This window comes from Mangifera indica, chromosome 8 (genome assembly GCF_011075055.1).
Source record: "Mangifera indica cultivar Alphonso chromosome 8, CATAS_Mindica_2.1, whole genome shotgun sequence".
Lineage (NCBI taxonomy): Eukaryota > Viridiplantae > Streptophyta > Magnoliopsida > Sapindales > Anacardiaceae > Mangifera > Mangifera indica.
This window is the reverse complement of record NC_058144.1, coordinates 16428538-16500626: the sequence shown is the minus strand read 5'-3', so window position 1 is coordinate 16500626 and position 72089 is coordinate 16428538. Positions and strand designations below refer to the sequence as shown.

At 39.6% G+C, this 72089-nt stretch overlaps 1 protein-coding gene and 2 pseudogenes across 1 annotated transcript; 2 read left to right on the top strand and 1 right to left on the bottom strand.

Annotated features, from left to right (window-relative positions):
• The first annotated feature begins 37625 nt into the window (after positions 1-37625).
• On the top strand, positions 37626-45893 carry LOC123224019 (annotated as a pseudogene).
• A 5812-nt stretch (positions 45894-51705) lies between these two features.
• Positions 51706-54432, top strand: LOC123224018. Its single transcript, XM_044647499.1, has 2 exons — positions 51706-52846; positions 52994-54432. Exons 1-2 carry the CDS (start codon positions 51706-51708, stop codon positions 54430-54432), a joined length of 2580 nt encoding a protein of 859 aa, XP_044503434.1.
• Positions 54433-57893: 3461 nt separating this feature from the next.
• Positions 57894-61746, bottom strand: LOC123224017 (annotated as a pseudogene).
• Between the last annotated feature and the right edge of the window lie 10343 nt (positions 61747-72089).

The window sequence follows — 72089 nt, the reverse complement described above, 5'->3', positions numbered from 1 at the left end:
ACCTTCTTTTCCCCTTCTCTAGTAGAATCTGAAGATACAACTACAGGCGGAACAGCTTCAAAAGTCTTTCCATGCCAGCAGAAGACATACTAAATCGGTGCAAGGATGTTTTAGGTATGAGAGAGGAAAGAAGTAAAAAGGTTTAAGAAAGACTTTCTTAAACAATGCTAGCAGCCTGCAAAAACAGTGCACACCAAGGCACAGCAGCCAATGAATCACCAAAAAGGAAAGGATTTACTACCACGGAAAGGAAATAAGCAGCATGCACCAAAATAACCACAGAGAACACAACACCAAAATTTGAATTTCAAGGGCAGGAGAAAGAAGCAACAACAACACAACAAAGAAAACACCACAGAGATGAGTTTGAAAACATAATAAGAGGACTGAAGAATAGATTATCGGAAACTAAAGGAGTTTGAAACGGAAATAAAAACTTGAATGATCAACAAAAGGAAACAGAAACTTGAAACACTAACACAAATGCCATAGAATGAAGAAACATGAGTTTAAAGAAACAATCGGACAATGGTGGAGGAGCCGGTTACCAGGGGGTCACCGGACCGAAGGTTAGTACCTGAAGGGACACCAACCCAACCGAGAATAATGGGGTGGAAGAACTACAAAGAAAAGGATGAGGAGTATGAGGTTTTAGAAAGAAGGGAGAGCATTATTTTTTTAGAGAGAGAAAAGACGATCAACTTCCTTCAGCCGATTGACGAAAGATTCAATTGCATGTAACTGTGATATTATAAAAACTAGAGAAATGTTTACTAACACTCAATCGTCTAGGTGGCCATGATGCTTTACTAAAGGCCAATTTTGGTTTGAATTTGAATTTTATTAAGCCAACTAAATACACAAGTTTGAGTTAAAATGGGTTTCAAAAGAGTCTTAGGTAGATTTGGCTTGGAAAGGCACCATGTGAAGCTTATTTTAGGCCAAAAGAGCAAACTACTGAAGGGGTTCTTGAGCCCAACTAATGAGGCTATGCTTAAAAGTTAAGTTGGGCCAAAATTGAAGGTGCAATGCTTCCTTTAACTTGGGAATTGCTAGAACTTCATTCTTCTCGGCTTCAAAGGCTACATGGAGACTGAATGATGGCTTGAAACCCAAAAATGATGATAGAGCTATGTATTCATCACTTAAGTAGTTTGGATGCCACCCTTGAAACTTCTTTAGGCCCAAATTACAAGAAATCTTGGACTTGGGCTTGAATTAGATTAACCTCTATTTTAGATCCTTCAAATATCCAATCACTTTTAAGCAAACTTGCCTTGGCCTCCAAGTCTTTGATAAGCCCAATTAAGGCCTACTGCATTTCCTTAGCTCTTGACCTTGTGATTGGTCTAATCAGAATGTACAAAGGATCCTTATTGGACATATTTGACTCCTTGGGTCTATTCTAAGCTCCTAAATGTGGTAATTGCTCCTCATTGTCACTATCATCCCTTTTCTCTTAAAAAGGATTTACCCTAAAATCTACATCATCAAAAAAGATAGGTTAGAAACAATAAATGTAGAGCTAACGTTATACTCACATGGATTTGGAAAAGACCATTGCCCCTTGGGTGTAACTTAGATTTCCATTGGGATCCTTTCCTTCCACATGTGAACCCAAACCCAATCACCTGGTTGGAACACCACATTTTGTCATCCTTTGTTAGCTTGTTTGGCGTACTACTCAATTCCCTTTTCAATATTCTATCTAACTTTCTCATGGATCTTTTGGAACAACTCCACCTTCCTTTTGTCGTCTAAACTAGCACGTTCCTCAACAGGTGTTAATGGATTAAAACCATAAACAACTTCAAAGGGTGAATAACTAGTAGATGAATGCACAACCCTATTATATGCAAATTCTATATGCGGTAAACTATCCTCCTAAGTTGTCAAGTTCTTTTCTAATATAGCATGTAATATTCGAGAGAGAGTTCTTTTCCAACTTACCTCATAATACCTTTCAAAAGTAGCTCAAAAACTTCACATCTTGATTAAAAACCATGCTCCTCAGCACCCCATGTTGGTGTACTATTTCCCTAAAAAACAAATTTGCTATGTTAATTGTATCATCAGTTTTACTACATGGAATGAAATATGCCATCTTTGAAAACCTATCTACAACAACAAAGACTAAATCTTTACCCTTCGTTAAGCTAGGTAACCCTAAAATAAAGTCGATAAAGACATCTTGGTACACTAGGTACTGGTAGGATTGTACAAACCATAGGGTAGGACTTTAGATTTGGTCTATTTACACTTAATACAATGATTATATAATCTTTCAACATCCTGTATCATATGTGGCCAAAAGAAATGTTCTTTTACTATGTCTAAAGTCTTAGCTATGCCAAAATTACCCATAAGACCACCCCCATGTGCCACACATATTTAGCATGCCTACGGTTTAACTTACCTTATCCCTTAAAGTGTTTCAAGGACTCGTGGTCAATATGAATGACAAACTCCTTGGGCCATAAGTAATGTTGTCATGTCTCTAACACCTTGACTAAAGAGTACAATTCTTTATCATACATAGGGTAATTCAAGGTTGCCTTATTTAATTTCTCACTGAAATATGCTATGGGTTTCCTCTCCTGCATTAAAACAGTTCCAATGCAACATACTCAATTTCAAATGAATTAGTAAAATTAGGCAAAGCAAGTAAAGGTGTAAAAATTAACTTATCCTTAATAAATGTAAATGCACGCTTTTGTTCCTCACCCCACTTAAACCCTACAGTTTTCTTTATTACCTTAGTCAATGGTGTAGCTAATGTTCTAAAGTCTTTTACAAAACACTTATAGAAACTAGCTAGTCCATGAAAACTCCTAACTTGAGAAATGGATGTGAGTGTCGACCACTCCCTAATAGTTTTAACCTTTTCCTCATCCACTTCAATACCTCTAGATGATACTAAGAAAAAACCTAGTTTGTGCAAAAGGAACGTTTCTTCATGTTTGCATACAATTTTTCCTTTCTCAAAACACTTATCACATGATGCAAGTGTCCCACATGCTCATTTGGACTCTTATTGTAGACCAAGATAACATCAAAATAAGCACCGACAAACCTACATATGAATGCACACAAGACATGGTTCATTAATTTCATAAAGGTGCTAAGTGCATTAGTCAACCCAAATGACATAACTAACCACTCATATAACCCATGCATAGTTTTAAAAGCGGTTTTTCAGTCCTCTCCCTCTTTTATCCTAATCTGATGATACCCACTCTTAAGGTTTATTTTTGAGAACACACATGATCCATGTAGTTTAACGAACATACAATCTAACCTAGGAATGGGATAGTGATATTTTACAGTGATTTTGTTGACGGCTCGATAGTCAACACACATCCTCCAAGGCAAAAGTATGATTGAAACTACGCACGAACTCATGCTCTCCCTCACGAATCCCTTCCTCATCAACTCTTGGACTTGCCTTTCAAGCTTCTTTGTCTCCTCGAGATTACTTGTATAAGCTAATCAACTAGGTATGGATGTTTCAGGTGCGAAGTCAATCTAATGCTCAATCCCTCGTATCAGTGGTAACCTATCTAGTACCTCATCTGGGAATACATCCTCAAAATCCACCAAGAGAGACATAACAACACTAGAAAGAGAAATGTCAATGTTAGATAAAGATAAAAGTTTTCCTTGTAAACTAACAATAGTAACTGTTGTTTAGTCACAAGTGTAGCTCTAACCTCATTTTCTTTTGCATAAAAGCTCACTTTCTTTTTCTCTTTTTTTATTCTCGCTTTTTTTTTTTAAGCTCTCGGTCTCACCTTTTTTATCACTCAATCTCTCATTGCCTTTTCCACTCACTCCATCTCTCCTTTGATCATTCTCACTCTCCTTTTGTTTTTGCTTTGAAGTCTCTCTCCTCAACTGATCCTCATACACTTTTTTAGGGGTTAATGGTGCAAGTGTGATGGTTTTATTGTTCATCACGAAGGAATATCGGTTTTTAAACCCATCATGCATCACTCACTTATCAAATTGCCACGATTTCCCTAATAAGATATGCCCAACATGCATTGGCACTACATCACATAGGATCTCATTACTTGTTTGTTAACTTTGATCTCCATACAATCATTTAACCATTGAAGCTTGTAAGTCCTCAGATGTTTGAGTTTAGGTAGATCAAGTTTTCAACTAATTTAGTAGTAACAACATTAGCATAATTCCCCCCATCTATGATTAAGGTACACACCTTATATTGAACATGGTAGCAAGTATGGAAAATATTTTCTCTTTGTACTTCATTCTCAACCCTATATTGCATGTTTAAGGCTCTCTTCGACACTAAAACTTCACCCCCCCCCCCCCCCCCACTGGATACTCTGCGTCAATGTCACTGGCATCCTTTAATGATGGCATATATTCATTACTAGACTTTTCTTCAGTCTCATACTCATTATCCCCCCTCAACAACATGGTTCTTTTATTAGGACACTGAGAGACTATGTAACCCCTACCTAAACACTTAAAGCACTAGATCTCACTATTTCTTTTGGGTGGTTTAGGTTTACTACTAGGTTTTTCACAGTTGGACTTATCTCCCCTAGGTGTAAAGTTTTCGACTTTAGGCTTATAAGGTGGTTTCTCATTTCCTTTAGACACACTTTAGTTCCAAGGTCTAGAATAGGATCCTACATCCCTTTTACCCTTCCTCTATAATTGTCTCTCTATCTTAATCTCTATAAGAATGAAATCCTCTAACTTAACATAATGTTACAGCTTCACCATATTTTTTTTTTGGTAAGTAATGATTTTATATCAAAGATAAAAAATGATGTACAAATGGTTTATCTAGGACAAAACCCCTAGATTAAACCTAACACAAGCATACCTAGGACAAGCCCCTAGATTATGCCAAAACTCAAAATGGTACATAGAGCACCAAAGCTAAAACACAAAACAAAAATCACTAGAAGGAAAACAATCACAAAAGGACCAATGGAAAGCAAAACAAACTGAAATAAGACTCCATACAAAGGAATCTCACAAGTAAAGCTAGATACAAGCATCACAAAAGACACAATACATACAATATTCGACACTCAAATGAAAAGCTAACGGAATATTGATCTTGGCAAATCCCATATCAATGCGATGGAGTCATTTATGAATGAGCTTGGTATGTTTGATAAGGATGACGTTCTAGCCCTCACACAATCCTTGATGGCGGCAATGATCCTATCTTCCAGAGATTTGCTCCTACCAAAGAGAACATGGTTTCGTTCACACCAAATGTGGTATATAGTGGCTCCAAAACATAGCTTGCAAATGATGTGGAGAAGAGTATCACCCTTCCATTTATTTGCATAAAAAGGAGCAAGAGTGCCCCATTGTTGGGGGGGATTATCCAAACGACAAAGATTAGCAATATAATTCCAAATGGAGGCAGAATAGGAGCTTCACCATATTTGTTATATCCCTATTCAACCTATTCAAGAATCTATTCATAGTTGTCTCCCATCTTCCTCTATATTAGCCCTAATCATGGCTATTGAGGCTGCTATCACACTATCTAGTTCTCTTGTACAAACTATTCCTATGCTATCTTGGTCCTCCCTTACTCCCTAAAGTAATTTGCCTATCACTTTCTTCATCATCCTCACTATCAAAGACTATCCTATCTTCATCTTTTCTTGCCCTATTGGTGAATATCCATCAAGGCAATGCAACAATTCACAAACTCAAATCTGGAAATTAATGTTCATATGGCACAACAGCACTTTGTCTTCCAATTTAGCCAATCAAATGACCTCCAAAACATACAAAGGATAGATCATTGGAAAGGGTATTCAAAGAGCTTTCTAATGGTATATTATAGCAATCACAACTCAATCAACAAGACATTCAAAACTTGTTTCAAAGTTTAATGGCAAAATCTGAAAATGGCAAAATTACACACTGTGAACAATATCCGGGCATACAACACACATTCACACTTTGGATTTCAAGGGTAACAAGAAAGTTAACCAAGGCATAAAGAAAATTTTCACCAACCTTGGGGTCTTCCACCACCAATTCTTCCTCCAAGATGAATTGGATAAAGGAAAAAGCAACTAAAGAAAAGCTACAAAGCTTTACTTGAATATTTCATTATCAAAGAAGTCTAACTTTTTACAAGTGAAAATCTACTTCATATACAAGAGCAAGTGGTGGCAAAAATTGGGCATTAATTTGACATGGAAGCTTTGCCCTTCATTTAAGCTCAACCATTCATTTAAACTAAGGTCATACCACATTAATGAAGAAACTAACAAAAGGAAATAACTTTTCCTTAAAAGGTGGAACTATGTCCACCAACTAAAGTTACTTGCTTCCTTTTAGTTACAATTCAACTAAATGGGCTTCATGGCATCTTGGGCTCCAATTTAAGTGATGGATGGCTGCCTCATCTACTTGGGCTTCAAAGTGGGCTTGTAGTTGGCTTCTTGGACTCATTTAAGCTTCCATCTCATTAAGGCCTTGGATGCAAGTAATGAGAGTGCACCCAAAAGTAAAGTTGGGCTAAATTGGAGAGTCCAAAGGTTCTTTGGACTTGCATGGAGCTTTTCCCTCGTTCTCAATGGTGGCTGGAGCCAAATGAAGATTTGATAGAGACTTGGAAGCTAAAGTTGGAGAAGTGGCCGAGAATACATCATCCCCCTCGGGTTGGGAAGGACTTGCCCTCAAGTCCTTAAGGTGACCATCCTCCATGTATGATGAAAGATCTCCAACGTTGAAGGTGGCCGAGACTCCTCCCATTTCATCCGAAAGATTCACCTTGTATGCATTGTCATTCACCCTCTCAAGCACTTCAAATGGTCCATCAGCCCTTGGAGCTAGCTTACTCCTCCTTTTGCTTGGAAATCTCTCTTTTCTCAAATGCACCCAAACCAAGTCACTCGGTTGGAAAATGGATGGCTTCCTATGCTTGTTGATCTTCCTCTTGTGAGCTTCATTAGCCTTCATGATTTGAGATATGATGGTTTCATGGAGCTTCTTCATGGCAACAGCTTTCTCCTTGGCATCTTTGTGAACTTGCACATCAAGAGGTAAGGAAGTTAGATCCAAAGGAGTTAAGGGATTAAGGCCATAGACTACCTCAAACGGAGAGTGATCGGTTGTTGCACTTGGACTCCTATTGTAGGAAAATTCAGCTTGAGCAATCTTCAAGTCCCAATCCCTTAAGTGCTTGTTAACCAAAGTCCTCAAGATTGTTCCCAAAGTCCTATTAGTTACTTTGGTTTGACCATCAGTTTGAGGGTGGTGAGAGGTGCTAAACATGAGCTTGGTTCCCATTTTGCTCCATAATGTCCTCCAAAAGTGGCTCAAGAACTTGGTGTCTCGATCCAAAACTATGGTTCTTGGAATTCCATGTAGCCTCACCACTTCCTTGAAGAACAATTCAGCCACCTTGCTAGCATCTTCAATCTTGGAACAAAGGATGAAGTGGGCCATTTTAGAGAATCTATCTACTATCACCATTATAGCATCCTTTCCCCTTTGAGTTCTTAGAAGAGCCACAATAAAATCCATGCTAAGATCCTCCCATGGCTGCTTTGAAATAGGTAAAGGCATGTAAGGACCAGGTTTGAAATGAGACTTGGACCTTTGAAATGGACCTTTGATAACAAGTAATGCCTTCTTGAAAGAGCATCGGCAACTACATTGGAAGAACCTTGTTTATATGCTGAAACAAAGGAGAAAGACTGGAGGAATTCCACCCATTTAGCATGCCTTGAACTTATCTTGTGTTGGCTACTAAGAAACTTCAAGGCTTGGTGATCGGAATGAAGCACAAATTGTTTAGGCCTTAGGTAATGACTCCAATGATCAAGGGCTCTAACAATTGCATAGAATTCTTTGTCATAAGTGGAGTATCTTCTCTTGGACTCATTGAGCTTCTCACTAAAGTAAGCAATGGGCCTTTTGGCTTGAGTTAGGACTACCCTAATGCCAACTCCACTTGCATCACATTCCACTTCAAATACCTTATCAAAATTAGGTAGAGCAGGTATGGGGTGGTGCATATCCATCAAGGCAATGCAACAATTCACAAACTCAAATCTGGAAATTAATGTTCATATGGCACAGCAGCACTTTATCTTCCAATTTAACCAATCAAATGACCTCCAAAACATACAAAGGATAGATCATTGGAAAGGGTATTCAAAGAGCTTTCTAATGGTATATTATAGCAATCACAACTCAATCAACAAGGCATTCAAAACTTGTTTCAAAGTTTGGTGGCAAAATCTGAAAATGGCAAAATTACATACTGTGAACAGTATCCGGGCATACAACACACATTCACACTTTGGATTTCAAGGGTAACAAGAAAGTTAACCAAGGCATAAAGGAAATTTCCACCAACCTTGGGGTCTTCCACCACCAATTCTTCCTCCAAGATGAATTGGATAAAGGAAAAAGCAACTAAAGAAAAGCTACAAAGCTTTACTTGAATATTTCATTATCAAAGAAGTCTAACCTTTACAAGTGAAAATCCACTTTCATATACAAGAGCAAGTGGTGGCAAAAATTGGGCATTAATTTGACATGGAAGCTTTTCCCTTCATTTAAGCTTAACCATTCATTCAATACTAAGCCCATACCGTATTAATTAAAGAAAACAACAAAAGGGAACAACTTTTCCCCAAAAGGTGGAACTATGTCCACCAACTAAAGTTATTTGCTTCCCATTTAGTTGCAATCAAACTAAATGGGCTTCATGGCATCTTGGGCTCCATTTAAGTGGTGGAGGGCTGCCTCATCTACTTGGGCTTCAAGTGGGCTTGTAGTGGGCTTCTTGGACTCATTTAAGTTTCCATTTCATTAAGGCCTTGGATGCAAGTAATGAGATTACACCCAAAAGTAAAGTTGGTCCAATGTGGAAAAAGCAATGAATATTTGGGCTTGCATGGAGCTAATTCTTCATTCTCAATGGTGGCTTGAGCCAAATGGAGATTTGATAGAGACTTGGAAGCTAGGGTTGGAGAGGTAGCCGAAAATACATCATCCCCCCCGGGTTGGGAAGGACTTGCCCTCAAGTCCTCAAGGTGGCTATCCTCCATGTATGGTGAAAGATCTCCAATGTTGAAAGTGGCCGAGACTCCTCCCATTTCATCCGGAAGATTCACCTTGTATGCATTGTCATTCACCCTCTCAAGCACTTCAAATGGTCCATCAGCCCTTGGAGCTAGCTTACTCCTCCTTTTGCTTGGAAATCTCTCTTTTCTCAAATGCACCCAAACCAAGTCACCCGGATTGAAAATGGATGGCTTCCTATGCTTGTTGATCTTCCTCTTGTGAGCTTCATTGGCCTTCATGATTTGAAATTTGATGGTTTCATAGAGCTTCATCATGGCAGCAGCTTTCTCCTTGGCATCCTTGTGAACTTGCACATCAAGAGGTAAGGAAGTTAGATCCAAAGGAGTTAAGGGATTAAGGCCATAGACTACCTCAAACGGAGAGTGATCGGTTGTTGCACTTGGACTCCTATTGTAGGAAAATTCAGCTTGAGCAATCTTCAAGTCCCAATCCCTTAAGTGCTTGTTAACCAAAGTCCTCAAGATTGTTCCCAAAGTCCTATTAGTTACTTCGGTTTGACCATCAGTTTGAGGGTGATGAGAGGTGCTAAACATGAGCTTGGTTCCCATTTTGCTCCATAATGTCCTCCAAAAGTGGCTCAAGAACTTGGTGTCTCGATCTGAAACTATGGTTCTTGGAATTCCATGTAGCTTCACCACTTCCTTGAAGAACAATTCAGCCACCGTGCTAGCATCTTCAGTCTTGGAACAAGGGATGAAGTGGGCCATTTTAGAGAATCTATCTACTACCACCATTATAGCATCCTTTCCCCTTTGAGTTCTTGGAAGAGCCACAATAAAATCCATGCTAAGATCCTCCCATGGACGCTCCGGAATAGGTAAAGGCATGTAAAGACCAGGTTTGAAATGAGACTTGGACCTTTGACATGTGCCACACCTTGCAATAATGTCTTGGACGTCACTCACCATCTTAGGCCAATAGAAATGCTCTTTAAGCATGTCTAAGGTCTTATTTATGCCAAAATGACCTGCTAATCCACCACCATGTGTCTCCCTAATGAGAAGTTCCCTAAAAGAGCTCTTAGGGATGCATAATTTAGCTCCTTTGAAAAGAAAACCATCATGGACAGAATAGTCTTCATATGCCCCTCTAGAACACTTCTTCATGATCTCCCAAAGCTTATCATCTTCATTGTAATATTGTCTCATAAGCTGGAAACTTAGAACTCTTGCATCAAGAATGGATAACAAGTAATGCCTTCTTGAAAGAGCATCGGCAACTACATTGGAAGAACCTTATTTATATGCTGAAACAAAGGAGAAAGACTGGAGGAATTCCACCCATTTAGCATGCCTTGGACTTATCTTATGTTGGCTACTAAGAAACTTCAAGGCTTGGTGATCGGAATGATGCACAAATTGTTTTGGCCTTAGGTAATGACTCCAATGAAGGGCTCTAACAATTGCATAGAATTCTTTGTCATAGGTGGAGTATCTTCTCTTGGACTCATTGAGCTTCTCACTAAAGTAAGCAATGGGCCTTTTGGCTTGAGTTAGGACTGCCCCAATGCCAACTCCACTTGCATCACATTCCACTTCAAATACCTTATCAAAATCAGGTAGAGCAAGTATGGGGGCTTCACATAACTTCTTTTTAACCTCTTCAAATGCTTTGGAGGCTGTCGTGGACCATTCAAACCCATTTTTCTTCATACATTCAGTGATGGGAGCCATGAGAGTGCTAAAATTAGGCACAAAACGCCTATAAAAAGAAGCAAGGCCGTGGAAACTCCTAACTTCAGTGAGAGTCTTTGGTTGGGCCAAGTTTTAATGGCATCTACCTTGGATTGATCTACTTGAATGCCATCTTTAGAAACTACATATCCAAGGAACACAACTTGGTCTACAAAGAATTCACACTTCTCTTATTTTGCATATAACTTATTTTTCCTCAACACATCAAAAGCACTTCTCAAATGCAAGACATGATCATCAAGAGTTTTGCTATATACTAATATGTCATCAAAATAAACAACAACAAATGCACCAATGTAAGGTTTGAGTATCTCATTCATAAGCCTCATGAAAGTGCTTGGAGCATTTGAAAGGCCAAAGGGCATAACCAACCATTCATATAATCCTCCCTTAGTCTTGAAGGTTGTCTTCCATTCATCTCCTTTTTTCATCCTTATTTGATGGTAGCCACTCCTTAGATCAATTTTGGAGAAGACACAAGCACCATGTAACTCATCAAGCATGTCATCAAGTCTAGGGATGGGATACCTATACTTGATGGTTATATTGTTAATGGCTCTACTATCCACACACATCCTATATGAGCCATCTTTCTTAGGAACAAGTAGGGCTGGAACGGAACATGGACTCATGCTAGGCTTCACAAAGCCTTTTTCAATCAATTCTTCCACTTGCCTTTGCAACTCTTTAGTCTCTATGGGATTGCATCTATAGGCTACCTTATTAGGCAATGGTGCACCCAGAACCAAGTCAATTTGATGCTCAATGCCTCTTATAGGAGGGAGGCCGGATGGAAGCTCTAGTGGGAACACATATTCAAATTCAGCCAAGAGAGATTGAACTAAGGGATGGGCTTCTTTCTTCTCATGTTTGAGCTCTCCTTCAAGTATAAGTAATGCAAAGATAGGTTGCAAACTCAAAAGAGCCCTTTCTACTTGCTGCCCATTCATATACATACTCTCCTTTTTAGCTTCTTTCCCTTTGATAGCCTTGTTAGCTTCTTGGGGACTAAGAGATAGCAAAGTAATGGTCTTCCCCTTGAATTTGAAGGAATAAGTGTTCTTTTTACCATTATGAGTTACTTCTCTATCAAATTGCCAAGGTCTCCCTAGCAACAAATGGCATGCATCCATGGGAACTACATCACACACAATCTCATCTTGGTAATGCTTGCCAATGGAGAAGGAAACAAGTACTTGTTTGGCTACTTGGAGGCTAGTCCCATTACTCAACCATTGGAGCTTATATGGTTGAGGATGAGGTATGGTAGACAATCCAAGTTTCTCCACTAATGTAGATGAAGCCACATTTGCACAACTTCCACTATCTATAATCAAATAACACACCTTGCCTCCAATGGTGCATCTTGATTGGAAAATTTGAAGCCTTTGTTCCTCATGTGGAAAGGACTTGGAATGCAATGCTCTTCTAATCACTAACATCTCTCCTTCATCAGCCTTTTGCATGACCTCCTCTTCTTCTTCTTCGACAGCTCCATCTTCATGGCCATAATCTACATTTTCTTCATCTTCTTGAAGAGATTCTTCAATAGCTTGAATCTCCATCAATGACAAAGTTCTTCTATTTGGGCATTCGGCTTGGAAGTGTCCATAGCCTTGGCATTTGAAGCATTTTTTATTGGAGAGATCAAGTCTTCCCATAATTGGTTTGTTCTTGCTAGGTTCTACCACCTTTTCTTTCCTTTTCTCCTTGGAAGTGATTTCGACAGCCTTATAGTTGGATGGGGAACCCTTTTGAAAGGTGGTTCCCTTGTTGAAAGGAGGACTTTTGTAGAATGAAGTCCCCTTGGTAAATGGCTTGACAACCGTAGACTTCATGGCCTTCTTTTGCTTCTCCACCTTAATAGCCAACTTACAAACATCTTCAAAGGTGCAATATGGTTGCAATTCTACCATATGAGCAATGTCTTGGTTTAAACCAACAATGAATCTTGCAATGGTTTGCTCTTTCACTTCCGGCAGCTCACTTCTCATTAATAGCTTCTCAAACTCCCTTATGTAATGCTCTACTCCATCACTTCCTTGCTTAAGGGTGTGTAGCTTGAGGTAAAGATCTTGTTTATGGTTGTTCGGAAGGAATCTTCTCTTCATAAGCTTCTTTAGTTTCTCCCAAGATCTCACTCTCTCTTTACCATCCCTTTCCTTTTGCTTCTTAAGATTTTCCCACCACAAGGATGCATAATCCTTGAATTTCAAGATGGCAAGTTTACATTTCTTCTCATCCGAATAGCCTTTATATTCAAAAACTCTCTCAATAGCATGTAACCAATCAACAAAATCATCCGGACTCATGCTCTCTTTGAATTCCGGAATTTCAATCCTCAAACCCCTATCATCATCCTTTTCTCTCCTAGGTGGCCTCTCTTGTACTTCCTCACTTGAATAATCATGAAGCATCAATTCCTCCCATGATGTCTAGGAGGAGGAGGGGAAGGTCTAATATGTCTTCTTGGTTGATGTAGTTGGGTTGGGTGAGGTGGAGAAGGGGGTATTTGGCTTTGTGTTGAAGTTTGGGGCTGTGATAAGGGTGCCCCACTTTGAGTGAGGGTCAAGTCTTTCATCATTTGCATCATTTGATTCATTTGGTCCTTAATGGCCTTAAGTTCTCCTTTGACCTCTTCTTTTAATGCCATGTGGGCAAATTCCCAATGATGAGGAGGTGAGGAGGATGAGGATGAAGTTCTTTTATACGACATTTGTGGTAATGGCTAGTAGGTAAAGGTTAATGGTTATAAGTGTTTAAGGGTTGGGGTGAGTATTGGTAAGTGTTTAGGTTAAGGAAGGTTTGTGTTTAAGGCAAATTAAGGGTCTGTGAACAGTAATTTTACAGTGAACAGTGAATTCCGGGAGGTGAACAGTAGCTCCGGGAAATAGAAATCAGTCAACAAATCACACAAACAACCTAGGCTTTGATACCAAATGGTGGATATCCATCAAGGCAATGCAACAATTCACAAACTCAAATCTGGAAATTAATGTTCATATGGCACAATAGCACTTTATCTTCCAATTTAACCAATCAAATGACCTCCAAAACATACAAAGGATAGATCATTGGAAAGGGTATTCAAAGAGCTTTCTAATGATATATTATAGCAATCACAACTCAATCAACAAGGCATTCAAAACTTGTTTCAAAGTTTGATGGCAAAATCTGAAAATGGCAAAATTACTACTGTGAACAGTATCCGGGCATACAACACACATTCACACTTTGGATTTCAAGGGTAACAAGAAAGTTAACCAAGGCATAAAGGAAATTTCCACCAACCTTGGGGTCTTCCACCACCAATTCTTCCTCCAAGATGAATTGGATAAAGGAAAAAGCAACTAAAGAAAAGCTATAAAGCTTTACTTGAATATTTCATTATCAAAGAAGTCTAACCTTTACAAGTGAAAATCCACTTTCATATACAAGAGCAAGTGGTGGCAAAAATTGGGCATTAATTTGACATGGAAGCTTTTCCCTTCATTTAAGCTTAATCATTCATTCAATACTAAGCCCATACCATATTAATTAAAGAAAACAACAAAAGGGACCAACTTTTCCCTAAAAGGTGGAACTATGTCCACCAACTAAAGTTATTTGCTTCCCATTTAGTTGCAATCCAACTAAATGGGCTTCATGGCATCTTGGGCTCCATTTAAGTGATGGAGGGCTACCTCATCTACTTGGGCTTCAAGTGGGCTTGTAGTGGGCTTCTTGGACTCATTTAAGTTTCCATTTCATTAAGGCCTTGGATGCAAGTAATGAGATTGCACCCAAAAGTAAAGTTGGGCCAATGTGGAAAAAGCAATGAATCTTTGGGCTTGCATGGAGCTAATTCTTCATTCTCAATGGTGGCTTGAGCCAAATGGAGATTTGATAGAGACTTGGAAGCTAGGGTTGGAGAGGTAGCCGAAAATACATCATGGGGGCTTCACATAACTTCTTTTTAACCTCTTCAAATGCTTTGGAGGCTGTCGTAGACCATTCAAACCCATTTTTCTTCATACATTCAGTGATGGGAGCCATGAGAGTGCTAAAATTAGGCACAAAACGCCTATAAAAAGAAGCAAGGCCGTGGAAGCTCCTAACTTCAGTGAGAGTCTTTGGTTGGGGCCAAGTTTTAATGGTATCTACCTTGGATTGATCTACTTGAATGCCATCTGATACAACCCTTGCTAATCGATCTAACAAGAACTATAACAATCTCTTGGAATCTTGCCCAAAGATCTATCTAGCATAAACCAAAAGAATTAGAACCCTCTTGTTATCTAACAACAAGGAACTCTAATTATCAAAGAAAGAATTCAAAACTTTCTCAAGAAATGAATTCAAAGAAAACTCTCACAAGAACTTTGGAGAAATTTAGAGTTTTGGATTAAAATCAAGTTCCCATAATCTTGAGTTTAATACATATATATATATATATGTTGCTTCTAACCCTAAAAAACGAAATAAATCCTTTAAAAAAAAGGAAAATAACAACTCATGACAACTAAGCACTCTCCTAATTAAACTAGGATTCCTAGTTAAACTAGGATAACAATTAGATAATAACTAAACAAGCTTTCCTAATTAAACTAGGATAACAACTAGATAATAACTAATCACAAAAGGGCTAGTTTAATTGATGTGACTTGGGCTTCCATATGCATATTTGACTAAGCCCAACATGTGCTCCTTGCTGCCCTTAGACCAATTCATGTATTTGGGCTCCTTGTGTTAAAGTAAGCTCTTTTTATTCTTCAAATTGAATTAAATGCACAAGTCTTGAACTACACTCCATGCTTGTCATGTCGTTGACCATGAGTTCCCTTTTGACTTCACTTGGACTCTTTCCCATAAGCTCCAAATGGCTTTGAACAAGCCCAATGATTGCCGCTTTCATCTTCTTGGCTCTTGCTCGTGTAATTAGGCCTCCGTCATAGCTCAATGGATCCAACTTCTTCGTGTTTGTTGAAGTAGAATTTGAACCTCCATTGTTATGCTTCCCCATGTGTGAATTTGGTGAAGTTATCCCTTGATCATTCGCATCACCATCCTTAGAAACTACATATCCAAGGAACACAACTTGGTCTACAAAGAATTCACACTTCTCTTCTTTTGCATATAACTTATTTTTCCTCAACACATCAAAAACACTTCTCAAATGCAAGACATGATCATCAAGAGTTTTGCTATATACTAAATATGTCATCAAAATAAACAACAACGAATGCACCAATGTAAGGTTTGAGTACCTCATTCATAAGCCTCATGAAAGTGCTTGGAGCATTTGAAAGGCCAAAGGGCATAACCAACCATTCATATAAGCCTCCCTTAGTCTTGAAGGTTGTCTTCCATTCATCTCCTTCTTTCATCCTTATTTGATGGTAGCCACTCCTTAGATCAATTTTGGAGAAGACACAAGCACCATGTAACTCATCAAGCATGTCATCAAGTCTAGGGATGAGATACTTATACTTGATGGTTATATTGTTAATGGCTCTACTATCCACACACATCCTATATGAGCCATCTTTCTTAGGAACAAGTAGGGCTGGAACGGAACATGGACTCATGCTAGGCTTTACAAAGCCTTTTTCAATCAATTCTTCCACTTGCCTTTGCAACTCTTTAGTCTCCATGGGATTGCATCTATAGGCTGGCTTATTAGGCAATGGTGCACCCGGAACCAAGTCAATTTGATGCTCAATGCCTCTTATAGGAGGGAGGCCAGATAGAAGCTCTAGTGGGAACACATCTTCAAATTCGGCCAAGAGAGATTGAACTAAGGGATGGGCTTCTTTCTTCTCATGTTTGAGCTCCCCTTCAAGTATAAGTAATGCAAAGACGGGTTGCAAACTCAAAAGGGCCTTTTCTACTTGCTGCCCATTCATATACATACTCTCCCTTCTAACTCCTTTCCCTTCGATAGCCTTATTAGCTTCTTGGGGGCTAAGAGGTAGCAAAGTAATGGTCTTCCCCTTGAATTTGAATGAATAAGTGTTCTTTTTACCATAATGAGTTACTTCTCTATCAAATTGCCAAGGTCTCCCTAGCAACAAATGGCATGCATCCATGGGAACTACATCACACACAATCTCATCTCGGTAATGCTTGCCAATAGAGAAGGAAACAAGTACTTGTTTGGCTACTTGGAGGCTGGTCCCATTGCTCAACCATTGGAGCTTATATGGTTGAGGATGAGGAATGGTAGACAATCCAAGTTTCTCCACTATTGTAGATGAAGCCACATTTGCACAACTTCCACTATCTATAATCAAATAACACACCTTACCTCCAATGGTGCATCTTGATTGGAAAATTTGGAGCCTTTGTTCCTCATGTGGAAAGGACTTGGAATGCAATGCTCTTCTAATCACTAACATCTCTCCTTCATCAGCCCTTTGCATGACCTCCTCTTCTTCTTCTTCGGTAGCTCCATCTTCATGGCCATAATCTACATTTTCTTCATCTTCTTGAAGAGATTCTTCAATTGCTGAATCTCCATCAATGACAAAGTTCTTCTATTTGGGCATTCAGCTTGGAAGTGTCCATAGCCTTGGCATTTGAAGCACTTTTTATTGGAGAGATCAAGTCTTCCCATAATTGGTTTTTCTTGCTAGGTTCTACCACCCTTTCTTTCCCTTTCTCCTTGGAAGTGATTTCGGCAACCTTATAGTTGGATGGGGAACCCTTTTGAAAGGTGGTTCCCTTGCTGAAAGGAGGACTTTTGGAGAATGAAGTCCCCTTGGTGAATGGCTTGGCAACCGTTGACTTCATGGCCTTCTTTTGCTTCTCCACCTTAATAGCCAACTTACAAACATCTTAAAAAGTGCAATATGGTTGCAATTCTACCATATGAGCAATGTCTTGGTTTAAGCCACCAATGAATCTTGCAATGGTTTGCTCTTTCACTTCCGGCAACTCACTCCTCATTAATAGCTTCTCAAACTGCTTTATGTAATGCTCTACTCCATCACTTCCTTGCTTAAGGGTGTGTAGCTTAAGGTAAAGATCTTGTTTATGGTTGTTCGGAAGGAATCTTCTCTTCATAAGCTTCTTTAGTTTCTCCCAAGATCTCACTCTCTCTTTGCCATCCCTTTCCCTTTGCTTCTTAAGATTTTCCCACCACAAGGATGCATAATCCTTGAATTTCAAGATGGCAAGTTTACATTTCTTCTCATCCGAATAGCCCTTATATTCAAAAACTCTCTCTATAGCATGTAACCAATCAACAAAATCATCCGGACTCATGCTTCCTTCGAATTCTGGAATTTCAATCCTTAAACCCCTATCATCATCCTTTTCTCTCCTAGGTGACCTCTCTTGTTCTTCCTCACTTGAATAATCATGAAGCATCAATTCCTCCCTATGATGTCTAGGAGGAGGAGGGGAAGGTCTAATATGTCTTCTTGGTTGATGTAGCTGGGTTGGGTGAGGTGGAGGAGGGGGTATTTGGCTTTGTGTTGAAGTTTGGGGCTGTGATAAGGGTGCCCTACTTTGAGTGAGGGTCAAGTCTCTCATCATTTGCATCATTTGATTCATTTGGTCCTTAATGGCCTTAAGTTCTCCTTTGACCTCTTCTTTTAATGCCATGTGGGCAAATTCCCAAGGATGAGGAGGTGAGGAGGATGAGGATGAAGTTCTTTTATGGGATATTTGTGGTAATGGCTAGTAGGTAAAGGTTAATAGTTATAAGTGTTTAAGGGTTGGGGTGAGTATTGGTAAGTGTTTAGGTTAAGGAAGGTTTATGTTTAAGGCAAATTAAGGTTCTGTGAACAGTAATTTGTAGTGAACAGTAAATTTCGGGAGGTGAACAGTAGCTCCAGGAGATGGAAATCAGTCAACAAATCACACAAACAACCTAGGCTCTGATACCAAATGGTGTATATCCATCAAGGCAATGCAACAATTCACAAACTCCAATCTGGAAATTAATGTTCATATGGCACAACAGCACTTTGTCTTCCAATTTAACCAATCAAATGACCTCCAAAACATACAAAGGATAGATCATTGGAAAGGGTATTCAAAGAGCTTTCTAATGGTATATTATAGCTATCACAACTCAATCAATAAGGCATTCAAATCTTATTTCAAAGTTTGATGGCAAAATCTGAAAATGGCAAAATTACACACTGTGAACAGTATCCGGGCATACAACACACATTCACACTTTGGATTTCAAGGGTAACAAAAAAGTTAACCAAGGCATAAAGGAAATTTCCACCAACCTTGGGGTCTTCCACCACCAATTCTTCCTCCAAGATGAATTGGATAAAGGAAAAAGCAACTAAAGAAAAGTTATAAAGCTTTACTTGAATATTTCATTATCAAAGAAGTCTAACATTTTACAAGTGAAAATCTACTTCATATACAAGAGCAAGTGGCGGCAAAAATTGGGCATTAATTTAACATGGAAGCTTTGCCCTTCATTTAAGCTCAACCATTCATTTAAACTAAGGCCATACCACATTAATGAAGAAACTAACAAAAGGGAACAACTTTTCCTTAAAAGGTGGAACTATGATGATCAAGGAAGTGGGGGAGGAGGAAATCAAATCCACCATATTTGCAATGGACAACAATAAGGCTCCGGGGCCGGATGGTTATGGGGCTTTCTTCTTTAAGGCAGCTTGGGAGATTGTGGGGAGCGATGTGATCAAAGCAATTAAGCATTTCTTCTCCACGGGACATATCCTTAAAGAGGTGAATTGCACTATCCTTGCTCTTGTACCTAAGGTGGCTAACTCTTCTATGTGCAAAGACTATAGACCTATAGCTTGCTGCAATACCATCTACAAATGTATCTCCAAGATCCTTGCAAACCGGCTCAAAGTTATTCTCCCTAACTTCATAGATAAAGCTCAAGGAGCTTTTGTGGGTGGAAGGAATATTGGAGAAAACATCATGTTGCGCCAAGATCTTATGCATAACTTTCACAAAATGAGCAAAAATAAGAAATGCGCTATGAAGATTGATCTCTTGAAGGCATATGACATGGTACATTGGGACTTCATTCTTGGTATTCTTGGAGCAATTGGTATTCCGGAGGAATTTATAGGCTGGATTGAGAGTTGTATTACAACTCCTTCGTTCTCCTTGGGGATCAATGGTGAATTAGTTGGTTTTTTCAAGAGTTCTCATGGTTTAAGGAAAGGGGACCCTATATCCCCTTACCTATTTGTTATGGCTATGGAAATACTTTCATGTATGCTTAGGGAATTAAAGAACCAACCTTCATTTGGACATTATTGGAAATGCAAGGAAAACAACATAACACATCTTTGCTTTGCTGATGATCTTATTTTGTTTTGTAGGGCGGATTATGCTTCCATCTCCCTCATGGAAAAGTCTCTAATCCTCTTCCACAAATGGTCCGGGCTCAAAATGAATAGCAATAAAAGCAATATATTCCTCTCCGGTGTATCCCAAGAAGAGAAGAACCTACTGACGGCTAAAATCAATATGAAGGTGGGAGAGCTGCCATTCAAGTACTTAGGTGTGCCAATAACGTCATCAAAACTCAAGAGTTGTGATTGCAAGATGCTAGTTCAAAAGATTGTTGGGCGAATCACCTCATGGCGTAGCAAATTTTTATCTTATGCGGGGAGGCTCATTCTTATCAAGGCAGTCCTCTTTAGCATTCAAGTGTATTGGTCATCTTTGTTTATTCTCCCATCATGTGTCCACAAGGAGATAGATGGAATTTTGAGGAACTTCCTTTGGAGTGGTGCTTCCATGGATGGTAAGAAGGCCAAGGTTGCTTGGGATGAGGTATGTGTTCCTAAAATGGAAGGAGGCTTAGGTATTATGAGGAGCAAAACTTGGAACAAAGCTGCTATATTAAAGAATATATGGAAGATTCTCATGGATAAGAGGCATTCTCTTTGGGTGGAATGGGTTAAAACCAACAAGCTAAGAGGAAAGTGTTTTTGGGTAATAAAGCCAAATAATGAGAGTTCATGGGTTTGGAGGAAGATTCTAGGCCTAAGGACACTAATGAAGCCCAAAGCTAAGAAGATCATTGGCAATGGGGAAAACACGTTTCTTTGGCATGACAATTGGCATCCCCATGGACCGTTGTTGGATAAATATGGACCTAAGATCACTTATGATTCGGGTATTCCTATGAATGCACTTGTAAAGGATGTGGTTGAGGAGAATCGGTGGAAATGGCCTATGGCAAACTCTTGTCACCTTATGGAAATAAAGGATAATCTCCCTTGCTGCCCCATTGGTGGAGAGGACTCATTAATTTGGTCCCCCAAATCTAGCGGCATTTTCTCCATCAAATCGGCTTGGGAGGTTATTCGGGTTAGGAAGGAGAAGGTTTCTTGGCACAAGCTTGTATGGTTTAAAAGGCACTTTCTAAGACACTCCTTTATAGTTTGGTTGGGTATTAAAGGTAAAATTATGACAAAGGATAAATTATTGAGATATGGTGTTATAACTCACAATTCTTGCCCTTTGTGCAATGAGGAGCCGGAATGCATGGATCATCTCTTCTTTAGGTGTGTATTTAGCGCCCAAATCTGGAATGAAGTGCTACACCTTTGTAATCAACACTTCAATCTCATGCCGTGGACCAATTTGATTGAGGAATTGGCTAGCAAATGGAAGGAAGACAATTTCAAGAATATTGTGAATAAGGTGTGTTTTGGTGCAACCATTTATCACATTTGGAAGGCTAGGAATGATATTTGTTTCGGAAGAGGAGGTGTGCCAAAGGAGAGAGTCATAATTCTTATTAAAGATTGTGTTAGAGTAAGGACAAGTTGTTTGAAGAGAGTGATTAAGTCTAGTGAGAATGTGTCAATTGCAAATAATTGGGGTGTCTCTAATTCAATATTTGAGTAGGCAAAGTATGGTGTTTTCATTTTTGTGATTGATTGTGAGTTGTATGCTTGGATCAATGAGATCCTTTGTTTGTTTTAGAGCTTTCGTTTTTGTGATGGCATGACCTAGGGCATGTCCTAGGAATGCTTGTGTAAAGCTTAGCTAGGGGTTTGTCCTAGATAAGCATTTGTATATTCTTTATTTGGTATAAATTCATTATTACTTACCAAAAAAAAAAACTAAAGTTACTTGCTTCCTTTTAGTTGCAATTCAACTAAATGGGCTCCATGGCATCTTGGGCTCCAATTTAAGTGATGGATGGCTGCCTCATCTACTTGGGCTTCAAAGTGGGCTTGTAGTTGGCTTCTTGGACTCATTTAAGCTTCCATCTCATTAAGGCCTTGGATGCAAGTAATGAGAGTGCACCCAAAAGTAAAGTTGGGCCAAATTGGAGAGTCCAAAGGTTCTTTGGACTTGTATGGAGCTTTTCCCTCATTCTCAATGGTGGCCGGAGCCAAATGAAGATTTGATAAAGACTTGGAAGCTAAAGTTGGAGAAGTGGCCGAGAATACATCACCTATTCATACTAGATCCCTCTTTATCACTTTGTTATTTCTCTAACCTATTCAACCTCTCATTGTCACTCCCTATTACATTAAAGAGTCACCCAAATTGTTGTTGGATTGCTTGCATTATAAAAGCCTTGGTTTTACCCGAACCTTCCATAACACTAGTGTTTTTTAGATCTACTATGTCAACAATTTTGAAATATATATAAAAGTCCTCACACACTCCCTTATGTGTCTACACTCGCACTCGTGTTTCACTCTAATATCCTCACACTCTTTATAATTATATTTTTTTTATAAAGAACAAATCAAGGACTCTTGAGACAAAACAACCACTAATCAACCTAGGTTAGGTCTAAGAATGATTAAGACGCAAAGAAAGGAATAAAAGGACTTAAGAAAAGAAATTTTCAAAATTAGAAAGATGGATTCAATTAGTGACACAAACACAGGGAAAAGAACTTGCAAGAAAGAAATCAAGAACAAAGATTGGGGTTGAATTTGAAAGGGGTTAAAGTGATCTAACTTTCTCCTTGATCTTTCTTCCTTTTTTTTTTTTGCTCCTCTTTTCTTTTCTGATTTTTTTTTTTAACTCACACTAACACTAAGCCGAATATGACTACTCCTTTTAATGTATCTTGATACTTCTTTTATGTTGTTGCCACAAATTTCAACAAATTTTCACCAGAAATCACAAATTTCCAGCCAAGATTGACAAGATTCACGTAAGAATTACACAAGATGGATTCAGCATACACAAGATCCTTCCAAGAATTCAAGAAATCAAAGAAAACCCAACCAAGAACTTATTTCCTAAATTAAGCAATCACAAGATTCCCAACGTTTGATTGATTTTTTTATCAAGATTCAAACAAGCCCTAACTACAAACACCTATACACAATTCAGCCTTAATGCACTTTTCAACATTTGAAGAGGAAAATAACCCAGGATTGAATCAAGATTCAGAAATTTGGATGGACCTTGACCCGATTGCTATGAAAACAACCAAACCTTGCCATAATTAAGTGATTGAATGCCACAAGAATGAATTCTTGGTAAGTTCTTTTAAGACTAAATCCAGAATGATGAAATCTTAAATCAAGGTAGCAAGCACACGAATTTTGGTGGAAATAATGTCCCCCTTTCATTATGAGAAAAAGATGTTTATATAGTAAGCAATCCTAACTCTAAAAGGACTAACCTAATCCATGACCTAATGGACTTCCATATTTCCTAAGCTCATTACCTATTTAACTATCCAAAAACTCTAATCAAAATTAACATAACAATTAGGCTTGTAACAAATATTAACTTAGCCCATTAAAAACACATAACTTGACTAATAAGGTTTAGGCTTTAGTAACAATTCTAGCCCAATACAAATTATCATAAAATAACATAACATTAAGCCTACTTAAGCAGTCTTGGGTGCCACCCTTGACACTTCTTTAGGCTGAAATTACAAGAACACGTGGAGTTGGGCTTGAATTAGATTAACCTCTCTTTTAGATCCTTCAAGTATCCATTCTCTTTTACGCAAACTTGCCTTGGCCTCTAAGTCTTCATTAAGCCCAATTAAGGCCTGTTGCATCTTCTTAGCTCTTAACCTTGTGATTGGTCCAACTGGAATGTGCAAAGGATCCTTATTGGACTTGTTTGACTCCTTGGGTCTATTCCAAGCTCCCGAATGTGTGGTAGTTGCTCCTCCTTGAAGCTATTATTATAGGTGGTTTTAGCCTTTTGCATAACCCAGGGGCTTGTCCTATGGTGTGCCCTTTTTGAAGTTACTCTTTTGGTTAATGAATTTTATTTACTAAAAAAAACAAGTGGAATAAAGCGGCAATGATGAAGCGTATATGGAACATCCTCAATCCAAGTAACCACACCTTATGGGCAGATTGGATCATTTGCAATAAGATAAAAAAAAAACAAGAGCTTTTGGCAGATCAAATTGGGAAGCAATTGTTCTTGGACATGAAGAAAACTTTTGAGCTTGGAGAAGAGTTAAAATTGAGATGCAAGATGATCATAGGGATTGGGGAATGCATTTATTTATGGAAGGATAATTGGCATCCTTAAGGCCCTTCAGTGGACAAATAGGGTAATCAAATTGTCTGTGATTTAGGGTTAGCTTTGAATGCTAAAGTAAAGGTTGTCATTTCTAACAACCAATGGAAGTGGCTTGTCACAAGTTTACCATAACTTATGGAAGTTAAATCCTTACTTGGTACCATTCCAATTGGGGGAGTTGACAAGATTACATGGTTGTCGCGCCAAAATGGGAACTTCTCTATGAAGTCAGCGTAGAACGAAATTCATAATAGAAGAAGAAAAGTGGAGTGGAGCAAACTTGTTTGGTTAAAAAAGCACTTTTCGAGGCATGCTATTTTAACTTTGTTGGTCATTATGGGTAGATTCATGAGAAAGGGCAAGATTGTTTTATTCAACATCACGGTAGATGAACCCAAGGGTTAACAAAACTAGTAAAGCATTAGAACTTTCATGGTGAAGGCCTAGGTTCAAGCCTTTACCACACTTATGAAAGTTTGACCTACTTGGTGTAATGGTTATGGTTTTTGTCACTGTGCCCTAGGTTTACCTATCTAAGAAATGCGGGCAGGTCCTCAGTCATAAAAAAAAATCCCAATAAATGAGAAATGCAGGTTGTGCAATAAGGAAAAGGAGGACTTGAATCACATTTTATTTAATTATGAGTTTAGTTGGGACATTTGGAGTAGTATCTTGGAGATTAGCAAGAGAAGATACACATCGCAACCATGGTTGTAGTATGGTGAGAGTTGTGCAAGATGATAGAATGAAGAGAACTTGCAAAACATTCTTAGTAAGATGAGTCTAAGTGCTTTGGTTTACTTCATTTGGATGGAAAGGAATGGTTGGTGCTTCAAAAAGGAAAGCATGAGCAAAGATAAAATTAAAGCAAAGTGATGCATACATGAGTCCTTCTCCATTTTTGAGCTCTATATCTTCCTCAAGTCACCATGCCACCAAAAAGTTAAGATGAATGAATGTCCAGCAACATACAAGCCCAAGGATGCAATACCTCCTCAATTTTGGTCCAAATCCATCTTTGGGTATAGCCTCCTTAAGTGGACTTAAAACCCACTTATATAATTGCTCCAATTGATCCAAAAGTGCAGCTTTTGAAGCCCACTATTGGTCCAAACGTCCAAAACTTCTTTTTGAAGCCCAAAGAGCTCAAAGTATGCCTTTAGTTGGTTTTGAACTAGAAGAGAAGATAGTTGCCTTAGTTAAGGAACAAGTTTCCTACATTTAAGGAAATGATGTACTATTTTGTCTTGTATTCATTAATTTGTGTATGGGTTTAGTTTATGATGGATGGATTAGCATACATTAAGGACTTTAGTTAATTTTATATTAATTTTGTTGACCAAAGTGTATCATTGCCCTCCATGCCTCCTAATAAAGGAGTGAGCCTTCATTTGTAATTGGTTGATTAGCATTTTGAATGAAAATTTGAAGAAAGCTTTGTTGGCTTTTATCTCATTTCCTTTATCCAATCATTCTTGGTGAAAGATCCCAAGGTTAGTGGAACTTGTTTTTTTTGGTAAGTAATAATAAATTTATACCAAAGAGAGAATATACAAATGCTTATCTAGGACAAAGCCCCTAGATTAAGCTTTACACTAGCATACCTAGGACAAGCCCCTAGGTTATGCCGGAACAAACAAGAATCTCAAAAACAAACAATGGATCACATAGATCCAAGGATACATCTCAAACAAACACTTTAACGGGAAACACCAAACTATGCCTACTCAAATATTGAATTAGAGATACCCCAATTGTTTGCAATTGACACATTCTCACTAGACTTATTTACTTTCTTCAAACAACTTATCCTTACTCTAACACAATCTTTAATAAGAATAGTGACTCTCTCCTTTGGCACTCCACCTCTTCCAAAACAAATATCATTCCTAGCCTTCCCAATGTGGTAGACGGTTGCACCAAAGCATACCTTACTCAAAATATTCTTAAAGTTGTCCTCCTTCCATTTGCAAGCCAATTCCCCAATTAAATTGGTCCACGACAAGAGATTGAGGTGTTGATTACAAAGGTTTAGCACTTCATTCCAGATTTGGGAGCTATATACACACATAAAGAAGAGGTGATCCATGCATTCCGGCTCCATATTACACAAAGGGCAAGCATTGTGAGAGATAACGCCGAATCTCACTAATTTATCCCTTGTCATAAGTTTGCCTCTAATACCCAACCAAACAATGAAGGAGTGTCTTAGAAAGTGCCTTTTAAACCATACAAGCTTATGCCAAGTGACCTTCTCCCTCCTAACCCTAATTACCTCCCAAGCCGATTTGATGGAGAAAATGCCGCTAGATTTGGGGGCCCAAATTAATGTGTCTTCTCCACCCATGGGGCAGCAAGGGAGAGCATCCTTTATTTCCAAAAGATGACATGAGTTTGCCACTGGCCATTTCCACCTATGCTCCTCAACAACTTCCTTTACAAGTGCATTCTTAGGGATACCCGAATCATAGATAATCCTAAATCCATATTTATCCAACAAAGGTCCATAGGGGTGCCAATTATCATGCCAAAGAAATGTTTTTTCCCCATTGCCAATGATCTTCTTGAACTTGGATTTCATTTGTTCCCTAAGGCCAAGGATCTTCCTCCAAACCCAAGAACTCTCACCATTAGGCTTTATTTCCCAAAAACATTTACCTCTTAGCTTGTTGGTTTTAATCCATTCCACCCAAAGAGAATTCCACTTGTCAATAAGGATCTTCCACATGTTTTTTATTATGGCAGCTTTGTTCCACACTTTGCTCCTCATGATTCCTAAACCACCCTCCAATTTAGGAACACATACCTCCTTCCAAGCAACTTTGGCCTTCTTACCCTCCATGGAAGCACCACTCCAAAGGAAATTCCTTAAGATTCCATCTATCTCCTTATGGACACTTGAAGGGAGAATAAATATTGAAGACCAATATACTTGAATGCTAAATAGAACTGCCCTAATAAGAATGAGCCTACCCGCATAAGATAAGGATTTGCTACGCCAAGAGGTGATTCGCCCAACAATCTTTTGAATCAGCAGCTTGCACTCACAACTTTTGAGCTTTGAAGAAGTTATAGGAACTCCTAAGTACTTAAACGGCAATTCTCCCACCTCCATTTTGGTCATAGCCGAAAAATGATTCTTCTCCTCTTGGGAAACCCCGGAAAGATATATATTGCTTTTAGTGCAATTCATTTTGAGCCCGAACCACTTATGGAATAGGCTAAGCGTATTCTCCATGAGGGAAATAGAATCACAATCCGCTCTACAAAACAAGATAAGGTCATCGGCAAAGCAAAGATGAGTTATATTGTTTCCCTTGCATTTCCAATAATGGCCAAAAGAAGATTGGTTCTTGAGTTCCCCAAGCATACGGGAAAGAATCTCCATTGCCATTACAAAGAGGTAAGGGGATATAGGGTCCCCTTGTCTTAAACCATGAGAACTCTTGAAGAAGCCAACTAATTCACCATTGATTCCCAAGGAGAAAGAAGGAGTAGTGATGCAGCTCTCAATCCAGCCTATGAATTTCTCCGGAATGCCAATAGTTCCAAGAATTTTAAGAATGAAATCCCAATGAACCGTATCATAAGCCTTCAAGAGATCAATCTTCATAGCACACTTCTTATCTTTGCCCAATTTGTGAAAGTTATGCATTAGGTCTTGACACAACATGATATTTTTTCCAATATTCCGACCACTCACAAAGGCTCCTTGAGCTTTATCAATGAAGTTAGGGAGAATAGCTTTAAGACGGTTTGCTAGGATCTTGGAGATGCACTTGTAAATGGTGTTGTAGCAAGCTATAGGCCTATAGTCCTTGCACATAGAAGAGTTAGCCACCTTAGGAACAAGAGCAAGGATAGTATAATTTACCTCTTTGAGGAGATGACGCGAGGAGAAGAAATGCTTGATTGCCTTGATCACATCACTCCCAACAATCTCCCAAGCTGCCTTAAAGAAGAACGCACCATATCCATCCGGCCCCGGAGCTTTATTGTTGTCCATGGCGAAAATGATAGCTTTGATCTCATCCTCCTCCACTTCCTTGGACATCATCTCCTTATCTTGGTGCTCCAATTGGAATGTAACCAGCCTTTGTAATTCCTTAATGTTTAAATTGCAAGCATCCGTGGAGTAGAGAACCTTTTTGAAGTAGTTCACAAACTCCTTTTTTACTTCTCCCATATCACTCACAAGAGTTCCATCATCAAGGCACACTCCTTTAATAGAAATCCTACTTCTTCATGCTTTAATACATTTGAAGAAGTATTTGGTGTTTTGATCTCCTTCTTGAAGCCAATGAACCTTTGCTTTTTGACGAGCCAATGATTCTTCAGCTTCACTAAGTCTACAATAGTTATCCAGCCAAGTTTTTTCTTCCTTAGCTAGATCTTCATCAAGAGGGTAGATTTGGAGCCTATTTTGAGCACTTTCCAGGTTACATTTTGCTTCCACCACCTTTTCGGAGATATTCCAATATCCATTCTTGTTCAACTTCCTTAAAGCACCTTTTAATCTTTTGAGTTTGTTAACAAGATTGAACATAGGGCTGCCCTCATAATCCACTTTCCAAGCCTCCCTTACAATATTAATGAAACATTCATGATTCGCCCACATATTGTAGAACTTGAATGGAACCTTTCTCCTCTCCTCTTCACCCCCACAAGTCACTACACAAGGAGAATAATCTGAAATTGAAGGATTGAGAAAGCTTGCAAAAGAATCCAAAAAAACATCACTCCAAGGTTCATTGACAAGAGCTCTATCCAATTTGCATGCTATCCTCCTTTGCCCTTCAATAGAATTACTCCAAGTGAGGTGGTTCCCCATATACCTCAAATCATCTAAGTTTGCCTCTCTACAACAATTGTTTAGATCATCACAATAAGTATCTCCCCACACCGCCCCTCCTATCTTTTCATTTGGTCCCCTAATTGCATTAAAATCACTCATAATTAGCCACGGTTTGCTTCCCATCTGATTTTAGTGTTTAACAATTTCCTTCCAAAGACTTTTCCTCTCCAAAGGTTGATTAAGCCCATATACTATTGATATAGCCACTTGGGTTTTCTCCTTCACTAACCAAGCTTCACAGTGAATGAATTGAGTGGCCTTTTCTTTAATGTCTATACTAATAGCTTCCTTATTCCATCCTAACCAAATTCTCCCATTTTGGCATGCCCCATTATTATTGTCATACTCCCACTCTCTCCATACATTACTAGTCACCCTAGAAAGATTATGGGACCCTACTTTAGTTTCTAACACAGCCATGAAATCAACTTTATTATGAAGAATAAGTTGTCTAACCTCCCTTTGTTTGATAGGAGCATTAAGGCCCCTAACATTCCAGCAAGCAATTTTGGTCATTTGGAAGGATGGGAAGGGGAATTTGCTTTCCTTTGCTTTGCCGATTTCTTCCCCAAGTTTCTACTCTTCAAATCAGCATCCTCCTTCCTAAAGTCCATCTCATCCACCTTAAGTTTTCCACCAAATGGGACCATTGCCAGAGAGGCTTCTTGATCCATGTCCTCCAAACTGCCAACATTCTGAATTGTGTTTCTGGAAACTACTTCACTCTCCCGTGCACTCACACTTGCTTCCGAGGTAGAACAAGGCTCTTTTGATGTGCTAGCTTCACTTCCATACCTCTTACCTTCCTTATTGGCTTCATCTAAGTTGGTCCCATGTATTGCTTCTTGATTCGACACTGTCTTATCCTTTTCCAGCTCTTGATACTCCTTAATAGACAAGGCAGAAAATCTATTACTCTTATGCATTAACAAACTACTTCCCATAGGTTTTTGCATTTCCACCAATTTGCCTTTGGACTTCTTGTCATAGCCTTTTGATGTTAGCACCATTTTATCTTTCCCTTGTAGTTTCTTAGGTAACACAAATCCAGCCCCCTCCTTCAATGTACTTCGAGAAGTTGTGTTATCACCTTGTTTAGATGCTAGTGAGCAACTTGCTGTGGAATGACCAAAGCATTGACATCCATTGCATTTTATAGGTTTCCAAGCATACTCCACATTAATTACCATAGTTTCTCCATTAGGCAAAGCTAGGCTAATAGATCGGGGCATTCCGAATCCACCTCTATCTCAATACAAACTCTAGCATACTCCAATCTTATCCCTTCTTCAGTCACGGAATCCATATATAGAGGAATTCCTATTGCACTCGCTATGTAGCTAAGCCCTTTCGGGGTCCAAAACTCAAGGGGGATGCCATACATTCTAATCCATATAGCCACCTTTTTTACATCATTAATCACCATTAGGAGGTTAGTAGTCCATTTCTGATAGAGGCATCGTAGATGCATCGAGCCCTCAAGAAGATCCGCTACATATTCCGATTGGGCCAATTACGAGGAGCAGAGCTAAGAAGATGCAACAAGCCTTAGTTGGACTCGTGGAGGGCTTGGAGACTAAGATCAGCTCACTCAAGGACGATTGGATGCTTGAAGGAGCCAACAGAGAGATCAACTTGATTCAGGCCCAAGCTTATGCGCGAGCAAACTTTGAACGGCCATAACTTTTGATCCGGGAAGAGTTATGGGGCCTGTAATATATCAACGTGAAGCTCGTTTCAAGCTCTATAACCATAACCTAAAGGTTTTCTGGTTGAACTCAAGTTGGAGGCCCAAATAACGTCATTTCAGTCTGCATTTCATAGTTTTTTTGTTACCCAAATCTAGGATTTTCAGTTTTATGATTTTTGATCTTGTTTGTGATTGGGCTAGACTTTATTGAGCCCAAGTGACATCTTTTCTTTTAATTTAATTAGTGCTTTGGGTAGTTACTTAGGTAATGGGCTTGGGAAGTTTGGAAGTCCATTGGGTCATGGGTAGTTAGGGTTAAGTTGGCATTGCACTATAAAAACAAAACATTTCATGATGAAAAAAAAAACTTTTTGCTGATTTTTCACAAATAGCTTGCTTACTATTGAGTTTACAATCTCTGAACTTATCAAGCTTGTCTTGTGGCGTTCACCATTCTCAATACCAAGGTTTATTCGATTCCATATCGATTCGGGTTAAGGTTTAATTACGTGACGAAACCGATTCAATCCTGGGAAAAATATCTTCTTGAGTGTTGGGTCTTGCGACAAATCGTCAAGGTTCGCATCAATTTCCGAACAAGAAACGGCTGTCCTTGTATAGTAAGTTGCCCCTCTTCCACAGCTCTTGAAGCTCCTTCCATATCTTGAAACTTTAATATAAAAACACCTTGGCCTGACGTCATGACATCAATAAGGCCATAAGCAGTCCACACCTTCTCCAAAGCTCTTTTGACCGTCAAGAATGGTGGTCTCTTACCAAGGAAAAAACCTACAGCACATGTGTTCCATTTTATTGCACCTTGTTCAGCCACTTCTTGAGGAGGAGCCACACAAATCCGCCCTTTAGAGTCTTTCCCTTTAGGTTCAAAAATTTCCAGCTTAACATTAGACTTCTTAGGGGTGAAGAGGGAGTTCCATGAAACCCTCTTCTCTACTCCTCCATCCACCTCCGCATGTTCCATCAAGCAAGGAGTAGAATCTGACGCCTTTTCTAATGCAGGAGCAACCATATTATTTTGGTGCAAGGGGGGAGTAGCCAAGAAAGCAGGACGTTGCATGGGAATAACTAAAAGTTATTCAAAGAAAAAACGCACTACAGCCAAAGCACACCAAAACAGGAAAAGGAATACTGCCCACGGAAAGAGGAAAAGCAGCTTACACCAAAGAGGAAAGCTGCAATAATAACACAATGCTCAGCCAATTTGAAATTTGAAAAGCGCTCCAAGAACAAACTGAAGGAGACCAAAGCCAAAGACAAGCACACCAAGGATCACCCACGGAAATAAGACCAAGAACTAGCAAAGAATTTACCGGCGCTAGAAAAGAAATTACCGGAGCTAAGCAAACTCAAGAAAAAACTAGAGAACCAAACGGAGGAGAAAGAAAGGACGATATTTGAGCACTAAGAGGACGGCAAATAAATTACCGAGGGGGAAATCTAATGACCAGAGGGTCACCAGACTGGAAGTTGGTACCGGAAGGGCCACCAACTAGAGGATGGATGGAAGAGGACTAAAATGACATGGGGAGAGTTTTACACGTCTAATTATGCATTTTACTTGTTGTTTGTGTAACAAGAAAGTTAACCAAGGCATAAAGGAAATTTCCACCAACCTTGGGATCTTCCACCACCAATTCTTAGGTTAGTGGAACTTTCCTTTATGCCTTAGTTACATTTTATGTTTCCCTTGAAATCCAAAGTGTGAAGACTTGAATGTGTGTTGTATGCACAGTATGTGATTTTGCCATTTCCAGTTTTTGCCAGCAAACTTTAAAGCTAGTTTTGAAGCCTTGTTGATTGAGTTGTGGTTGACATTATATACCGTTAGAAAACTTTTTGAATGCCTTTTCCAATGTTATATAATTTGCAAGATTTGGAGGCTATTTGATTGGTTAAAATTGAGAGACAAATTGCTATTGAGCCAAATGAATAGTAATTTTCAGAATTGAGTTTGTGTATTGTTGCATTATTTTTGATGGAAATGCACCACAAAGATAAAGGAGATGGTGAGGGAGATAGCTACATTTCTAAGCAAACATTAGGAGATCAAGAGAAAACAAAGAGCTTGCTAAAAGATAGGGTCTCCCGAGATGCATCTTCAAAGTGATAGTTTAATCCTTGGATGGGAAATACCAACCTTCCATGCTCAAACCTGAGACCAAGCAAAATGATCCCATTAGCACGTCCACCAAGTCCATAGACGGTTGATAAGAGATAGTTTAATCCTCTCTCATTGAACATGCCTCTTGTGTTAGTTGGGTCCCTTAGTTATACTGGTTGTTATGTATCTCTTAGCTCTCTACTCTTGGTTGTTTACTCGGCTTTACCTAGGGACTTGTCCTAGGAAAGCCATGTGTCCTTTTCTTGATGTCTTTTTGCCTAGCTCTCCTTTCGTTTGTTGTGCTATTATTGTGTGATTTGTGTATTTTGCCTTTTATGTTGTTTTATGCTTTTGCTTTACCCAAAGACATGCCCTAGGAAAGTTATCATTTTGCATCTTTTCGCTTTGGTTAGGCCATGTGTTGTAATCAAGCTCCAATAATTCAAAAGACAATAAGCAAGTCCAAGCCCAAGTTCATTCTCTCTACCATTCAGCCATCCAAGCTTCAATGGGCCTAAACCACTTAATTGGATGCAATGTGCCCTCATGGATCCAAGACTAGCACTCAAGCCCAATGAAGCTACCTATTTATTTAAGTATTGTTTAATTATGTATTAGCTTAATTCTTATTTTGATGTAATTGAACTCTATCATAAGTATATTAGCTAGCATGGGGGGAACACACAAGTCAAAGGAAGCCTAAAACAAGGAAACAAAAATGACATTTTGGTGCATATCCATCAAGGCAATGCAACAATTCACAAACTCAAATCTGGAAATTATTGTTCATATGGGACAGCAGCACTTTGTCTTCCAATTTAACCAATCAAATGACCTCCAAAACATACAAATTATAGATCATTGGAAAGGGTGTTCAAAGAGCTTTTTAATGGTATATGATAACAATCACAACTCAATCAACAAGGCATTCAAAACTTGTTTCAAAGTTTGATGGCAAAATCTAAAAATGGCAAAATCACACACTGTGAACAGTATCCGAGACACACAACACACATTCACACTTTGGATTTCAAGGGTAACAAGAAAGTTAACCAAGGCATAAAGGAAATTTCCACCAACCTTGGGATCTTCCACCACCAATTCTTCCTCCAAGATGAATTGGATAAAGGAATAAACAACTAAAGAAAAGCTACAAAGCTTTACTTGAGAATTTCATTATCAAAGAAGTCTAACTTTTTACAAGCGAAAATCCACTTCATATACAAGAGCAAGTGGCGGCAAAAATTGGGCATTAATTTGACATGGAAGCTTTGCCCTTCATTTAAGCTTAGCCATTCATTTAAACTAAGGTCATACCACATTAATGAAGAAACTAACAAAAAGGAACAACTTTTCCTTAAAAGGTGGAACTATGTCCACCAACTAAAGTTACTTGCTTCCTTTTTAGTTGCAATTCAACTAAATGGGCTTCATGGCATCTTGGGCTCCAATTTAAGTGATGGATGGCTGCCTCATCTACTTGGGCCTCAAAGTGGGCTTGTAGTTGGCTTTTTGGACTCATTTAAGCTTCCATCTCATTAAGGCCTTGGATGTAAGTAATGAGAGTGCACCCAAAAGTAAAGTTGGGCCAAATTGGAGATGGCAAAGGTTCTTTGGACTTGCATGGAGCTTTTCCCTCATTCTCAATGGTGGCTAGAGCCAAATGAAGATTTGATAGAGACTTGGAAGCTAAAGTTGGAGAAGTGGCCGAAAATGCATCACATTTGCTAAACTCAAGGTCTTACCCAATTCGATAAGGACAAAGGATAACACAAAGGTGACTTCTTGTTCCTTTCCTCTTTGGGCATGTCACATGATCTCTGATAGTTGAGTTGCGATCTCGAGAGAAGCATTATTTTAGTTTATTTTGAATTCAAAATCTGGCTTATTTTTTTGAAGCCTGTATAAAGGCTCATCTCTATCATGTAAGATTTTAGACTATTTTGAATGAAATTTGTCTTTGAGATTGCAAAACTCTTGTTTCTGTATCCTTCTCCAGTGACTAGAGATAGGTGGTGGAGTAACCTTGGCTGGTGGAGTGATGGAGGCATTGTAGGAGCATGGAGCCATCAAGGAGATTCACTACATATTCAAATTAGGCCAATTATGAGGAGCAGAGCTAAGAAGATGCAACAAGCCTTAGTTGGTCTCGTGGAGGGCTTAAAGACTAAACCAGCTCACTCAAGGACAATTGGATGCTTGAAAGAGCCAACCGAGAGGTCAACTTGATTCAAGTCTGAGCCTATGAGTAGACAGACTTTGAACGACCATAACTTTTGATCTGGGAGAAGTTACGAGGCCTGTAATATATTAACTTGAAGTTCGTTTTGAGCTCTATAACCATAGCTAGCTTTGCTGATTGCGCCCAATTTGGAGGCCCAAATAAAAATTTTTCAGTGTGTATTAAGTAGTTTTTGCTTATCCTTCCAAATGACCAAAGTTGCATGCTGGAATGTTAGGGGCCTTAATGCTCCTATCAAACAAAGGGAGGTTAGACAACTTATTCTTCATAATAAAGTTGATTTCATGGCTGTGTTAGAAACTAAAGTAGGGTCCCATAATCTTTCTAGAGTGACTAGTAATGTATGGAGAGAGTGGGAGTATGACAATAATAATGGGGTATGCCAAAATGGGAGAATTTGGGTAGGATGGAATAAGGAAGCTATTTTTAGTATAGACATTAAAGAAAAGGCCACTCAATTCATTCACTGTGAAGCTTGGTTAGTGAAGGAGAAAACCCAAGTGGCTGTATCAATAGTATATGGGCTTAATCAACCTTTGGAGAGGAAAAGTCTTTGGAAGGAAATTGTTAAACACTCAAATCAGATGGGAAGCAAACCGTGGCTAATTATGAGTGATTTTAATGCAATTAGGGGACCAAATGAAAAGATAGGAGGGGCAGTGTGGGGAGATACTTATTGTGATGATCTAAACAATTGTTGTAGAGAGGCAAACTTAGATGATTTGAGGTATATGGGGAACCACCTCACTTGGAGTAATTCTATTGAAGGGCAAAGGAGGATAGCATGCAAATTGGATAGATCTCTTGTCAATGAACCTTGGAGTAATGTTTTTCCGGATTCTTTTGCAAGCTTTCTCAATCCTTCAATTTCAGATCATTCTCCTTGTGTAGTGACTTGTGGGGGTGAAGAGGAGAGGAGAAAGGTTCCATTCAAGTTCTACAATATGTGGGCGAATCATGAATGTTTAATTAATATTGTAAGGGAGGCTTGGAAAGTGGATTATGAGGGCAGCCCTATGTTCAATCTTGTTAACAAACTCAAAAGATTAAAAGGTGCTTTAAGGAAGTTGAACAAGAATGGATATTGGAATATCTCCGAAAAGGTGGTGGAAGCAAAATGTAACCTGGAAAGTGCTCAAAATAGGCTCCAAATCTACCCTCTTGATGAAGATCTAGCTAAGGAAGAAAAAACTTGGCTGGATAACTATTGTAGACTTAGTGAAGCTGAAGAATCAATGGCTCGTCAAAAAGCAAAGGTTCATTGGCTTCAAGAAGGAAATCAAAACACCAAATACTTCTTCAAATGTATTAAAGCACGAAGAAGTAGGAATTCTATTAAAGGAGTGTGCCTTGATGATGGAACTTTTGTGAGTGATATGGGAGAAGTCAAAAAAGAGTTTGTGAACTACTTCAAAAAGGTTCTCTACTCCACGGATGCTTGCAATTTAAACATTAAGGAATTACAAAGGCTAGTTACATTCCGATTGGAGCACCAAGATAAGGAGATGATGTCCAAGGAAGTGGAGGAGGATGAGATCAAAGCTATCATTTTCGCCATGGACAACAATAAAGCTCCGGGGCCGGATGGATATGGTGCGTTCTTCTTTAAGGCAGCTTGGGAGATTGTTGGGAGTGATGTGATCAAGGCAATCAAGTATTTCTTCTCCTCGGGTCATCTCCTCAAAGAGGTAAATTGTACTATCCTTGGTCTTGTTCCTACGGTGGCTAACTCTTCTATGTGCAAGGACTATAGGCCTATAGCTTGATGCAACACCATTTACAAGTGCATCTTCAAGATCCTAGCAAACCGTCTTAAAGCTATTCTCTCTAACTTCATTGATAAAGCTCAAGGAGCCTTTGTGGGTGGCCGGAATATTGGAGAAAATATCATGTTGTGTCAAGACCTAATGCATAACTTTCACAAATTGGGCAAAGATAAGAAGTGTGCTATGAAGATTGATCTCTTGAAGGCTTATGATACAGTTCATTGGGATTTCATTCTTAAAATTCTTGGAACTATTGGCATTCCAGAGAAATTCATAGGCTGGATTGAGAGCTGCATCACTACTCCTTCTTTCTCCTTGGGAATCAATGGTGAATTAGTTGGCTTCTTCAAGAGTTCTCATGGTTTAAGACAAGGGGACCCTATATCCCCTTACCTCTTTGTAATGGCAATGGAGATTCTTTCCCGTATGCTTAGGGAACTCAAGAGCCAATCTTCTTTTGGCCATTATTGGAAATGCAAGGGAAACAATATAACTCATCTTTGCTTTGCCGATGACCTTATCTTGTTTTGTAGAGTGGATTGTGATTCTATTTCCCTCATGGAGAATACGCTTAGCCTATTCCATAAGTGGTCCGGGCTCAAAATGAATTGCACTAAAAGCAATATATATCTTTCCAGGGTTTCCCAAGAGGAGAAGAATCAATTTTCGGCTATGACCAAAATGGAGGTGGGAGAACTGCCGTTTAAGTACTTAGGAGTTCCTATAGCTTCTTCAAAGCTCAAAAGTTGTGAGTGCAAGCTGCTGATTCAAAAGATTGTGGGGCGAATCACCTCTTGGCGTAGCAAATCCTTATCTTATGTAGGTAGGCTCATTCTTATTAGGGCAGTTCTATTTAGCATTCAAGTATATTGGTCTTCAATATTTATTCTCCCTTCAAGTGTCCATAAGGAGATAGATGGAATCTTAAGGAATTTCCTTTGGAGTGGTGCTTCCATGGAGGGTAAGAAGGCCAAAGTTGCTTGGGAGGAGGTATGTGTTCCTAAATTGGAGGGTGGTTTAGGAATCATGAGGAGCAAAGTGTGGAACAAAGCTGCCATAATAAAAAACATGTGGAAGATTCTTATTGACAAGCGGAATTCTCTTTGGGTGGAATGGATTAAAACCAACAAGCTAAGAGGTAAATGTTTTTGGGAAATAAAGCCTAATGGTGAGAGTTCTTGGGTTTGGAGGAAGATCCTTGGCCTTAGGGAACAAATGAAATCCAAATTCAAGAAGATCATTGGCAATGGGGAAAAAACATTTCTTTAGCATGATAATTGGCACCCCTATGGACCTTTGTTGGATAAATATGGACCTAGGATTATCTATGATTCGGGTATCCCTAAGAATGCTCTTGTAAAGGAAGTTGTTGAGGAGCATAGGTGGAAATGGCTGGTGGCAAACTCATGTCATCTTTTGGAAATAAAGAATGCTCTCCCTTGCTGCCCCATGGGTGGAGAAGACACATTAATTTGGTCCCCCAAATCTAGCGGCATCTTCTCCATCAAATCGGCTTGGGAGGTAATTAGGGTTAGGAGGGAGAAGGTTACTTGGCACAAGCTTGTATGGTTTAAAAGGCACTTTCTAAGACACTCCTTCATTGTTTGGTTGGGTATTAGAGGCAAACTTATGACAAGGGATAAATTAGTGAGATTCGGCATTATCTCTCACAATGCTTGCCCTTTGTGTAATGTGGAGCCAGAATGCATGGAACACCTCTTCTTTAGGTGTGTATATAGCTCCCAAATCTGGAATGAAGTGCTAAACCTTTGTAATCAACACCTCAATCTCCTGCCGTGGACCAATTTAATTGAGGAATTGGCTAGCAAATGGATGGAGGACAACTTTAAGAATATTTTGAGTAAGGTGTGCTTTGGTGCAACCATCTACCATATTTGGAAGGCTAGGAATGATATTTGTTTTGGAAGAGGTGGAGTGCCAAAGGAGAGAGTCACTATTCTTATTAAAAATTGTGTTAGAATAAGGATAAGTTGTTTGAAGAAAGTGAATAAGTCTAGTGAGAATGTGATAGAGGCATCGTAGACGCATCGAGCCCTCAAGAAGATCCGCTACATATTCCGATTGGGCCAATTACGAGAAGCAGAGCTAAGAAGATGCAACAAGCCTTAGTTGGACTCGTGGAGGGCTTGGAGACTAAGATCAGCTCACTCAAGGATGATTGGATGCTTGAAGGAGCCAACAGAGAGATCAACTTGATTCAGGCCCAAGCTTATGCGCCAGCAAACTTTGAATGGCCATAACTTTTGATCCGGGAAGAGTTATGGGGCCTGTAATATATCAACGCAAAGCTCGTTTCAAGCTCTATAACCATAACCTAGAGGTTTTCTGGTTGAACTCAAGTTGGAGGCCCAAATAACGTCATTTCAGTCCGCATTTCATAGTTTTTTTGTTACCCAAATCTAGGATTTTCAGTTTTATGATTTTTGATCTTGTTTGTGATTGGGCTAGACTTTATTGAGCCCAAGTGACATCTTTTCTTTTAATTTAATTAGTGCTTTGGGTAGTTACTTAGGTAATGGGCTTGGGAAGTTTGGAAGTCCATTGGGTCATGGGTAGTTAGGGTTAAGTTGGCATTGCACTATAAAAACAAAACATTTCATGATGAAAAAAAAAACTTTTTGCTGATTTTTCACAAATAGCTTGCTTACTATTGAGTTTACAATCTCTGAACTTATCAAGTTTGTCTTGTGGCGTTCACCATTCTCAATACCAAGGTTTATTCGATTCCATATCGATTCGGGTCAAGGTTTAATTACGTGACGAAACCAATTCAATCCTGGGAAAAATATCTTTTTGAGTGTTAGGTCTTGCGACAAATTGTCAAGGTTCACATCAGTTGGTATCAGAGCTGAGTCGAATCAGGTTCCGTATCTATCTTTTCTTGTGTTTTCGAGTAGGAATTCTCTTCGTCATTAGTCGTGATTTCGTTCTCTTGGTGATTTCATTTTCATTTTTTTAATTATGTTTTGGTGTCCTTGTTTCCATCAAATTCTTGAATTCTTGATAGTGTTTTGGTGTCCTTGCTTCCATCAAATTCTTAAATTCTTGATTGTGTTAGTGTCCTTGTTTCCATCAAATTATTGTGTTAGTGTCCTTGTTTCCATCAAATTCTTGAATTTGTGATTAACCTTGGAATAGTCAAATTCTAGGTTGTGTAGGTGTCTAATTGTCTTCTTGATTGATCCAAAAAAAAAAAAGAAAAAAAAAACGAAATAAATATATTGTTGAGGCCGAAAATATATATCCTTTGGGGAGTGAATTAGGGATTGGCTTTGTGTGGGATTCTTGACCTCTTGGGAAAGATTTTGTTGTTGCCAAAAGTGCAAGGGTAGTTCTTGGTGGAAATTATTGTTTGATTGCCTTAGTTTAAATTGCCTTGATTGTCAAAAAAAAAAAAAAAACAGTAGCAAAAAAAAAAGGTGGAAAAAAGTGGGATTCCAAAATTGGGGAGAATAATCTTGGATTAGGATTGCCTTGTTTCCTTTAATCTTTAGGAGAAGCATTGTAATTACCTAAGTTGGGAGATTGAGTTCTTGATTTGTTCCTAGAAATTTAAATTTTCCTTGAAAATTTTGATAGTCCTAAATTAAGGGATTAAACCTTGGTTATTCCGTTAATTGCTTGAAATTTTTTTTTAGGAGGGGATTTGTGTGATCTAAAGAAGTTATTTTCTTTCCTATTTTCGGCCAAGTAGCATAAAAAAAAAAAAAGAAGAAAAAAGACAGAAAAAAAGGAGCAAAAAAAAAACGTAAAAAAAAAGAAAAAAAAAAAAAGAGATCAAGGAGAAAGTTAGCACACTTACCTCTTTTGAATTTGATTTCCTTTATTCTTGTCATCTCTTTTGAATTTCTTTCCCTTGACTATTCATTCTTGAAATTGTGTCATTTTTTTTTTTCCGATTCTGAAAATTTTCTTTCTTCTTGAATCTTAGTCTCTTTATTTTAGTTGTCGGTAGTCGTAACATAACCTAGATTGACTGGTGGTTGTTTGTCACAAGTGTCGTTTTGATTAGAGAGTGGTGAGAATATTAGAGTGAAAACACGAGCGCGAGTGCAAACACGTGAGGAAGCGTGTGAGGATTACTATTCACAAACACATTTTGTTTTCTAAATTATAACATGGTAGAAGATTCGGGTAAAACCGAGGCTTTTACATTGCAAGCAATCCAATAACAGTTTGAGCGACTTTTTAATGTAATAGGGAGTGTTAATGATAAATTGGACAAATTAGAGCAGCAACAAAGTGATAGAGGGGAAAGTAGTACAACTAAAGGTAGGAGAAAAGCACCAGTAGTGAGGGATGAGGATAGAATAGTTATCGATAGTGAGGATGATGGAATAAGTGATAGGTTGAATAATATAAGGAGTAAAGGAGGACATCGAAGTCATAGAAATAGTATGTATAGAGAGGGTAGGCAGAGTGATAGTAACCTTAGTAGCATTAAGATGAAAATTCCACCTTTTCAGGGTAGAAACGATCCGGAAGCCTACTTAGATTGGGAGCGAAAAGTATATCAGGTTTTTGATATACATAGGTATTCCGAGGAGAAAAAGGTGAAGTTGGCTGCTGTAGAATTCACTGATTATGCTAGCATTTGGTGGGACCAGTTGTTGAAAAGTAGACGTAGGAGCTTGGGTAGACCCATAGATACTTGGGATGATATGAAGAGTGTAATGAGGCAGCGTTTTGTTCCTAGTCACTATCATAGGGATTTACTTCAAAAGTTACAAGGGCTTAGGCAAGGGACTAAGAGTATGGAGGACTATCACAAGGAGATGGAGATAGCCATGATTAGAGCTAATATAGAGGAAGATAGGGAAACCACTATGGCTAGGTTTTTAAATGGGTTGAATAGGGAAATAGCAAATGTTGTAGAGCTCCAACACTATGTAGAGCTAGAGGATTTGGTACATATGACAATGAAGGTAGAAAGACAATTACAGCGTAAGGGTAAAAGGGATGTAGTTTCCTATTCTAGTCTTGGAAAATCGAGTGTGTCAAAGAGAGATGATAGGCCACCTTTTAAGCCAAAAACTGAGTACTCTAAACCTAAGGGAGAGGAGTCTAGCCCAGAAAAGTCTAATATTAAACTCGAACCATCAAAGAGGAATAGTGAGATAAAATGTTTTAAGTGTTTGGGTAGGGGCCACATAGCTTCCCAATGTCCTAACAAAAGAACCATGATGTTGAGAGAGGATGGTGAATATGAGACAGAGAAAGAGTCTAGTGATGAGTCTATGCCACCAATAGAGGATGCTAGTGATGTAGAGTTGGAGTATGCAGTAGAGGGTGAGGCATTAGTGTCTAGGAGAGCTTTAAGTTTACATTATAAGGAAGAAAATGACGACCAAAGAGAGAATATTTTCCATACTAGATGTCATGTGAAGGGTAAGGTGTGTACTTTAATTATAGATGGGGGTAGTTGCACGAATGTAGCCAGTACCGAACTTGTAGAAAAACTTAGTTTAACCACAATCAAACACCCTAGACCTTATAAGCTTCAATAGTTGAATGACTGTGGAGAAATTAGGGTAAACAAACAAGTAGTGGTGGCTTTGTCTGTGGGTAGGTATCAAGATGAGGTGTTATGTGATGTAGTACCCATGCATGCTGGACACATCTTGTTAGGGAGACCATGGCAATATGATAGAAAGGTGACACATGACGGATTTAAGAATAGATACTCTTTCATAATGAGCCATAAACTCATCACACTTGTACCATTGTCACCAAAGCAAGTTTTTGAGGATCAAGTGAGGAGAAGAAAGATGAATGAAGAGAGAAAAGAAAGTGAGAGTGAAAACAAAAAGAGAGAAAATGTGAATGAAGATGAGCGAAGAAAAAGTAAGGCCAAAAAGAGGGGAGAGAAAAAAGAGGGTGAGCAATTCGGCCATGAGAGAAAAAATAAGAGAGAAAACAAGGAGCGAAAAAAAAAGAGTTTTTATGGGAAGATGAGTGATGTGAGGACTGCCCTTGTGACTAAACAATATCCATTATTGTTAGTTTACAAGGAAAGTTTTATATCTTTCACTAATGTTGACAATTCTCTTCCTAGTGTGTTTGTTTCTCTTTTGCAGGAGTTTGAAGACGTATTCCCTGAGGAGATTCCTAATGGACTACCTCCAATTCGTGGGATCGAGCACCAGATCGACTTCATACCTGGAGCGGCGATACCCAACCGACCAGCCTATAGAAGTAATCCCGATGAGACAAAAGAGCTTCAAAGGCAAGTGGAGGAGTTGATGAAGAAGGGATACGTGAGAGAGAGCATGAGTCCGTGTGTCGTACCAGTGATTCTAGTGCCTAAGAAGGATGGGACATGGAGAATGTGCGTTGACTGTCGCGCCGTCAACAAAATCACTGTAAAGTATCGCTATCCTATACCTAGGTTAGATGATATGCTTGATGAGTTGCATGGATCTTGTATCTTTTCAAAAATTGATTTAAAAAGTAGGTATCATCAGATTAGGATGAAAGAGGGTGATGAATGGAAAACTGCTTTTAAAACCAAGTATGGACTATATGAATGGTTGGTAATGCCATTTGGGCTTACTAATGCGCCTAGTACATTTATGAGATTAATGAACCATGTCTTGCGTGCATTTATTGGCAAGTTTGTAGTCATTTATTTTGATGATATTCTCATTTATAGTCGTAGTCTAGATGAGCATATAGGACATGTGCATGATGTGTTGCTTGTGCTTAGGAAGGAGAGGTTATTTGGTAATCTTAAGAAATGTTCCTTTTGCACTGACCAAGTTGTGTTCCTAGGATTTGTGGTTTCATCTAACGGAATTAAGGTAGATGAGGAGAAGGTCAAGGCTATCCGAGAGTGGCCAACACCTACTTCTGTGACTGAGGTTAGGAGTTTCCATGGTTTAGCTAGTTTTTATAGGAGATTTGTAAGAGACTTTAGTACACTAGCGGCACCACTAACTGAAGTTATTAAAAAGAATGTAGGATTTAGGTGGGGTGAGGAATAAGAGCGTGCATTTGCATTAATTAAGGATAAGTTAAGTTCTGCACCTTTACTTGCGCTACCTGATTTTTCTAAACCATTTGAGCTTGAGTGTGATGCTTCAGGTATTGGTATTGGAGCTGTTTTGATGCAGGAAAATAGACCCATAGCGTATTTCAGTGAGAAGCTCAATGGACCCGCTTTAAAGTACCCTACGTATGACAAAGAGTTGTACGCTTTGGTGAGAGCATTAGAGATGTGGCAACATTACCTTTGGCCACGTGAGTTCGTCATCAGGACAGATCATGAGTCCTTAAAACATGTAAAGGGACAAGGTAAGTTGAACAAGAGACACGCAAGGTGGGTTGAATACATCGAATCTTTTCCTTATGTCATTCATTACAAACAAGGTAAGGAAAATGTTGTGGCAGATGTGTTATCTCGTAGGTATACTCTAATCTCGACTTTAGATACTAAATTACTTGGTTTGGAGTACATAAAGGATTTGTATGTGAATGATTCTGACTTTTCCAGTATTTATGAAACTTGTGAGAAGACTGCATTTGGTAAATTTTATAGGCATGATGGTTATTTATTTCATGAAAATAGATTATGTGTGCCTATGAGTTCCTTACGTGAATTGCTTGTGAGGGAAGCACATGGGGGTGGATTAATGGGTCATTTCGGTATAGCTAAGACTTTAGATGTACTACAAGAGCATTTCTTTTGGCCACATATGAAACGAGATGTAGAGCGTGTTTGTACTCGTTGTATTAAGTGTAAACAGGCCAAGTCTAGAGTCTTACCCCATGGTTTATATACACCTTTACCTATTCCTTCTGTACCGTAGGAGGATATTTCTATGGACTTTGTTTTAGGATTACCTAGGTCTAGGAAGGGTAGTGATTCGGTTTTTGTCGTAGTTGATAGGTTTTCAAAAATGGCACATTTTATTCCATGTCGTAAAACTGATGATGCAACTTACATTGCTGATTTGTTTTTCAGAGAGATCGTGCGTTTGCATGGAGTTCCAAGAAGTATTGTATCTGATCGTGATGTGAAGTTCTTAAGTTATTTCTGGAAGGTATTGTGGGGTAAGTTAGGTACTAAACTACTATTTTCTACAACTTGTCACCCACAGACAGATGGACAAACAGAGGTAGTTAATAGAACTTTATCTCAGTTATTGCGTGCTGTATTAGAAAAGAATTTGAGAACTTGGGAGGAAAGCTTGCCACATGTAGAATTTGCATATAATAGGGTGGTGCATACATCTCTGGTTATTCACCTTTTGAAGTTGTTTATGGTTTTAATCCACTTACACCTTTGGACTTGTTACCTTTGCCTGTTGAGGAACGTACCAGTTTAGATGGCAAAAGGAAGGCAGAGTTAGTTCGACAGCTTCATGAGAAAGTTAGACAAAATATTGAGAGGAGGACTGAGCAATATGTCAAACAAGCTAACAAAGGAAGGCACAAGGGGGTCTTCCAACCTGGTGATTGGGTTTGGGTGCACATGCGAAAGGAACGGTTTCCATCCCAACGTAGATCTAAGTTGCATCCGAGAGGCGATGGGCCATTTCAAGTACGCGCGCGGATCAATGATAATGCTTATAGATTGGATCTTCCAGGTGAGTATAATATAAGTGCTACTTTTAATGTTTCTGACTTATCTCCTTTTGATGATGCAAATTTGAGGACAAATCCTTTTCAAGAGGGAGGGGATGATAGAGGCATCGTAGACGCATCAAGCCCTCAAGAAGATCCGCTACATATTCCGATTGGGCCAATTACGAGGAGCAGAGCTAAGAAGATGCAACAAGCCTTAGTTGGACTCGTGGAGGGCTTGGAGACTAAGATCAGCTCACTCAAGGATGATTGGATGCTTGAAGGAGCCAACAGAGAGATCAACTTGATTCAAGCCCAAGCTTATGCGTCAGCAAACTTTGAACGGCCATAACTTTTGATCCGGGAAGAGTTATGGGGCCTGTAATATATCAACGCGAAGATCGTTTCAAGCTCTATAACCATAACCTAGAGGTTTTCTGGTTGAACTCATGTTGGAGGCTCAAATAACGTCATTTCAGTCTGCATTTCATAGTTTTTTTGTTACCCAAATCTAGGATTTTCAGTTTTATGATTTTTGATCTTGTTTGTGATTGGGCTAGACTTTATTGAGCCCAAGTGACATCTTTTCTTTTAATTTAATTAGTGCTTTGGGTAGTTACTTAGGTAATGGGCTTGGGAAGTTTGGAAGTCCATTGGGTCATGGATAGTTAGGGTTAAGTTGGCATTGCACTATAAAAACAAAACATTTCATGATGAAAAAAAAAACTTTTTGCTGAATTTTCACAAATAGCTTGCTTACTATTGAGTTTACAATCTCTGAACTTATCAAGCTTGTCTTGTGGCGTTCACCATTCTCAATACCAAGGTTCATTCGATTCCATATCGATTCGGGTCAAGGTTTAATTACGTGACGAAATCGATTCAATCCTGGGAAAAATATCTTCTTGAGTGTTGGGTCTTGCGACAAATCGTCAAGGTTTGCATCAGAATGTGTCAATTGCAAACAATTGGGGTACCCCTAATTCCATATTTGAGTAGGCATAGTTTGGTGTTTCCCTTTAAAGTGTTTATTTTGAGATGTATCCTTGGATCTATGTGATCCATTGTTTATTTTTTAGAGATTCTTGTTTGTTTCGGCATAACCTAGGGGCTTGTCCTAGGTATGCTAGTGTAAAGCTTAATCTAGGGGCTTTGTCCTAGATAAGCATTTGTATATTCTCTCTTTGGTATAAATTTATTATTACTTACCAAAAAAAAAGTAGTTTTTGCTTTACCAAATTTAGGATTTTCAATTTTTATGATTATGATCTTGTTTGTGACCGAGCTAGACTTTATTGAGCACAATTGACACATTTTCTTTTAATTTAATTAGTGTTTTGGGTAGTTAATTAGGTAATGGGCTTGGGAAGTTTGGAAGTCCATTGGGTCCTGGGTAGTTTAGGGTTAAGTTGGCAATGTACTATATAAACTCAAATTTTCATGATGAATAGATCTTTTGGCCGACTTTCACAAATAGATTGCTTATTATTGAGTTTACAATCTTTGAACTTACCAAGATTCTTCTTGTGGTGTTCACCATTCACGATACCAAGTTCGTTCAATTCCATATCAATTTGGGTCAAGGCTTAATTACATAATGAAACCGATTCAATCATAGGGAAATATCTTCTTGAGTGTTGGGTCTTGCGTCAAATTATCAAGGTTCGTGTCAGTTGGTATCAAAGCTGAGTCAAATCAGGTTCTGTATCTATGTTTTCTTATGTTTTTTATTAGGAATTCTCTTCTTCAATAGTCATACATTGTAGGAATTTTTGAGTGTCTTTTGATTTCGTTCTCTTGGTGATTTCATTTTTGTTTCCTTGATTGTGTTTTGGTGTCTTTGTTTTTGTCAAATTCTTGAATTCTTGATTGTGTTTTGGTGTCCTTATTTCCATCAAATTCTTGAATTCGTGATTAACCCTAGTATAGTCAAATTCTAGGTTGTGTGGGTGTCTAATTTGTCTTCTTGATTGACAAAACGAAAAAAATACAAAAAAAAATTGTGAACACCAGAAAGTAATTTAAATTGGGCGGCATGAATTTTTTGATCTAAATTCAAACAAACCTTTGGGGAGTGAATTAGGGTTAGCTTTGTGTGGGAATTCTTGATCTCTTGGGAAAGATTTTGTTGTTGCTGAATTTGAAAAGGTAGTTCTTGGTGGAAATTATTGTTGAAACTTGTCAAAACTTGCCTTGATTGGCAAAAATAAATAAACAAAAACAGAAAAAAAAAGAAGTGAAAAAAACAAAAGCAAAAAAAGAAAAGTGGGATTTGGGAATTTCAAAATTAGGGAGAGTAATCTTGGATTGTTTCCTTTAATCTTTAGGGAAAAAGTCTTGCAATTGCCTAAGTTGGGAGATTGAGTTCTTTATTTGTTCCCAAAATCTTTAAATTTTCTTTGAAAATTTTGGTATTCCTAAATTGAGAGATTAGTCTTTGGGTTATTTCCTTAATTGCTTGAATTTCTTAGGAGAGAATTTTGTGTGATCTAAGGGATTTATTTCTTTTTCTAATTTCGGCCAAGTAGTTAAAAAAAAAAGCAAAAAAAAAACAAAAAAAATTAAAAAAAAAAAAGAGAGATTAAGGAGAAAGTTAGCATACTTACCTCCTTTGAATTTGATTTCCTTTATTCTTGTTATCTTTTTTGAATTTCTTCCTCTATTCATTCTTGTAGTTGTGTTATCTTTCTGATTTTGAAAATTTTCCTTATTTTTTATTCCTAGCCTTTTTTTTTTTAGTAGTAGGTAATCGTAGCATAACCTAGGTTGATCGGTGGTCGTTTGTCACAAGTACGTTTTGATTTGTTCTAAAAAAAAAAAGAGTTCCAGATTATAATGTGTGTGAAAACATTAGAGTGCAAACACGAGCGTGCGTGTAAACACGTGAGGGAGAGTGTGAGGATTATTGTTATAGACACATTTGTTTTCTGAAATTATAACATGGTAGAATCAAAAAACCCAGTGTTGTAGAAAATTCAGGGTAAAACTGAGGCTTTTATAATACAAGGGATCCAACAACAGTTTGAGCAACTTTTTAATGTAATGGGGAGTGTTAATGATAGGTTAGACAGATTAGAGCAGTAGTAGAGTGATAGAGGGGGAAGTAGTACCACCAAGGGTAGGAGAAAAACACTAACGGTAAGGTATGAGGATAGATTAGTTACCGACAGTGAGGATGATGAAATAAGTGATAGGCTGAATAATATAATGAGTAAGGGAGGACATCGCAGTCATAGAAACAGTATGTATAGAGAGAGTAGGCAGAGTGATAGTAACCTCAGTAGCATTAAGATGAAAATTCCACCTTTTCAGGGTAGAAACGATCTGGAAGCATACTTAGATTGGGAGCGAAAGGTAGATCAGGTTTTTGACATACATAGGTATTCAAGGAGAAAAAGGTGAAGTTGACTGCTATAGAATTCACTAATTATGCTAGTATTTGGGGGACCAATTGCTGAAAAAATAGATGTAGGAACTTAGGTGGACCCATAGATACATGGAATGATATGAAGAGTGTAATGAAGCAGTGCTTTGTTCCTAGCCACTACCTTAGGGATTTACTTCAGAAGTTATAGGGGCTTAGGCAAGGGAGGACTATCACAAGGAGATGGAGATAGCCATGATTATGGCTAATATAAAGGAAGATAGGGAAACCTCTATGGCTAGGTTTTTAAATGGGTTGAATAAGGAAATAACAAATGTTGTAGAGCTCCAACACAATATAGAGCTAGAGGATTTGGTACATATGGCAATGAAGGTAGAAATACAATTACAGCGTAAGGGTAAAAGGGATGTAGGTTCCTATTCTAGTATTGGGAAGCTGAGTGTGTCAAAGAGAGATGATAAGCCACCTTTGAAGCTAAAAACTGAGCACTCTAAACCTAAGGGAGAGGAGTCTAGTTGAGAAAATGATGCGAACCTTGACAATTTGATGCAAGACCCAATGCCCAAGAAGATATTTTTCCCAAGACTAAATTGATTTCGTCACTGAATGACTCTTGACCTAAATTGATATGAAATCAAATGGACCTTGGAATCGTAATGGTGAACACTACAAGACCAAAGCTTGATAAGTTCAAAGGTTTGATAGTTCAAGAGTAAACAAAATTATGCAAGTCAGCAAAGGATCCATTCATCAGGAAAATGTGAGTTTATATAGTACAATGCCAACTTAACCCTAAACTACCCATGACCCAATGGACTTCCAAAACTTCCAAAGCCCATTACCTAAATAACTATCCAAAACACTACTTAAATTAAAAGAAAATACATCAATTGAACTCAATAAAGTCTAGCCCCATCACAACTAAGATTAAAATCATAAAAACCGAAGAACCTAAATTTGGGTAGACTAAAACTACATAATATAGACTAAAAGAGATTTAATTGGGCTTGTAAATTGGGTGCAACTAGCAAAGCTAGTTGTTGTTATAGAGCTTGAAATGAGCTTCGTGTTGATATATTACAGGCTCTGTAACTCCTCCCGAATCAAAAGTTATGGCTATTTAAAGTCTGTTTACGCATAAGCTCAAACCTGAATTAAGTTGACCTCTCGGTTGGCTCTTTCAGGCATCTAATCATCCTTGAGTGAGTTGGTTTTAGTCTCTAAGCCCTCCACGAGCCCAACTAAGGTCTGTTGCATCTTCTTAACTCTGCTCCTTGTAATTGGCCCAACCGAAATATGCAGCGGATCTCCTTGATGGCTCGATGTGATGCGAATGATCAAGGGATAACTTCACCAAATTTGCACATGGGGAAGCATAACGATGGAGGTTCAAATTCTACTTCAACAAACACGAAGAAGTTGGATCCATTGAGCTATGACGGAGGCCCAATTACACGAGCAAGAGCCAAGAAGATGAAAGCGGCAATCATTGGGCTTGTTCAAAGCCATTTGGAGCTTATGGGAAAGAGTCCAAGTGAAGTCAAAAGGGAACTCATGGTCAACGACATGACAAGCATGGAGTGTAGTTCAAGGCTTGTGCATTTAATTCAATTTGAAGAATTAAAAGAGCTTACTTTAACACAAGGAGCCCAAATACATGAATTGGTCTAAGGGCAGCAAGGAGCACATGTTGGGCTTAGTCAAATATGCATATGGAAGCCCAAGTCACATCAATTCAACTAGCCCTTTTGTGATTAGTTATTATCTAGTTGTTATCCTAGTTTAATTAGGAAAGCTTGTTTAGTTATTATCTAATTGTTATCCTAGTTTAATTAGGAGAGTGCTTAGTTGTCATGAGTTGTTATTTTTCTTTTTTTTTAAAGGATTTATTTCGTTTTTTAGGGTTAGAAGCAACATATATATATGTATTAAACTCAAGATTATGGGAGCTTGATTCTAATAAAAATTCCGAATTTCTCCAAAGTTCTTGTGAGAGTTTTCTTTGAATTCATTTCTTAAGAAAGTTATGAATTCTTTCTTTGATAATTAGAGTTCCTTGTTGTTAGATAACAAGAGGGTTCTAATTCTTTTGGTTTATGCTAGATAGATCTTTGGGCAAGATTCCAATAGATTGTTATAGTTCTTGTTAGATCAATTAGCAAGGGTTGTATCAGTTTGGTATCAGAGCATTGGGTCTAGTATAAGCTACGTAACCTTTAGTCTTGTGTTCGTGCATCAATATAAAAAAAAAAAAAAAATTGCAGTATTCATCATCAAGTGATTTGGCAGTAGCAAATTCAACATCAAAATTCTTCATACAAGTGGTTTGGGCAACATCAAATCAAGAGGAGCCGCAAAAGCACCAAAGTTCCATTCCTTGCCGATTTGCATCAAGTATCACCAAAATCACATATCATGATCCAAGCTTCAAGAGGTGTTCGAAGGCTTCCAGATCTGTTTAGCTAAGAGTTTTAGTGTTAATTAGTCATCCAAAAAAAAAAAAGAACAAAAAAAAAGAAAAAAAAAAGAAAGGCAAAAAAAAAAATTCAAAGGCCATAATTTAATTTTTTTTTGTTAGCTCTAATTGTCAAGGGACTTTAATTTGTAATTCTCTTTAGAAAGTGAGTAGTAAAGGTCAACTCAAATAAGAACTCTAAGGGGAAATTCTGTGTGTGATTGTTTTGGTCAGCGTATTAGAGTATTGCAAACACATTTGAGCGAAAACACGTGAGGGAGTGTTAGAATAGGTGTTTTCTAACGTTTTTCTTGCAGGTTTACATCATGGACCCTAAGGAGAAAGTTACCTTAAAAGCAATACAAGGAATGTTACAGAAGATGATGTTACAACAAGAGGACATGAGGAGTGAAAACCGCAACGTCCAAGAAAGGTTGGAAAGGTTGGAACAAGGTACCCCTAGCCATGGCAAGATAAGAGACACAAAACGTAGCCTCTTTGATGATTTAGAAGGGGAGATTGAAGAAGAAGGATCTACACGTTCCAACAAAGGCAAATCAAAAGATGGGAATTTAGGTTCAATCAAAATGAAGATTCCAGCTTTCCGTGGTAAAAGTGATCCAGAGGCATATTTAGAGTGGGAGAAGAAGGTAGAGCGTGTATTTGAGTGCCATAACTACACCGAAGAGAAGAAGGTGAAATTGGCAGCCGTTGAATTCACCGACTATGTTAGTGTATGGTGGGATCAATTTACCTCGACTAGGCGCAGAAGCGGAGAAGGTCTTGTTTCTTCATGGTTTGAGATGAAAACAATCATGAGGAAGAGATTTGTACCACAACATTACTATAGGGAGCTGTACAATCGATTACAAAGGTTGAATCAAGGATCCAATAGTGTTGAAGAATATCACCAAGAGATGGAGATGGCCATGATTCGAGCCAACATTGAGGAGGATAGGGAAGCTACTATGGCACGTTTTCTTTCAGGTTTGAATCGTGATATTGCTAACCTTGTTGAGTTGCATCATTATGTAGATTTTGAGGATATGGTACACATGGCAACCAAGATTGAAAAACAACTAAGATCAAAAACCAAGGCTATTTCGACCCCAACATCATGGAAGCCGAATTGGAAAGGGAACAAGGGAGGTGATGCAAATACAAATAAGGGCAGATCTGATCAAAGCAAAAATAAAGAGCTCACTACACCAAAAATGCAACCAAAGGATGACAAATCCAAGGGTAAATCACGTGATATACAATGCTTTAGGTGCTTAGGATACGGACATAGAGCTGCACAATGTCCAAATGCAAAGGTGATGACCTTACGCAATGGGGAGGTGGTGAGTGAAGATGGGAGCGAGGATGATGATGACTTGAGTGATATACCACCATTGGAGGATGTTTCAGAAGAATGGGGCGATGAACCAGCCCCTAAAGGACCAATTTTCACGTTGGTTGCAAGGCGTGCTCTAAACATGCAAGCTAAGGAGGATGAGGTACAACGCGAAAATATCTTTTATACTAGATGCATGATAGATAATAAATTGTGTAGTATGATTATTGATGGTGGTAGCTGCACTAATGTTGTTAATGCTAGTTTAGTTGATAAAGTGGGGTTGAAAACAACTAAACATCCTAGACCTTATAGGTTGCAATGGTTGAATAATAGTGGGGATATTAAGGTCACGAGGCAAGCATTAATTTCATTCTCTATTGGGCGTTATCATGATGAGGTTTTATGTGATGTAGTACCTATGCATGCTAGTCACATATTATTGGGACGCCCTTGGCAATATGATAGGCGTGTTATACATGATGGGTATTCTAACCGATATTCATTCAACATGAATGGTAGACATGTCAACTTGTTACCTATGACGCCTAAAGAAGTATACGAAGATCAAAAAACTTTGAGTGAATGTGAGAGTGCACATGGAAAAGAAAAGATGCACAAGCAAAAGGAGAGCTGTGAGAAAAGCCAAGAGAGGTGTGCAAATAGAGAGGAAAAAGGAGAGCAAGTAGAGAGGATGCGCAGTGAGAAAAAAATTCATGAGAGTGCGCATGCAAAAGGAGAGAATAGTGTGCAAATAGTGGCAAAAAAAGAGGTAAAAGGCAATTTTTATGCAAGAGGGAGTGAGGTTCGAAAGGCTTATTTAACAAGGCAGCCTTTAATACTATTGGTATTCAAGGATGCGTGTTTATCTTTTGAATCTAACTCAATTCTCTCTTCTCTCCCTAGTTCTTTTCAAGCTTTGTTGCAGGAATTTGAAGATTTGTTTCCCGAATCCATGCCTGATGGTTTGCCGCCATTGAGGGGGATAGAACATCAAATTGACTTCATTCCTGGAGCACAAATTCCAAATCGCCCAGCTTATAGGAGCAATCCCGAAGAAACAAAGGAGTTACAATGTCAAGTGGATGAGTTGTTGTCAAAAGGGTTGATTAAAGAAAGCATGAGCCCATGTGCCGTTCCTGTTCTATTGGTGCCAAAAAAGGATGAATCATGGCGTATGTGTGTTGATTGTCACGCCATCAACAAAATCACTGTAAAGTATCGCCATCCTATTCCTCGTTTAGATGATATGTTAGATGAATTGCATGGTGCACGTATATTCTCTAAAATTGATTTAATGGCTGGTTATCATCAAATTAGAATGAAAGAAGGAGATGAATGGAAAACTGCCTTTAAAACAAAATATGGTTTATATGAGTGGTTAGTGATGCCTTTTGGGTTAACTAATGCTCCTAGTACGTTCATGCGCTTGATGAACCATGTTTTGCGTGAATTTATTGGCAAATTCGTTGTTGTCTATTTTGATGATATACTTGTGTATAGCAAATCACTTAAAGACCACATTTTGCATGTGAGATCTGTTTTTTGTGTTTTGCGTGCGCGAAAGTTGCATGCTAAGCTTGCTAAATGTATGTTTTGTGTGCCTAAGGTTACATTTTTAGGTTATGTTGTTAGCGAGCATGGTATTGAGGTTGATATTGAAAAGGTTAAGGCTATTGAATCTTGGCCTACACCTAAAAACGTTGGGGATGTTTGAAGTTTCCATCGCTTAGCTAGTTTCTATAGGCGTTTTATGCGTGATTTCTCTAGCATAGCCGCCCCTTTGACAGAAGTTATTAAAAGGAATGTTGGTTTTAAGTGGGGTGATGAACAAGATAGTGCGTTTAATATGCTTAAATCTAAGTTAATTTCTGCTCCTATTCTTGTTTTGCCTAACTTTGATAAAACTTTTGAGATTGAATGTGATGCTTCGGGAGTGGGAATTGGTGCTGTTCTTTTGCAAGAGGGCAAGCCAATTGCATACTTTAGTGAAAAATTGAATGGCACAGCATTGAACTACTCAACATATGACAAGGAAATGTATGCATTAGTGAGGGCATTAGAGACGTGGCAACACTACCTTGTGCCTAAAGAGTTCGTCATCCATACCGACCATGAAAGTTTGAAGTATTTGAAAGGTCAAAACAAACTCAATAAGCAACATGCAAAGTGGAGTGAATTTCTTGAATCCTTCCCATACGTCATCAAATATAAGCAAGGTAAGAAAAACGTTGTGGCTGATGCATTGTCAAGAAGGTATGCACTTCTTACTACTTTAGATGCTAAATTGCTTGGTTTTGAGCATATTAAAGAGTTGTATGCACATGATCATGATTTTAGCAATGTGTATAATGCATGTGAGAAAGCTGCCTTTGAAAAATTTTATAAGCATAATGACTACTTGTTTCGTTTGAATAAGCTTTGTGTGCCTAAGTGTTCTTTGCATTTGATGTTAATTTGTGAGGCACACGAAGGAGGTTTGATGGGTCACTTTGGCATAGCTAAAACTTTAGATATTTTACAAGAGCATTTTTTTTTGGCCTAACATGAAATCTGATGTTTCTAAGTATTGCACCAATTGTATCACATGTTTGCAAGCTAAGTCTAAAGTGCATCCACATGGTTTGTACACGCCATTGCCTGTCCCACATTCACCTTGGGTAGATGTTTCTATGGATTTTGTACTTGGACTACCTAGGACTAGACGTGGTAATGACAACATCTATGTGGTAGTTGATCGGTTTTCTAAGATGGCACACTTTATTCCATGTCATAAAACTAATGATGCTTCACATGTTGCTGATTTGTTCTTTAAAGAGGTAGTACGTTTGCATGGTATGCCAAGAACTATTGTTAGTGATAGGGATGCAAAATTTTTGTCCTACTTTTGGAAGACCTTATGGGCGAAATTAGGAACTAAGTTGTCATTTAGTACTACTTGTCATCCACAAACTGATGGTCAAACTGAAGTTGTGAATAGAACTTTAGGGCAATTATTGCGTGCTATCATCAAAAAGAATGTGAAGTCTTGGGATGAAAGTTTACCCCATGTAGAGTTTGCATATAATAGGGTTGTGCATTCATCCACGCATTATTCACCTTTTGAAATTGTGTATGGTTTTAATCCTTTAACACCATTAGATTTATCTCTTTTACCTTTGGAAGAGTGTGTTAATTTTGATGGTGCTAAGAAGGCAGAATTTGTGCGCAATTTCCACGAGAAAGTGAGGCAAAACATAGATAAAAGGAACCAACAAGTGGCAAACCAAAGGAATCAAGGGCATAAGAAGTTGGTTTTTGAGCCTGGCGATTGGGTTTGGCTACATTTGCGCAAAGAACGGTTCCCTTTGCAAAGGCGATTTAAACTTCACCCACGAGGAGATAGACCTTTTCAAGTTGTTGCAAGGATTAATGACAATGCATATAAATTAGATCTCCCTGGTGAGTATAATGTTAGTGCAACCTTTAATGTTTCTGACCTTCTTCCTTTTGATTATGCAGGTGGAGATTCGAGGTCGAATCCTTTTGAGGAAGGGGGGAGTGATGCGAATGATCAAGGGATAACTTCACCAAATTCGCACATGGGGAAGCATAACGATGGAGGTTCAAATTCTACTTCAACAAAAACGAAGAAGTTGGATCCATTGAGCTATGACGGAGGCCCAATTACACGAGCAAGAGCCAAGAAGATGAAAGCGGCAATCATTAGGCTTGTTCAAAGCCATTTGGAGCTTATGGGAAAGAGTCCAAGTGAAGTCAAAAGGGAACTCATGGTCAACGACATGACAAGCATGGAGTGTAGTTCAAGGCTTGTGCATTTAATTCAATTTGAAGAATTAAAAGAGCTTACTTTAACACAAGGAGCCCAAATACATGAATTGGTCTAAGGGCAGCAAGGAGCACATGTTGGGCTTAGTCAAATATGCATATGGAAGCCCAAGTCACATCAATTCAACTAGCCCTTTTGTGATTAGTTATTATCTAGTTGTTATCCTAGTTTAATTAGGAAAGCTTGTTTAGTTATTATCTAATTGTTATCCTAGTTTAACTAGGAATCCTAGTTTAATTAGGAGAGTGCTTAGTTGTCATGAGTTGTTATTTTCCTTTTTTTTAAAGGATTTATTTCGTTTTTTAGGGTTAGAAGCAACATATATATATGTATTAAACTCAAGATTATGGGAGCTTGATTCTAATAAAAATTCCGAATTTCTCCAAAGTTCTTGTGAGAGTTTTCTTTGAATTCATTTCTTAAGAAAGTTATGAATTCTTTCTTTGATAATTAGAGTTCCTTGTTGTTAGATAACAAAAGGGTTCTAATTCTTTTGGTTTATGCTAGATAGATCTTTGGGCAAGATTCCAATAGATTGTTATAGTTCTTGTTAGATCGATTAGCAAGGGATACCAACTTGTCATGGCCCTACTCTTGGAATCTCCTTTTCAGCCCCATGATGGCACTAAGCTCTTCCTTAGTCAGCCTGCTTAATCAAACAAACACACAATGCGGAAAGAATAAAACAATAAGAAGAATGCACACTGTGTACGGGAAAACCCAACCCTTCTTTATTAACCTCTAAAAGAAAGGAATACAAGCCTATGTCAATACAAGCTATGGCACAAACCCTCCAAGCAGTTTGTGCAAGAGTGCTCTCAAAACCCTAAGTCACTCTCCTTTCTTAACCTCACTTTAATAAGGCAGCTTATATAGGTTTTCAATACAAGGTTAACCTCCCAAGTCCTAATCCTAGTGAAACACTGATTCTAACTAACCCAGCAGCCCATGGTGATGCTTTCCATCCAAGCCCAAAGCCTTTCTGCCAGTGTCTAGGCTCGCAAAGACTGCCGCTCATCCGTTGGTTAGTTTGCACGCAAGTCTGCTTCACTCTGCCAGCTTTCCTGTGCGTGCGCGTACGTCTGTCTGCGTGTGCCAGTGTGTTGCGTCTGCCTATGCGCGCGCACTGTTCACCCACGCATTGCACGTCCTTGCAGCCCACTCTCCTCATGGCGCACTCACTTGGCTTGTGGCCTCCACATCTCTTTGTGCATGACTTGGTCCTTGTATCATTCTCCCAGCACCAATTGGAAGTGTCGCTATGCGCACCCGTGCATGTACGTCTCCCTGCGTTACTCCGCATGTAGGCTTCCTGTGCCACCTAGCACACAGGTTGGTACCAGCGCGTATCATGGCTGATACCCTGTGACAAACCCACCCCCACTGGAAGAGCCTGACGCCCTCATCAGGTGGGTCTCCAAATAAGCCTTTATTTGGTCCTCATACTGCCACAAGTTCACGTCTCTCTCCCACGTCGCGTCGGCGTCACTTTCTCCTTCCCATTGGATCAAGTATTCCATACGCTGGTTTTTCTTGCTCTTCCCCAAAGTTCTTCTATCTAAAACTTTGACAAGCTTCTTCTCGATGTCTTTCCTTACCATGGGTGGTGCTCTCCTCACTTGAGCTCTATCACCCTCATGATATGGCTTGAGAAAACTCACGTGAAACGTGGGGTGTATCTTCAAGCGCTCCGGTAATTGAAGCCTATACGCCACTGCTCCAACCCGCTTGATTATCTGAAACGGCCCATCATACTGCTGCACCAGTCCCTTATGGTACCTCCGGTCTGTGATCTTCTTCCAACTCTGAGGCGTTAATTTCAGCAGCACCATATCCCCCTCCTGGAACTCCAATGGTCTCCTATGCTTATCCGCATACTTCTTTATCCTCCGCTGGGCTTTGGCTAAGCTATCCATCGCTTCCTCAATCAATTCAGTCTTCTCACGTGCAAATCTGTACGCTGCTGGGCACTCTCCCTGCGTTTTCTGCTTAGCCACCTCCAATGGTGTCATCGGCTGCTGTCCTAGCGCTACCTCCGCTAGACTCATCCCCGTGGATGATGATTTGTGCACGTTGTAGCTGAACTGAGCGATATCCAGTAGCTCTACCCAATTCCCATCCATCTTCAGAAACCTGCTCACAAAATCCATTGACACCGATTCCCATGGCCTCTCGGGTATAGGAAGTGGCTGTAGTAGACCCGCTTGCTTCTGCCGCTCGGTCTTGTCCAGTTGACACACCAAACACGTGCGTACGTATAGCTCCACGTCTTCCTCCAGCCTTGGCCAACAATAGTGTTTCTTGAGCAGCGCCACCATCCTTTCCACGCCTGGATGTCTTGCCCATTGTGGCTCATGCGTTTCCTTCAATAATCCTTACCTTAGTCCCCCGTTCTTGGGAACGTACAGCCTGCCTCCTTTTGCATAGAGCAGCCTTCTGTCCAGCCAATATTTTCTCACGACCCCCTGCTCCACTTGTTCTCTCAAGTGTGCGTACTCCGCGTCTTCCTCTGCTTGCACCCATAATTTCCTGAGGAAATCTGACTGAACCTCTGTCAACGCTGCTACATATGCGTGCACCTCCTTGCGGCTCAACGCGTCTGCCACTCTGTTTTCGCTCCCTGCTCTGTGAACCCACTCAAAGTCATACTCGGCGCCACTATCTTTGAATAATCCCTCACCAACCTTCGATAATAGTTAGCCAACCCGAGGAATGATCTCAACTCGCTAACCTTCGTTGGTGCAGTCCACTCCACAATCGCCCTCACCTTGCGTTCATCCATTCGAATCTGTCCATGGCTCACCTTGTGCCCAAGGAACATTATTTCCTGCATACAGAACTCGCATTTCCCCTTCTTGACGTACAGTTGGTGCGCTCGCAACCTAGCCATCACCTCCTCCAAGTGTCGCACGTGATCCTCTAAGGACTCACTGTAAATGACAATGTCGTCTAGGTAGACCACCACAAATCTGTCTAGACACTCGTACAAGACGTCATTCATCAAATTGCAGAATGTAGCAGGAGCGTTGGTCAATCCGAATGGCATGACCAAAAACTCGTATGCCCCATACCTAGTCACCATCGTGGTTTTAGCCTCGTCTCCCGCTGCTATCCTGACTTGCCAATATCCGGACCTCAAATCCAGCTTTGTAAAGTAGCGCGCCCTCGCTAATCAGTCAAACAAGTCAGCCACGTTCGGTATCGAGTATTTATTCTTGATGGTTACCTTGTTCAACGCTCGGTAATCCACACACATCCTTAACGTTCCATCCTTCTTCCTCTGAAAAAGGACCGGCGCTCCATATGGTGGTGCCTTTGAGGGCTGAATGAACCCAGTGTCTAACAGCTCATCCAGTTGCTTCCTCAGCTCCTCCAACTCCATAGGCCCCATTCTGTATGGTGCGCGTGCTGGCGGCCTTACTCCTGGCTCCAGCTCAATTTTGTGGTCTATACGTCTTTGCGGCGGCAACGTCTTGGGTAGCTCCGCAAGCATCACATCTGCGTATCGGTCCAGCACCTTTGCCATGCAATCCGGCACATCCACGGTGTGATCCTCCTTGATTTCCACCAGTGTCGCAATCACCAGCTCCTCTCCGCGCTTCAAACCCGCACACACCTGTGCGGCAGACTGCAGCGCTACGCACTTCAGACCCACGCACGCCTGTGCGGCAGACTGCAGTGCTACGCGCTCTGCGCTCCTCACATTTGTATCCGCCTTGACGAAACACAGCTGCTGCTCATCCATAATCATCACCCCATTTAAATGCGGCATGGCAACTGCTTTGGCCTTTACAAAGAAATCGAGGCCAAGGATGAGATCGAAGTCATCCAAGGGTACTGCCATAAATGTGCACTCGCCTTCCTATGCACCCATCTCCACCCGTGAAACGGCAGTGCCCAATATTGGCTGAGACGTGGAATTTACCGCCTTTATTCTGCTTGAGCACTTTTCCATGGTCACTCCTAGCTTCCCCACCATGCGCTGTGCTAAGAAATTATTCGTGGCACCTGTGTCCAGCATTGCACGCACCTGCTGCCCGTTCACCTCTACCCACACGTACATTAACCCCTTTGCACGCGGCTGGTTGCTCGGCTGTCACCGCATTTAGTAGCTGTATGGGATTCAGCCTTGGGTTCTCATCTTCAATACTCTTTTCCTCCTGTGCAACGAGAGCGGACAGCTGCTCCCGCTTTGGGCAATCCCTAGCCCGATGCGGTCCAGCACAAAGAAAGCACCCGCCACCTTGTCTGCTCGGGGTTGGATCCGGACCCCTTTGCTTTGATGGTTCTGCTTCTCTTTTCCTCCTATCCTTCCAACCCTCTTTGCCATATTTTCGAGGAGACCTCCTCCTCTCGCTTCTGCCCTTTTTCTTCTCACCCGCGTTCGAAGATGACGGCCCTAGTTTGTAGTCCACCAAGCCGTCTGCGGCAGCTACAGCTGAAGGTAAATCCGCCACCTTCTGCCTCCTCAACTCAGCCTGCGCCTAGGGCTGTAGCCCTGAAACAAAATTAAATAGCTTGTCTTCTTCGCTCATGTTCTTGATGTCCAGCATCAACGAACTGAACTCCTTCACGTATTCCCGCACGAAACTCGTGTGCTTCAGTTTCTTCAACGTCTCTTGCTACCCATGCTGAATTTTGCAGTAGGAACTGCTCATTCAATTCCCGTTTCAGAACTTCCCATGACTCAATCTTTGGCCTGCCCGCACTAGCATCATCCTCTATACGTGTGCGCCACCAAAGCTTGGCATCCCCTGCAAGATACATAACAGCGATGGTTACCTGCTCTTCCTCAACCACGCGTGCGGCCTTGAAGTATTGGTCCATGTCCCATAGAAAGTTCTCCAGCTCCTTTGCGTTACGGCTTCCTCCGAATGGCTTTGGCTCTGGAACTTTCAGTTTGGACTGACCCGTAACCATCTCACCCCCACTTGGTGCTCTAGCTATGGCTTTCTTGGCAATCTTGAGGTCCTCCTCAAGCGTTGCAACCCGCTCCTCCATGCGGTTTGTAAGGGACAGAATTTGGGACAAAATCTCATTGTACAGCTCAGCACAATCCTTCTGCAGATTGTGCATAATCTGTTTCAATTCAGCAATAGCCTCTGCGTGTAGCACTCCCTGCTCTGCAAGAGACTCTCTTTCACGTGCTGGTTCACCCACCAAGGCTTCCAGAACTCCAACACGCTCGCTCAAGGTAGACATGCTTCAACGCCAGACATGTTCTTAACGTCAAAGACTGCTGTGTTTGGCTCTAATACCAACTTGTCACGGCCCTACTCTTGGAATCTCCTTTTCAGCCCCGTGATGGCACTAAGCTCCTCCTTAGTCAGCTTGCTTAATCAAACAAACACACAATGCGGAAATAATAAAACAATAAGAAGAATGCACATTGTGTACGGGAAAACCCAGCCCTTCTTTATTAACCTCTGAAAGAAAGGAATACAAGCCTATGTCAATACAAGCTATGGCACAAACCCTCCAAGCAGTCTGTGCAAGAGTGCTCTCAAAACCTTAAGTCACTCTCATTCTCTTAACCTCACTTTAATAAGGCAGCTTATATAGGTTTTCAATACAAGGTTAACCTCCCAAGTCCTAATCCTAGTGAAACACTGATTCTAACTAACCCAGCAGCCCATGGTGATGCTTTCCATCCAAGCCCAAAGCCTTTCTGCCAGTGTCTAGGCCCGCAAAGACTGCCGCTCATCCGTTGGTTAGTTTGCACGCAAGTCTGCTCCACTCTGCCAGCTTTCCTGTGCGTGCGCACTACAGTGTGCGTGCGTCTGTCTGCGTGTGCGTCTGCCTGTGCGCGTGTACTATTCACCTTCGTATTGCACGTCATTACAGCCCACTCTCCTCATGGCACACTCGTCTGGCTTGTGGCCTCTGCATTTCCTTGTGCATGACTTGGTCCTTGTATCATTCTCTCAGCACCAATTGGAAGTGCCGCTATGCGCACCCGCGCATGTATGTCTCCCTGCGCTACTCCGCACGCAGGCTTCCTGCGCCACCTAGCACGCAGGTTGGCATCAGCGCGTATCATGGCTGATACCCTGTGACAAACCCACCCCCACTGGAAGAGCCTGACGCCCTCGTCAGGTGGGTCTCCAAATAAGCCTTTATTTGGTCCTCATACTACCACAAGTTCACGCCTCTCTCCCACGTTGCGTCGGCGTCACTTTCTCCTTCCTACTGGATCAAGTATTCCACACGCCGGTTTTTCTTGCTCTCCCCCAAAGTTCTTCTATCTAAAACTTTGGCAAGCTTCTTCTCGATGTCTTTCCTCACCATGGGTGGTGCTCTCCTCACTTGAGCTCTATGGATTCTTTCTTTGATAATTAGAGTTTCTTGTTGTTAGATAACAAGAGGGTTCTAATTCTTTTGGTTTATGCTAGATAGATCTTTGGGCAAGATTCCAATAGATTGTTATAGTTCTTGTTACCTTCATCATTCCCTCCCTCTTGAGAAGGATTTGTCCTCAAATCTACATCATCAAAAGGAGATAGGTTAGAAACATTAAAAGTAACACTTATATTATACTCACCTAGAAGATCCAATCTATAGGCATTATCATTGATTCGCTCGAGTATTTGAAATGGATTATCACCCCTTGGATGTAACTTTGATTTGCATTGGGATGGAAATCGTTCCTTTCACATGTGCACCCAAACCCAATCACTAGGTTGGAAGACCACCTTGTACCTTCCTTTGTTAGCTTGTTTGGCATATTGTTCAGTTCTCCTCTCAATATTTTGCCTAACTTTCTCATGAATTTGTCGCACTAACTTTGCCTTCTTTTTACCGTCTAAACTGGTACATTCCTCAACAGGTAAAGGTAACAAATCCAAAGGTGTGGGTGGATTAAAACCATAAACAACAAAAGGTGAATAACTAGTAGACGTACACACAACCCTATTATATGTGAAAGAATATAAGTTTCTGTAAATTCATGTTCAATAGAATTACAATTATATAGTAGGGTAGAAAAACTAATTTAGGAAAACTATTAACTACTCCTATCTAAGTTTAGGAAGGATGTTATAGCATGCCTAATCTATATGATCTTCTATGATACACTATCAATACAAATATCTGAATTCCTAATCTGTATGATTCTCTATGATTCAAAGATCTCAACAATATCTCAACATATCTCAACACTCCCCCTCAAGCTGGAGCATATAAATCATATGCACCAAGCTTGTTACAAATATAATTAATTCGTGGCCCTCGAAGTGATTTAGTCAGGATGTCAGCAAGTTGATCATTTGATTTGACATAACTTGTGCCAATGATGCCAGATATAACTTTCTCTCGAACAAAGTGACAATCAATTTCTATATGCTTTGTTCTTTCATGAAAAACTGGATTAGAAGAGATGTGAAGTGCAGCCTGGTTGTCACAAAATAATGTCATTTGAGGAACATCTGCAAACTTTAATTCTTGAATCAACTGCTTCAACCAAACAAGTTCACAGGTAACTAATGCCATAGCACGATACTCAGCTTCGGCACTTGATCTAGCCACAACATCTTGTTTCTTGCTTTTCCACGATATAAGATTTCCTCCAACTAAGACACAATACCCAGAAGTAGATCGTCTATCTACAGGTGAGCCTGCCCAATCGGCATCAGAATATCCAACTATCTGTGTATGACCCTTATTCTCATAGAGTAGACCTTTTTCCTGGTGCTCCTTTGATATACCGTAGAATCCGAACAATAGCATCCCAATGATGGGTACATGGCGACTGAAGAAACTGACTAACAACACTGACTGAAAATGAAATGTCAGGGCGTGTTATGGTGAGATAATTGAGCTTACCAACCAATCTGCGATACCTCCCAGGATCATTAAGAGGCTCCCCCTGTCTAGGTAAGAGTTTAGTATTAGGATCCATGGGAGAGTCTATGGGTTTACAGTCTAACATCCCTGTTTCTTCCAGAATATCCAAAGCATACTTTCTTTGTGAGATAACAATGCCAGATTTAGATTGTGCCACTTCTATGCCGAGAAAATACTTGAGTGGCCCCAAATCTTTAGTCTGAAAATGTCTAACCAGATGTTGCTTTAATTGCATGATGCCATCTTGATCATTTCCAGTTATAACAATGTCATCCACATAAACAACCAAATAGATACTTTGTCCTTGTGAGGTATGTCTGTAGAATACTGAATGATCAGACTCGCTTCTACTCATGCCAAATTCCTGAATTACTGTACTAAAACGCCCAAACCAAGCACGGGGAGATTGTTTTAAACCGTATAAAGAGCGTCGGAGTTTACAAACCAATCCAGACTCCCCCTGAGCAACAAAACCAGGTGGTTGCTCCATATAAATCTCCTCCTGAAGTTCACCATGCAGAAAAGCATTCTTGATATCCAACTGATGTAGCGGCCAATGTCTAATGGCAGCCATAGAGAGAAACAGACGAACAGAGGACATTTTAGCCACTGGAGAGAATGTTTCATAATAATCCAGGCCATATGTCTGGGTGTACCCTTTCGCAACCAACCGAGCTTTCAATCTATCAACCTTGCCATCCGGACCAACCTTAACAGTATAGATCCACCGACATCCAACAGTGGTGTGTCCAGGAGGTAAGGAAACTAAATCCCAAGTACCATTGGCATGTAAAGCAGACATCTCATCCAGCATTGCTTGTCGCCATCTAGGGTTAGAAAGGGCCTCATGAATATTGTTAGGAATAGAAATAGAGGACAATGTAGACACAAATGCATAATATGGTGAGGATAAGCGATGATAACTAAGGAAATTATAAATAGGATAAGGATTACGAGTGGAACGCATACCTTTGCGAATGGCAATGGGAAATTGATCAGCAGGAGACAAGACCTCAGTATTAGAGGAGATTGGTGCAGGAAGTGGAGATACAGGAATCTCAAGAGTTACCTCATGAACATCGTCACCTATAGGACCCGTACTGGGCTGAAGAGACTGCTCAATGATAGGAGCAGGCTCAGACAGAGAAGTAGGCAAAGAGATAATATAAGGCAATGGAAGAGTTTCAGTGATAGGTGGACCACTTGGAGAAGAAAAATAAGGAGAAGACTCAAAAAAGGTAACGTCTGCAGAAAGATAATATCGACGTGTTTCAGGAGAATAACATCGATATCCTTTCTGAAGACGAGAGTACCCAAGAAAGACACATTTGAGAGCACGAGCGGTTAACTTATCTTGACCAGGAGATAGGTTATGAATAAAACAAGTACACCCAAAAATACGAGGAGAAAGAGAATATAAAGGTTGTTCAGGATATAAAATAGAGTGAGGTACCTGATGCTGTAAAACTGAAGACGACATTCGATTTATTAGAAAGCAAGCAGTAAGGACAGCCTCAGCCCAAAATTGAGAGGGGACATTATTGTGTATAAGAAGGGTACGGGCAGTTTCAATGAGGTGTCGATTTTTCCGTTCAGCAACCCCATTTTGCTGAGGGGTATAAACACAAGATGACTGATGTAATATACCTTGAGAAGACATAAACTTGGTGAAAGGAGCAGAGAAATATTCAGTAGCATTATCACTACGAAGGATACGTATAGTAGTAGAAAATTGAGTTTTTATTTCAGCACAAAAAGTCTCAAAAATAGAAAATAACTCAGATCGATTTTTCATTAAAAACAACCAAGTGCAACGAGAATAATCGTCAATAAAAGTAACAAAGTATTTAAATCCTAAACCGGACGTGACTCAACTGGGACCCCAAACATCTGAATGAACTAACTCAAAGGGGGATGTAGTCCGATTATTGACTCGCTTGGGAAATATTTTTCTAGTATGTTTTCCAAGTTGACACGACTCACATTGAAGAGATGATAAAGAAGACAAACTAGGTACCATTTTCTGTAGTTTGGAGATACTAGGATGTCCAAGACGGTTGTGAAGTACTGTCGGAGACTCAGTAACTGAACAAGCTACAGACTCAGATGGTAGATGTAAGTGGTAGAGACCCTGTGACTCACTTCCTGTACCAATCGTCCGTCTCGTACTGCGGTCCTGTATAACAAAAGAATCTTTAGTAAAGATAATGACACAGTCTAAAGAATGAGTGAGTTTACTGACAGAGATGAGATTAAAAGGGCATTCAGGTATATAAAGTACAGAGTTTAAAGGTAAAGAAGGAAGAAGAAGTGCACGACCTAAGATCGTTGCTTGAGCTACAGAACCATTGGCTAACGTGACAGCAGGTAGAGACTGAGATTTAGTACAATGAGAAAGTAAATTAAGGTTACCAGAGATGTGGTCAGAAGCACCAGAATCGAGAATCCAAGGTCCATAAGAAGAGGATTGAGTAAAACATACGGCTGGGTGACCTGGATGTGCACTGGAAGCAATGTTGGATGATGACTGTTTCGATGTCTGATACTTGAGATATTCTTCGTAATCAGCACCTGTGAGAGTCAATGATGATTGAGACTGATTATTAGAAGAGCGTGGAACATCCATCTGAGTAGAAGCGTTGAAAAGCCCTCGAAGATGAGACCGGTAGAAGAATCACAATCTGAAGAGAAGAGAAAGGTCGGCAGAAACTGATTTCCGGCGATAACAGAAGCAGACGGCGACAGAACGGCGCGTGGATGGACGGAGGAGGATCACCGGAGCTTTCTGTAACTGACAGTGCCGGCGGTGAGGCAGCACGCTCTCCGGAGAAGCAGATCGGAGATCACAGTCGGAGCACGAACAACGGCAAGCGCCTGCGATCTATTCCGACGTCGGATGGCGGCGGAGTTTCCACGGATGGAATCGCCGGTGTCGTCTGAGTCCGATTGAGAGGGCGGTGTCGTCTCACGGTCACCGGAACAGGAGATCGGTGACGGAGATACCGAGGAGACAAGCGGCGCGTATGGGCGCGTGCAACGGCGAACGACAACTGGACTTCGACGGGTTTGACGGCGAGACTATTCCGATCCCTCCAGTGTGAGCACAATCACCGGAAGATGATGGAACGACGGTGATCGGAGAAACAGCCGGAATAGGAGATCGGCGTCGGAAGATATCGAGAGATTGAGCGGCGCGTGGAAAGGCGAATGATGATGTTGCCTTGACGGATGTGTCGACGAGAGGATCCTGATCACACTGGTATATGCACGATCACCGGAAAAATAACGGAAGCACAGTGATCGGAGAAGCAGTGGAGAAAAAGAAACTTGGATTCGTCGGAAACTAAGTTGAGGACGCCGGAAAAATTTAAATGTTAGGCTCTAATACCATGAAAGAATATAAGTTTCTGTAAATTCATGTTCAATAGAATTACAATTATATAGTAGGGTAGAAAAACTAATTTAGGAAAACTATTAACTACTCCTATCTAAGTTTAGGAAGGATGTTATAGCATGCCTAATCTATATGATCTTCTATGATACACTATCAATACAAATATCTGAATTCCTAATCTGTATGATTCTCTATGATTCAAAGATCTCAACAATATCTCAACATATCTCAACAATATGCAAATTCTACATGTGGCAAGCTATCCTCCCAAGTTCTCAAGTTCTTTTCTAATACAACATGTAATAACTGAGATAAAGTTCTATTGACTACCTCTATTTGTCCATCCATCTGTGGGTGACACATAGTAGAAAATAGTAGTTTAGTACCAAACTTACCCTATAATACCTTCTGAAAGTAGCTTAGGAACTTCACATCACGATTAAATACAATACTCCTTGGAACTCCATGCAAACGCATGATCTCCCTAAAAAACAAATCAACAATGTAAGTTGCATCATCAGTTTTACGACATGGAATAAAGTATGCCATCTTTGAAACCTTATCAACCACAACAAAAACTAAATCACTACCCTTCCTAGACCTAGTAACCTTAAAATAAAGTCCATAGAGATATCCTCCCAAGGTATAGTAGGAATAGGTAAAGGTGTATATAAACCATGGGGTAAGACTCTAGACTCAGCCTGTTTACACTTAATGCAACGAGTACAAATGCACTCTACATCTTGTTTCATATGTGGCCAAAAGAAATGCTCTTGTAGTACATCTAAAGTCTTAGCTATACTAAAATGACCCATTAATCCACCCCCATGGGCTTCCCTCACAAGTAATTCATGTAAGGAATTCATAAGCACACACAATCTATTTTCTCGAAATAAATGACCATCATGCCTGTAAAACTTACCAAATGCAGTTTTCTTACAAGCTTCAAAAATACTGGAAAAGTCATAATCATTCACATACAAATCCTTTATATACTCAAAACCAAGTAACTTAGTATCTAAAGGCGAGATTAGAGTATACCTACGAGATAACGCATCTGCCACAACATTTTCCTTACCTTGTTTGTAATGAATGACATAAGAAAAAGTTTCAATGTATTCGACCCACCTTGCATGCTTTTTGTTTAACTTACCTTGTCCCTTTAAATGTTTTAGGGACTTATGATCTATCCTGATGACGAACTCGCATGGCCAAAGGTAATGCTGGCACATTTCCAATGCTCTCACCAAAGCGTACAACTTTTTGTCATAAGTAGGGTACTTTAAAGCAGGTTTGCTGAGCTTCTCACTAAAATATGTTATGGGCCTATTTTCCTACATCAAAACAGCTCCAATACCTACACCTGAAGCATCACACTCAAGCTCAAGCGGTTTAGAAAAATCAGGTAAAGCAAGTAAAGGTGTAAAACTTAACTTATCCTTAATTAATGCAAATGAACGCTCTTGTTCCTCACCCCACCTAAATCCTACATTCTTTTTAATAACTTCAGTTAGTGGTGCCATTAGTGTAGTAAAGTCTCGTACAAATCTCCTATAAAAACTAGCTAAACTATGGAAACTCCTAACCTCGGTCACAGAAGTAGGCATTGGCCAATCTCGGATAGCCTTAACATTCTCCTCATCTACCTTAATACCCTTAGATGAAACCACAAATCTTAGGAACACAACTTGGTCAGTGCAAAAGGAACATTTCTTAAGATTACCAAATAACCTCTCTTTCTTAAGCACTAGCAAAACATCACGCATGTGTCCTATATGCTTATCTAAACTACAACTATAAATGAGAATATCATCAAAATAGATGACTATAAACTTGCCTATAAATGCACGCAAGACATGGTTCATTAATCTCATAAACATACTGGGCGCGTTAGTAAGCCCAAATGACATTACCAACGATTCATATAATCCATGCTTGGTTTTAAATGCAGTTTTCCATTCATCGCCTTCTTTCATCCTAATCTGATGATACCCACTTTTCAAATCAATTTTCAAAAAGACACATGATCCATGCAACTCATCAAGCATATCATCTAACCTAGGTATGGGATAGCAATACTTTATAGTGATTTTGTTGATGGCTCAACAGTCAACGCACATTCTCCACGTCCCATCCTTCTTAGGCACTAGAATCACTAGTATGGCACATGGACTCATGTTGTCTCTCACGTATCTTTTCTTCATCAACTCCTCCACTGGCCTTCGAATCTCTTTTGTCTCCTCGGGATTACTTCTATAGGTTGGTCGGTTGGGTATCATCGCTCTAGGTATGAAGTCGATCTGGTGCTTGATCCTACGAATTGGAGATAGTCCATTAGGAATCTCCTCAAGGAATACGTCTTCAAACTCCTACAAAAAGAAACAAACACACTAGGAAGAGAATTGTCAACGTTAGTCAAAGATAAAAAGCTTTCTTTGTAAACTAACAATAATGGATATGTTTAGTCACAAGGCAGTCCTCACATCATTTATCTTCCCAATTAAACTCTCTTTTTTTCGCACCTTGTTTTCTCTCTTGTTTTTTTTTCATGGCTGAATTGCTCACCCTCCTTTTCCTTTCCCCTCTTTTTAGCCTTACTTTTTCTTTGCTCATCCTTATACACATTATCTATTTTTTTGTTTTCACTCTCGCTTTCTTTTCTCTCTTTACTTATCTTTTTTCTCCTCACTTGATCCTCATAAACCTACTTTGGTGATAATGGGTACTACATCACATAACACCTTATCTTGATATCTACCCATGGACAAGGCCACCGCAACTTGTTTATTCGTCTTAATTTCTCCACAGTCATTCAACCACTGAAGCTTATAAGGCCTAGGGTGTTTAGTTGTGGGTAAACTAAGTTTTTCTACAAGTTTCTTATTGGCTACATTCATGCAATTACCCCCATCTATAATTAAAGCACACACCTTACCATTCATATGACATCTAGTATGGAAAATATTCTCTCTCTGCTTGTCATTTTCTTTCTTATATTGCAAACTCAAAGCTCTCCTAAACACTAATGCCTTACCCTCTACTGCATACTCCAACTCTACATCATTAACATCCTTTAATGGTGGCATAGACTCATCACTAGATTCTTCCTCTGTCTCATATTCACCATCCTCTCTCAACACCATGGTTTTTTTGTTAAGACATTAGGAAGCTATGTGACCTCTATTTCTCCTTGATGATTCGGGTTTGATACTAGCCTTCTTTTGACTAGACTCCTCTCCCTCAGGTTTAGAGTACTCGGTTTTTGGCTTAAAAGGTGGCTTATCATCTCTCTTTGATACACTTGGCTTCAAAGAACTAGAATAGGAGCCTACATCCCTTTTACCCTTTCGTTGTAGTTGTCTCTCTACCTTCATTGCCATATGGACCAAATCCTCTAGCTCTACATAGTGTTGGAGCTCTACCACATTTGCTATTTCGCTATTCAACCCATTTAAAAACCTATCCATAATGGTTTCCCTATCTTCCTCTACATTAGCCCTAATCATAGCTATCTCCATCTCCTTGTGATAGTCTTCCACACTCTTGGTCCCTTGCCTAAGCTCCTGTAACTTCTGAAGTAAATCCCTATGGTAGTGACTAGGAACAAAACGCTTCCTCATTACACTCTTCATATCATCCTAAGTATCTATAGGTCTACCCGTTCCTATGTCTATTTTTGAACAACTGGTCCCACCAAATACTAGCATAATTAGTGAATTCTATAGTAGTCAACTTCACCTTTTTCTCCTTAGAATACCTATGTATGTCAAAAACTTGATCTACCTTTCACTCCCAATCTAGGTATGCCTCTAGATCGTTTCTACCCTGAAAAGGTAGAATTTTCATCTTAATGCTGCTGAGGTTACTATCACTCTGCCTATTCTCTCTATACATACTGTTTCTATGACTACGATATCCTCCCTTACTCCTTATATTATTCAGCCTATCACTTATTTCATCATCCTCACTGTCGGTAATTATCCTATCCTCATCCCTCACCGCTGGTGCTTTTCTCCTACCCTTAGTTGTACTATTTCCCCTTCTATCACTTTGTTGCTGCTCTAATCTATCCAAACTATCATTAACACTCTCTATTTCATTAAAAAGTTGCTCAAACTATTGTTGGATCACTTGCATTGTAAAAGCCTCGATTTTACCCAAATCTTGTACAACACTAGGGTTTTTTTATTCCACCATGTTATAATTTCCGAAAAGAAGTGTTTGTAAACAATAATCCTCACACGCTCCCTCACGTGTTTACACTCGCGCTCATGTTTGCTCTCTAATGTCCTCACACACTCTATAATCT

Coding starts and splice junctions, on each gene's coding strand:
- LOC123224018 (XM_044647499.1), top strand. CDS start 51,706: ATGGACCCTAAGGAGAAAGTTACCTTAAAAGCAATACAAGGAATGTTA. Junction 52,847..52,993: donor TTTCACGTTGGTTGCAAGGC/GTGCTCTAAACA, acceptor TAGTTGATAAAG/TGGGGTTGAAAACAACTAAA.